At 43.5% G+C, this 72,089-nt stretch overlaps 1 protein-coding gene across 1 annotated transcript; it reads left to right on the plus strand.

Annotated features, from left to right (window-relative positions):
* Window positions 1–24,480: 24,480 nt before the first annotated feature.
* Window positions 24,481–37,204, plus strand: SRGN (serglycin). Its single transcript, XM_073596472.1, has 3 exons — window positions 24,481–24,636; window positions 34,201–34,330; window positions 36,902–37,204. The coding sequence occupies exons 1-3, from the start codon at window positions 24,558–24,560 to the stop codon at window positions 37,080–37,082; spliced, it is 390 nt and encodes a 129-aa protein (XP_073452573.1). The 5' UTR covers window positions 24,481–24,557; the 3' UTR covers window positions 37,083–37,204.
* Window positions 37,205–72,089: the final 34,885 nt, after the last annotated feature.

A 72,089-nucleotide genomic window follows, 5' to 3' on the forward strand; every position in this document is an offset into this window, starting at 1 on the left:
TTTAACTACCATCTCTTTAAAGATTTGTACTGATGGAGCAACAAAACCAGGGGGGTTGAATAACGAGGCATTTGACAACTTGGTATGTCGAATATAGGCCATATTATTAACACCAACCTGGGAGGGGGCATCAACTCCATGAATATTATTCTGGGAATTGGCTATAAGCACCACATTACCCTGAGGGGTACTATTAGCAATCACGTGACTCCGATACCCCAAGGAGTCAAGTAAGAAGTGTCTTTTAATATTGATTTTACGAATGAATTTGTGGACATCAATAAATGTCTCAAATTTATTGAGTCCTCGAGGAGGGGCGAATTTCAGTCCATGGCTAAGAACTCTTTGCTCACCTTCTGAAAGTTGAACAGAGCTCAGATTAAAAAGGCCACTGATGTTTACTTTTTTCTTTTCTTTGGACCTGACCCTCCTGCCACCTCTGACTCCTCTCTTTCTTCGTAACCCCTTTTGGGTCTGTTGTCGCTCATGGGAAAAAAACGGGAAGATTCCATTCTCCCAAAATCCGCAGGGGAGTCGAGTAAGTCTTGTCTTTGCCTTAGTGGGTAATCCACAAATTGATTAGGATGTCTGGTAATAACAGAATCTACCCCATAATTATCATCCCGATAATAGGAGAGTGGATCATATCTGTTTTGAAGGGGGATTAGATTATTTCTAGGGGTCTGTCTATTAAAATTCGCCCCATACTGATTAATATAGTCTCTAGGGTCCCCTCTATATTCACTTTGATTTTGATGACTATAATTATTTGCATAAGGTGTTCTTTGTTGTTGAAAAGCTCCCCTATTATTTTTTTGGTTTTCTGATCAAGATCTTCTTTTTCAAGAAAAAGTTTTAATTGGTCAGACTTTTGTTTATAAATTCCTTGATCTTTAAATGGGCCCAATTTATTTTTAACCAGGGTGATTTCATCATTAAGCAATTTTAGCTTGTTATGTTTTTTAGCCAATAAAAACAGTAAAAAACTAACCCCAGTATCATTAAAATACACAAACCTTCTAAATCATTCTCACCCTTTTGGGGATTCACTTCCCACCTCAGACTACGAGGTACCATTTTCTGTGCGACATATTGCTCAAGATATGTCACATCCCAATTAGTATGCAACTCAGAAACCAATAGATTCTTGAGCCTAAGGAACAGGCCGCTTATTTCGTCGGACTGTTCAACATTCCCATCAAATATACCATTAATGTTAATATTGTGCTGAGATCTAAAATCAAGAATGTCCATGTCCGAACTGTTAACGGTGCGCTCGAAGACAGTATGTGGATAAAAAATTGAAATAAATCAAATAAATAAAGCTGCCAGCACCAAACATCCTAAATACAAACTCAAATCAGTGGAAAACATGGAGTGGGTGCAGCGCTAAAATCAGTGTGTAAATCCAAATAGAAAAAAACTGAAAAAATGAAATTCCTTTCAAATATTCAGAAATGGTGAAAATCCTGAAATAATAAAATGGAAAACTAAAGCAGAGTCCCAATGTCTAAAATTGAGAGACTGAAAAACTATATTGCATCTATGATAAGGTGAACCTATTTAGGCAATGTAAAACTCTGTGAATGGCAAATATTATATTCAAGTGCCAAAAATACTGAGATTGGCAAATATTATGTTCAAGTGCCAAAAATGATAAAAATGAAATAATAGTGATAGCAACAGAAAATAGATTAAGTGAGATCCACAAAATTGTTCAGGTGGATATAATCAATAATCTATAATAAATCAAAAATAAATAATAAAAACCATAAAAATGTTTTATCATTTTTGGCACTTGAACATAATATTTGCCATTCACAGAGTTTTACATTGCCTAAATAGGTTCACCTTATCATAGATGCAATATAGTTTTTCAGTCTCTCAATTTTAGACATTGGGACTCTGCCTTAGTTTTCTATTTTATTATTTCAGGATTTTCACCATTTCTGAATATTTGAAAGGAATTTCATATTTTCTGTTTTTTTCTATTTGGATTTACACACTGATTTTAGCGCTGCACCCACTCCATGTTTTCCACTGATTTGAGTTTGTATTCAGGACTTTTGGTGCTGGCAGCTTTATTTATTTGATTTATTTCAATTTTTATCCACATACTGTCTTCGAGGGCAGCGTTAACCATTCGGTTCTTTTATTATACAGATAAGGTATATATACGCCTTTTTTTATACAACAGACACAGGGGGACATAGCCTTTTAAGAAAGAAAAGATTATAGAAAGTGACACATGTGGGTGAACAAACCCTTTAAACTGTTGCAAAAGTGGCTATGAATCTGATGGTGCATTTCTTGTTATAAATGTAGGTCAAAATTGCTGCTGTGATATCAAGTAGAAATTAACACTTGAACATTTCTCCTTCCTGTAAAATGTGCCAAGCAGTGAGTTGCCTAGCTACCAAATGTCTCTTTCAGCCAGTATAAGCATAAAAATAAATATTTCCACAGTATTAATAAATTAAGCAAATCCTCTAGCTGCTAGCTAGCCTTTCAAAAATTCTCCACATTTGTCTTTGATTTGTTCTTGAGGCAAATACCCTGAAATCTGTGATGTATGACATAGACGATTCAATCTATTCTTAGTTCTGTATAGAATAGAAAATATTAAACAAAATTTGGATCATGACAAGCTATCCTCAGACTTTATTGGTGAAGCAGCTGTACACATTATAAATATTAGGGAAGATCTAGGTTTAATTACTCCAAAAGGGCTCCAATAGTGGGTGGTGGTTTGGTTCCAAGTAGTTGGCTTTTCTTTCTGCATAAAATCATTATTTGGCCAAAAACTGGAATCCACAATTAAGAGTTGTTAGTCTGGTCTGATTCGTATGAATAGCAGGACCACACACCCATGCAGGATGCGAAGCACTTTGGTGACCAAGCCAAGAAGAGTTTATAGGCCAGGCAAAAAAATAAAAAATACCAGGGGTTGGAAAGGTACACAGAATTCCTGATGAACTCAGCAAAATGAAAGTACATTTTAAAAATGAAATGCTTCTACTAAATCTTTTAGACAGTTTAACAGTCCATTAAGTAGACATTAGATACACTGCCTGACAAAAGAGGAATGCCTATCTGAAACAATACTTTCCTGATTTCTATTCCCACTTGTCAATAAACTAGGGATCTTCCCCCTGAATTGCAGATAAAGAGCCTGTTTTCTAAAAGCCCACCCTTTAATCATTTTATAGTCACATTAGCTTCATGTGTATGATTTGTGAATGATTGTTGCTTGGAAATGCCTTAAAATAACTTTTGCAAAAGATGCTTCCTTATCTCACACTGAAGTGCTCTATGCTGGCATAGCCAAAGCCGGCCATAGATGGTTCGAATCTTGGCTGGTTCAGCAGGTACTGGCCAAGATTTTAACTAAGGACAGGCTGATTGTACCCAAGTTGATCCATCGATACGATCAGCATGTCGGATTTTTACATGCGATTATTGCTAGCAGTTATAGCCCCTAGCAATAATCACTGTGTTCTTCTGGCAGGAATAGCTCCCCCCACCCACACCCCTGCCAGTAGAACACAATAGCTCCGTGGGATGGATTGTGTTGATGTGGGGAATTGAGAGATTTTCTTTCCTGGTTGCAGGAAAGAAAATTGCATCATCTATGGCCTGCCTAGGTAACAGCCACACCCCCAGCACATGTGTCCTCACATAGACTTGCATGAAAGACAGGGTTGTATCAAACCCACCTGTGACAAATTTTTAATTCTTTCATCTCTCAAGGTCCAGATCTGAGCAATGCCCTCACTGGCAGATTTTGGTCCAAACAATAATTCTAGTTAATAGTTTATTAAAGAGGCCCTGTCTCCATACCACATATGATCATTACACAATTAATCGTAAAATATGTTTTATTTTGCTCACTATTGCTTCCTCTGGCCAATCAATCCATTTTGCAGAACTATAGGCATCATATAAAATTAGAATACTTCAGACTTTCTGGATGGGTGTTTTGGATCCTTCTCTTTCCTTGCTGTCTACTTCTCTTTATCCCTTCTCCCTTCCAGGCCACAATGTCAGCTGTTTCTAGTCTAGGGATATATTAACTGGCAGCATAGAAATTGTGTTTGGGAGCTTGATAGGCTGTGCCACAATAAGACCCCTTTCACACTGAGGCATTTTTCAGGCGCTTTAGCGTTAAAAAAAGCGCCTGAAAGAAGCCTCATCTGGAATCCCAAAGTGAAGGCCTGAGTGCTTTCACACTGGGGCGCTGCACTGGCAGGGCGTCAAAAAAAGTCCTGCAGGCATTTTCTTTGCAGCGCTTTCGTGTTTTTGCAGGGCTGGGTGCGCCGATGGCCCGAGCCCTTTCACACTGCCAGCGCCCGAAAAACGCCTGAAAAACGCCCCAGTGTGAAAGGGGTCTTAGTGCTGTGGATGCACCCTGTGCAATATTGTGCATGTGCAGGATTTCTGACCATCACAGGAATGACAACTCTAATTCCGCTGGGCCACATCCAAGATGGCACCTCCAGCAGCGAGAAATTACACTTGCAGTTCCTTTTCAGAGGACATTAACCTGCCAAAGTAAGCTATAAAGATATCTGGAAATTTTTCCCCCACATAAGCTATTACTTTCCCAAATTCAATCTTTACTCATTTTTTTTTACTACTTGATATGAAAACCATTCAAAACGAGAAATGTCCCCTACTAAATCACATATTTAATATTGGCCACCATAGCCCATGGCTATAAAGAGCTCAGAGGTTGAAAATGTAGCTTAAAAGAACCATCTTTAAAGTGGAAGTCCATGCAAAAACTAAAATCTCTGCATCTATAGCCACCAACATTCTAACACTAACCTCTCTAGCACTGTAAAGAAAAACTCTGTATACATACCCTTTCTGCAGGTGATCCGACCTGATCTCCAGCAGGGGAAGCTCTGCTGAGTACACGTCCGACAATGGCTGTGATATGAATTTGAAGTGACGTCACCCATAGAGTTACTATGGGGCTTCCATTGACGGACGTGTCCTCTGCACCAGCCTCCACAGCAAAGCCGCAGCTGACAGCTCAGCATGGAATCAGAGCTTCCGCCAGTAGAGAATGGGTCGGATCGCCTACAGAAAACGTATGTATACCGATTTTTTCTTTTCAGGGCTAGATAGGTTAGTGTTAGAATGTTGGTGGCTATAGATGTAGGAATTTTAGTTTTTGCATGGACTTCCACTTTAATTCTTCTCAGACAGATTCACTCTACTATCCAGTTTATTCTGGAAGTACTTCTTTTGTTCAACTAAGACTGGGCCTTTAACCCTTATTGACTATTCACATTCTGCAACTTATTATCTGCATTCTTTAAGTTTCCTGAAAGAGAGACTCCAGCACAAACTTTTTTTTTACTTTTTAAACTGGGAAAGGATTGGAACCACTCTTTTCATTGCTGTGTCTCAGGGAGATTCTCCTACCCTTCCTGTCCCTGAGAACCAAACAGATGTAGGAGTAAATCTCCTCAAAGCGAGGGGAAATCCCACCTGACATTCATCATTGGAACAGGTGATCCATTGAGGAGTTTTGCCTCAGGGGACACAGGCAGCAATGAAAAAATGATAAAGGTTCCACTTTATACACATCTATAAAAAGAGCTTGGGTTGCGGTTTCACTTGAAGAGCATATGTGTTGCAAACACTTCTCAAAAAAGTTTGTTTCCTTCAGTATTTCTAAAAAAGGGTGCTGACTTTTTTAAGATCTATCTATCAACTGATATAGAGGATTTACAAGAACAGGAAAGAAAAATTACAATGAACAGAAAGAATAATTTTCACTTTTACCAATGCCAAAAAATACAAAAGAGTCCAAACTACTACATAGTCGATGTACTGTGTAAAGCATTCCAGAGAAACTGCCATCTGCTCATTGAGAGAAAACTGACAGTGCCTCCTGATAACCCACCCCTAGCAAAGTATGCTCACCCATTCACACTCCCCCACCACCTTCCAACAGCAGATCTCTGCCATGAGTAAGCTCCAGTGCTGGATGGTGTCAGGACTTCCAAAGCTGAAGATATCATCACCCTTACACATGACAGGGTTCTGGCCTGTCAACTCGCTACACAGACCAGAGCACTATTACATGGGGAAGGTCACATGCTCCTCAGTACCTGGAAGTCTCTTCTGTTGGAACAATGGTGTGAGGGCTCCCATGTAGCAGGAAACTAGCATAGATGAGTGAGTACACCTTCCTAGGGGATGGGCTTTCGGGAGGCCAGGGACACATTTGATATTGTTATCTACAGTCTTGAATCCATCCATATCTGCATGAGATGCTCTAAAGCAGGGGTAGGCAACCTCGACACTCTATCTGTGGTGAAACTACAAATCCCATCATGCCTCTGCCTCTAGGAGTAATGCCTGTGATTGTCAGGGTCTTGCAACGTCTCATGGGACTAGTAGTTTCAAAACAGCTGGAGGGCCGAAGGTTGCCTACCCCTTCTCTAAAGCTACATAGTCACTTGCCGAACAGAATTTTAGACTTGCTGGGAAGGTAAGCTCATGATTAGTGAAATATTTCTGCTGTTAATCTTTGGAAGTGTTACAGGAGAAATACATTCTGCTTGAACTGCCTGCTCACAATTTTAAAGTGGTATAGGATACCTAAACCATAGGATCAAACCCGAGCAGCTTTAACCTATATCCAATCTTTGAGAGGTGGAGCTCTACCTGAACAACATGAAAAAGTGAAGATCACCGGGGTTCTGCACTTTTTTTATTTATTTTCTAAGAAATTAACTAGCAAGGCCTAACTAAATAGTAGGGAAAACTTACAAAGATATAATAAAACAAACATCACTGTAAAATTTTAAACTTAGCCTACCTACCTTGAAAAGAGGAGATTAAGGGGGGATATGATCAACATGTACAAATACATAAGTGGCCCATATCGTGAATTTGGTGCTGAGTTATTCACTTTAAGGTCATATCACAGAGGACTAGGGGGCACTCTTTACGTCTAGAGGAAAAAAGATTTCATCTCCAAATACGGGAACGTAAGAGTAAGAGCTGTGAAAATGTGGAATAGACTCCCTCCAGAGGTGGTTCTGGCAATCTCAGTAGATTGCTTTAAAAAGGCCTGGATTCTTTCCTAAATGTACATATAACTGGGTACTAACATTTATAGGTAAAGTTGTAGGTAAAGTTGATCCAAGGAAAATCCGATTGCCTCTCGGGGAGGGGGCAGGAAGGAATTTTTTCCCCTGCTGCAGCAAATTGGAGCATGCTTTGCTGGGATTTTTTGCCTCCCTCTGGATCAACTGTGGGTGTAGTTTTGTGTATATGGGATTGTATTTTTTTACTTATTTTTTTAGGTTGAACTTGATGGACTTGTGTCTTTTTTCAACCTGACTAACTATGTAACTATGTAACTATGCCTTAAAAGTGGACAGTGTCAGTTAGTAGAGAAGTGGACAGTGTCCGTAGGGCAGTGGACAGAGTCAGCAGGGCACTTGCAGAGTCAGTAGAGCCGTGGATGGTGTCAGTCAGTAGAGCAGTGGATGGAGTCAGTCAGGCAGTGGATGGTGTCAGTCAGGCAGTTGACGGAGTCAGTCAGGCAGTGGACGGTGTTAGTAGTTAGAGCAAACAGGGGGGCCAGGCAACAGAAAGTGGGACCTGGAGAGGTGGGGTGGCAGGGGAGGCATTTAGTGGAACTGTTCGGCTGCATTTTCCTCCCTGCAGCAGCTGAATGCCGGAGAAAGGTAGAGGATGAAAAATGGCCATTCAGCTGCTGCAGGGAGGAAAATACAGCCGATCGGTTCCATTAAATGTTTCCCCTGCCGCCCTTCCTCTCCAGGGTCTCTAGGATCATCAACCCAGGGAAACGATCTACCCATCTACCTAGATTGTATAAAACAAAAGAGGGTAAATTACAAAGGTAGTAGAGTTATAACGTTATAAAGTAATAAGATAAACTTCAATAAGTCAAGGTTGACATAAGTAGGTTCAACGTTTTTATATTTAGGTAATGCCAAGGAGCAGAATACTCTATATAAGCTTTTTTAAAAAACAGAAAATGAAAGAGGCCCATATAAACTTTATTAACTAATCAAGACGTGCCATGTAAGGCACACGTGAAGCTGAGAAGCCTCAACCTTCGAGATTTGGTACTTTACCCAGCTTTCTTCTTTGGATTTACATTTAATCTGACTGATACTTTTTTTTATTGTACTTTAATTAAGATAATATGGACACTTTCAAAGTTTTGGATCGCCTAGGTTTCTAAGCATGTTCATTCACTTTGAATTATGGAACTTTTTTTAACTATCAAGAAGGGTTAGATCAAAGTACAAGTAAAGCTAAAACCTCATTAAATCAGGAAACAAATGTGCCTCTGAATTCTGAAAATGTTAGGAACATTTTCTTGTTTACAAGCTGTACTTAAGGCAAGTCAAGTGCAAAAGTCCTATTCATAAGAGGTTAAATAGGAACTAAAAATGTCTTCTTTTTTTTCCAGAAATATCAATATTGTATAAGATAAAAATTACACATTGAACAGATCTGTACACATAACAGGAAGTGATGTCATTCAAGAGTGTGGGTATCAAGAGTGTTACATAAAGAAAATTGAGCAAGACATTGACTCAGAGGACATGTTGTGTTATAGTGAAATGCATGATGTGGCTGCTTACAGTGGGTATAGAAAAGAATAACCTCCCCCTTTAAAATAATCAGATTTTGTTGCTTTGAAGCCTGAAATGAAGAAAGACACAGTTTTTGTTTTATCCAGCTGTATTTACTCAATGCAACTTATAACATCCAAGTGAAAGCTATAACAGCAACATATCAGAAAAAAATGAAAAAAATTCAAGTTGGAAAAAGGATCACCCCCTTATGTCAGTTTTTGACCACCTTTTGCTTTAATTTCAGCCTTTAGTTTGTTGGGAAATGTCTCTACTAACTTTGCACATCTAGACTTTGTAATATATGCCCACTCTTCTTTGCAGAACTGCCCAAGTTCAGTTAAATTTGATGATGACCATTTGTGGATTGCACTCTTCAAGTCATTCCACAGATTTTCAATGGGGTTTAAGTCTGGGCTTTGACTAAGCCATGTAAGGACATTCACCCTTTTCTCCTTCAACCACAGTGTGGTAATTTTTGCTATGTGCTTTGGGTCATTGTCATTTTGGAAGGTAAACCTTCTTTCAATTTACAACTTTCTGGCAGAGGGAAGCAAAGTTTCCTCAAGAGTTTGACGGTATTTTGCTCCATCCATTTTTCCTTCTATCTTGACACGTGTGTAGCACCCTCTACCTTAGGTAGGTAGGTGCTAGAGTAGTGTTTGTGTTTTTACAGCCAGTGCAGGTAAATTTAGGCAGGCCTAGCTGTGAGCTAGGCCTGTTTGTTTTTGATCTGCGGGCTGGGGAGTGATTTAGTGTAGCAGCAGGTGACTGACATGTACTTTATCTCTCTGGCGCCTCCTTTGTTTCCAGAGGGTTCTGGAAAAGAGTCAGGGCAGAGAGTGAGAGTGACATGGAGTGTATCTGGGAGCCCTGACCAATCCCCAACTAGGATTGGCAGGGGGCAGGCCTCCTATATATACTCATGGTCAGCCTGTTGTGGGGGGAGTTGTCAGGTGGAAGAACTGAATGATGGAGTGTTAGACTGTCCTGGCCTTTGAGGGAACCCCCTTTCTGGGGGGGGGTGAACTCAGGCCTGGAGCTCGGGAGCTGGGAGGGAGCCTCTCTCTATACGGTCATTGCGAGGTGTCCTAGAACAGGAGGAGGACAGTGGGGAGCACTGCCAAGCAAGTCATTCAGGAGGGATCCATGCCGGGGTTGGTGAGTGAGAAGCACAGTGAGAAGCTCTGGGAGAGACATGCCAGGACTGGATGTGAAGACAGAGGGAGAGACTGTGGTGTTGTTGAAGTTGAGTTGCTGCAGCCAGGAGGGTTGGCAGGATTTGCACAGGACTTTCTAGGATCAGTAGTCCACCAAGTTTCAGTTAGCACAAATGTCCTTTTTCATTGCTATTGGTTGCTACACCAAAGGGGACTGCAGACCCCTGCCAGCGAATGGCTATTATTCAAATTTTGGGACTTATTCAGAGTAAGGCCTAACCATGGCTAGTGGTGACCGGAATCTTGGATTGCGTAGTAGAGAAAGCAAGTGATCTCAAGTAGTGTGCTGGAGGAGTGTGGAGCTTTAGAGACTATCAATATAGATTCTAAATGATTGCTCAATTCACCCAGATTCATTGTCTGGGCATCCCATGACCCCTTTTCCCCATCCAAATTTAATCTCCTAATAAAAACAACAAAAAACAAGTAAAAGACTGTTCATTGACTGGAGAAAGTGTGCCTGAAATGGATGTCTGACCAAGCAGGGTGATGTGTGGATCTAGAACACACAGCGACCCCGCGGGGACACCGCTACAAGTGCTTCAGTCCCTGCTGCAGAGAAGCACCCCCATAACAGGATAGTACCACCTCCATGTTAACTGTAGCAATGGGGCTATTTGGAAGGTGAGCTATATTGGATTTCCGTCAGACATTGTTTGGTGTTGAGGCCAAATAATGACATTTTAGTCTCATCTAACCTCCTTAACCACTTCAGCCCTGGAAGGATTTATCCCCTTAATGACCAGGCCATTTTTTGCGATACAGCACTGCGTCGCTTTAACTGGCAATTGGGCATTCGTGCGACGTTGTACTCAAACAAAATGTATGTCCTTTTTTTCCCATAAATAGAGCTATCTTTTGGTGGTATTTGATCACCTCTGTGGTTTTTCTTTTTTGCGCTATAAACAAAAAAAGACCGGACAATTTTAAAAGGGAAAAAATATTTTTTACTTTCTGCTATAATATATATCCAAAAAAAACAAACAAATTTATTCATCAGTTTAGTCCAATATGTATTCTTCTACATATTTTTGGTAAAAAAAATTGCAATAAGCGTATATTGATTGGTTTGCGCAAAAGTTATAGGGTCTACAAAATATGGGATACATTTATGGACTTTTATTTATTTTTTTATATTTTTACTGGTAATGGTGGTGATCTGTGATTTTTAGCGGGGCTGCGACATTGCGACGGAAAATCTGACCCCAAGTGAAATTTTTTGGGAACCAGTGACATTATTACAGTGATCAGTGCTAAAAAGAAATGCATTGATCAATGTATAAATTACACTGGCAGGGAAGGGGTTAACACTAGGGGGCGATCAAGGGGTTAACTGTGTTCCCTGGGTGTGTTCTAACTGTGTGGGGAGGGGCTCACTGGGACAACACAGAGATCGCTGTTCCTGATCACTAGGAACAGCAGATGTCCTCTGTCAGAACAGGGATCCGCCTTGTTTACATAGGCAGATCCCTGTTCTGCCTTTCTGTGGAGCGATTGCGGGCTGCCTGGCGGAGATCAAGTCCGCCGGACCCGCGCGCGCTTCCGCGGCGTGAACGCACCCACGGTATCTATTGCATGAAGCGATGACCAGGTACGTCGTTTTGCGCAATAGAGCCAACTAGCTGCAGTATATGTATTGTGGCTGGGTGACAAGCGGGTAAACACATCTTGAAGATTCTGACGCCACATGGAAAAAGGTGTTCTGGTCAAAGACAAAAATGTAATTATTTGGCCTCAACACCAAACCATCCAAATAACACCATTCCTACAGTAAAACATTGAGGTGGCAATATCCTGTTATGGGGTGTTGTTCTGCAGCAGGAACTGGAGCACTTGTCAGGATAGAAGGACAAATGGATATGGCAAAATACTATCAAATTGTTGAGGAAAATCTGCTGCCCTCTGCCAGAAAGTTGTCAATGGGAAGAAGGTTTACCTCCCAACATGACAATGACCCAAAGCACAAAATGACCACACAGTGGTTGAAGGAGAAAAAGATGAATGTTCTTGCATAGCCTAGTCAGAGCCCAGACTTAAACCCGATTGAAAATTTGTGTAATGACTGGGAGACTGCAGTCCACAAAGGATCATCAAAAAACTTTACTGAACTTGAGTAGTTTCGCAAAGAATAGTGGGAAAATATTGCAAAGTCTAGATGTGCAAAGTTAATATAGACATATCCCAACAGACTAAAGGCTGGCATTAAAAGAAAAGGTGAATATTGTGAAAATCCTGCGAGCTACTAAATTAAATGAATAACCAAAAGGTAGGCTGACTATGCTGCTGGTACTATTCGCACTCTCATAAATGTGCCAAGTATATTTCAAATTTAAATAGTACCATGCTACAGTAACTGAAGTAATGGAACAATTATATTAATAACAATAATTATTAAAAAATTTAGAATCACAGTGCTCGATACTCCAAAATATGCATACATTAATCCAATATCAGTGGATAAATTAAATCAGTGCAAACAATGAATAGTTCATGCAAAAAAATGTATAAATAATAAAAGTGAAATAGTGATGAAAAAACGAAGATGCAATATCCTGCTGCAATATCCCACAGAGTGAATCCCAACTAGTGCTTAGACAGCTCAGACGAGTGTTCCATTTCTCATTAGTGCTCAAAGATCACTCAACAGATCACTTCCTGGTGCTCCCCCCTCCAGGAATATTCTCCCCTGAGGAGCGTGATCTCTACAATTAAGTGAAATCAATACAAGCCTTTTAGCCTCCCTGGGCTTTGACATTCTTTGCTGTTGTCCTCTCAGATATCAAAGATCACTCAACAGATCGCTTCCTGGTGCTCCCCCCTCCAGGAATATTCTCCCCTGAGGAGCGTGATCTCTACAATTAAGTGAAATCAATACAAGCCTTTTAGCCTCCCTGGGCTATGCCATTCCTGGTGCTCCCCCCTCCAGGAATATTCTCCCCTGAGGAGCGTGATCTCTACACTTAAGTGAAATCAATACAAGCCTTTTAGCCTCCCTGGGCTTTGACATTCCTTGCTGTTTTCCTCTCAGATATCAAAGATCACTCAACAGATCACTTCCTGGTGCTCCCCCCTCCAGGAATATTCTCCCCTGAGGAGCGTGATCTCTACAATTAAGTGAAATCAATACAAGCCTTTTAGCTTCCCTGGGCTTTGACATTCCTTGCTGTTGTCCTCTCAGATATAGCTCGTGCTTATATCCTCCATAAAACTTCAGTTTGTTAAATAAGTACAGGTTACTCACAGTGCTCAGGTGCTTCCAGCACACCAGGCTCTGACAAGCATTAAAATCTGTGTTTTGAACACACCGCTCTCTCCACACAAGCCTCGCAGACAACGATCCGAATCCCAGCTCCACGCTAGATGCAGATGTCTTCACTGTCCTGGCCCCTCCCTATGCTTGTGTGGAGAGAGCGTTTTTGTATAGTAAAAGCACATTTATACACGGCAGAGGTCTGAGCTTCCTTGCTTATACTGTAACCTTAATAGATAGACACAAACATAACACCCTTGCCTGAGGAAAACCTTCCCCTATATTCATGGAGCCCAAAAAAAAAAAATACAAAATTATCTAATTCATCTACTGGTTTAGGTGAAGGGGTCTTCCATGTTTAGAGGACAGCAAGTGAAGTGCTAAGGTTGCTAGGTCCCCCAGATTTGTGGAAATTTATTTGGGCATCCCATATGTTCATACTGTATATCAATTTCATATATTGTAGATGCATATTGATCTAAGTCTTCAATAGGGATGAGCCGAATACCCCTCGGTTCGGTTCGCACCAGAACCTGTGAACGGACCGAAAGTTTGCGTGAACTTTAGAACCCCATTAAAGTCTATGGAACTCGAACGTTCGAAATCAAAAGTGCTAATTTTAAAGGTTAATATGCAAGTTATTGTCCTAAAAAGGGTTTGGGGACCCGGGTCCTGCCCCAGGGGGTATGTACCAATGCAATAAAAAGTTTTAAAAACGTCCGTTTTTTTCGGGAGCAGTGATTTTAATGATGCTTAAAGTGAAAAAAAAAAGTGAAATATTCCTTTAAATATCGTACCTGGGGGGTGTCTATAGTATGCCTGTAAAGTGGCGCGTGTTTCCCGTGCTTAGAACAGTCCCTGCACAAAATTAGATTTTTAAAGGAATAAAAGTCATTTAAAACTGCTTGCGGCTTTAATATAATGTCGGGTCCCGGCAATATGGATGAAAATCAGTGAGACAAACAGCATGGGTACCCCCCACCCCCCAGTCCATTACCAGGCCCTTCGGGTCTTGTATGGATATTAAGGGGAATCCCGCACCCAAATTAAAAAAAGGAAAGGCGTGGGGCCCCCAGGCCCTATATACTCTAAACAGCAGTATACAGGCGGTGCAAACAAGACAGGGACTGTAGGTTTGTTGTTAAGTTGAATCTGTTTGTAATTTTGAACTGGTACAATTTTAAAGTGTAGCTCCAGCCAAAAAATCTATTTTAAGCTTTTTAGAAAACATGGGGAAGTGTTATCATCCCTGTAATATTTGTTTTGCTGTCTGTGCATCTCCTCAGAAGATTTCACCTCACTTTCTGTCCCAATGACACGAGTTTTTTGAAAATTTGGGGTTTTTAGTGAAACAAGGATTGGTGATAAAGCATCAATAAGAGGAGACACGTTTTTCCCATATTAACTCTTACAGGAGAGAATTTCCCTTCCTAGGGGTAGATTTCATCTCTCTTCCTGTTGTCTCCTTCTGTTTGCAAGTAGGAGTCGTTTGTAAGTTGGATGTTTAAAAGTAGGGGCCTGCCCTATATACTCTGCAGAAATTGGGGCCTTAGGTGTTGGTGTTGCCACAACACTGTAAGCCCTCACAGTTACTTTTGGTGGGCGCAGGAACGGGCCCTGCTGTGAAATATTAGATCAAGAATTGTAATTAAATGCCATTGTTGAACAGTGGTAGAAAAAATGGGCCTTTGGTGGTGGTTGTGGTGGTGCTGGTGCCACAACACTGTAAATCATCACAGTTACTGTTGGTGGGCGCTGGAACGGGCCCTGCTGTGAAATATTAGGTCAAGAATTGTAATTACATGCCATTGTTGAACAGTGGTAGAAAAAATGGGCCTTTGGTGGTGGTTGTGGTGGTGGTGGTGCTGGTGCCACAACACTGTAAGTCATCACAGTTACTCTTGGTGGGCGCTGGAACGGGCCCTGCCATGAAATATTATATCAAGAATTGTAATTACATGCACCTGTTGAACAGGGGCAGAAAAATTGGGCCTTTGGTGGTGGTGGTGTTGCCACAACACTGTAAGCCCTCACAGTTACTCTTGGTGGGCACAGGAATGGGCCCTGCTGTGAAATATTAGATCAAGAATTGTAACTACATGTCCCTGTTGAACAGGGGCAGAAAAATTGGGCCTTAGGCACTGGTGCCACAACACTGCAACCCCTCACAGATGCTATAGTTGGAGCGCAGGAATGAGCCCTGCTGCAAAGTATTGCATCGAAAATTGTAATTATACGCCCCTGTTAAACAGGGGCTGAAAATTTGGGCCTTGGGCACTGGTGCTGGTGCCACAACATTGCAACCCCTCACAGATACTCTAGTTGGAACGCAGGAATGAGCCCTGCTGCAAAGTATTGCATCAAAAGTTGTAATTACACGCCCCTGTTAAACAGGGGCAGAAAAATTGCCACAACACTGCAACCCCTCACAGATGCTATAGTTAGAGCGCAGGAATGAGCCCTGCTGCAAAGTATTGCATCAAAAATTGTAATTATACGCCCCTGTTAAACAGGGGCTGTAAAATTGGGCCTTGGGAACTGGTGCCACAACACTGCAACCCCTCACAGATACTATAGTTGGAGCGCAGGAATGAGCCCTGCTGCAAAGTATTGCATCAAAAATTGTAATTATACGCCCCTGTTAAACAGGGGCTGTAAAATTGGGCCTTGGGAACTGGTGCCACAACACTGCAACCCCTCACAGATACTATAGTTGGAGTGCAGGAATGAGCCCTGCTGCAAAGTGTTGCATCAAAAACTGTGATTATACGCCTCTGTTAAACAGGGGCAGAAAAATTGGGCCTTGGCCACTGGTGGCGGTGCCCAGAACCAAAAATGTTCTTACAAGCTATCAGCATGAAAATTGAGGAGGAAGAGGATTGTGACTCAGCATAACAGGATAGTCACTCAACATCAGCATAAGCAGTCTTGAAGGGATCTCACATTAAAAAAAATCAATCGGTTACATCAGCATCAGGTGCTTGGTAGCTGGTGATCCAAGACCGATTCATTTTTATAAAGGTCAGCCGATCTAGCGATTCGGTGGACTGGCGCACCCTGTGATTGGTTACAAAGCCTCCAGCAGCACTGAATGTGCATTCCGAAAGAACGCTGGATGCAGGACAGGCCAGTAGCTCAATTGCATACTGTGCAAGCTCTGGCCAGTGATCCATCCTCAAGACCCAGTAACCCAGAGGATTTTCGGTGGGAAAGGTGTCCAAGTCTGATCTTGCCCCTAGGTAATCCTGCACCATGTGAATCAGACGCTGGCGATGGTTGCTGGAACCGATCAGACCTTGGGGCTGCGGACTAAAAAATTGTCTGAACGCATCGGTCAGATGGCCACCTTCTCCACCGCTCCTTCTGTGACTGAGAGAAGCCTCAGCAACATGTTGTCCAGGAGGACCAGGAAATTGTAACCTCCCAGGCTCTGGAAACGTGTTGCACAAACATTTCTGCAAGGCCTCCCGAAGATGTTTCATCCTCTGCTTCCTCTGCGACGGCAAGATAAGGTTCGCAACCTTACCCTTGAAACGTGGATCAAGGAGGGTTGCCAGCCAGTAATGATCCCTCCCCTTGATACCATGAATACGAGGATCTTTCCGCAGGCTTTGCAGGATCAGGGAGGCCATGCAGCGTAGGTTTGCTGAGGCATTCGGTCCAGAGTCCTCTGGGTCACTAAGGATGACATGATCCGCAGCCACCTCCTCCCAGCCACGTACAAGTCCATGGGTTTCTTCGGACTGTAAATGATCCCCTGAAGACTGCTGCTGATGCTGAGTGCCAGACTCCACTTCCATGCTGACACAATCCTCCTCCTCCTTCTCTTCCTGTGTGATCGGCGGGCACGCAGGAACACTGTCTAGATAAAGGGGGCCTTGAGAGGTAAGGAAGTCCTCCTCTTCCTCCCACCATACCTGCCTTAAGCTGGCGTGGCATCAACCACCTCTGAACCTGCCCCTGCAGAGCTGACAGAATCTCTGCCCCAGTGTGGCTCCTGTCCCCCAAGCACACCAGCCCAAGCACCGCATGGCATCTTTTTTCCTGCGTGCTTGCATAGCCCCTTGAATGCCTACGGAGCACCGCTGGTTCCAAATCAGCACAGGAAGAGGCCATGGAGGAAGAAGAAGAGGAGGGGGTGGAGGTAAGAGGTGTGGCAGAATCACCACTAGTAGAATTTTGCAGGCATGGTGGTGGAACAACCTCCAACACTACTGCACCCTGTCCTGCATCCTTCCCAGCTGCCAGAAGAGTCACCCAGTGCGCGGTGAAAGATAGGTAATGTCCCTGTCCATGCCTGCTGGACCATGAGTCAGCGGTAATATGTACCTTACCGCTGATCGCCCTGTCCAGCGAGGCCAAGACATTGCCTTCCACATGCCGGTAGAGAGCCGGAATCGCCTTCCATGAGAAAAAGTGGAGTTTGGGAACCTGCCACTGAGGAACCGCACATTCCACAAACTCACAGAAGGGGGCAGAGTCTACCAACTGAAAAGGCAGCAGTTGAAGGGCTAGCAATTTAGCCAAGCTAGCATTCAACCGCTGGGCATGTGGATGGCTGGGAGCGAATTTCTTTCAGCGGTGCAGCAGCTGGGGCAGGGAAATTTCCCTGGTACAATCTGACGTCGGTGTGTAGCGATAGCAGATTGCCCGCAAGTGCTTGGCTGTGACACACCTAATTCTACACCTTCATTCCTCTCAGTGCAGGTTTCAGAGAGGACTGAAGGTATAGTGACAGCAGTGCCCTGCACATGCGGAGCTCTGCGGTATGATGCAGTCAGTGTGCTGCCCTTAAGCTGGCCCCTGGAGGGCATCCTGCCTCATTGGAGATGTGCCTCCTCCTCCTTATCCTCTCTCCTATCAGGCACCCACGTGGAGTCAGTAACCTCATCATCCCCTCCCTCCTCATCACTGGAGCAAAGCTGGCAGTATGCTGAAGCTGGGGGAACATGACTGCCAGATTGCTGTCCTTCTTGGGCACCCCCTCTCTCTGGGCTCACATTACTGCCTTCCTCTAGCTGGGTACCATCATCGGAGCCTTCAAAATGCTGGGCATCCTCCTGGAGCATGTACCCAACACTGTGGTCAAACAGTTTGGGGGACTCCTCAGGAGGACATGGTGGGGCTAGGGAAGGAGTGACTGATGCCATTGAGCCGAGGGAAGAGGCCAGACAAAGTACCCTGAGCATGGGTGAGAGAGGATGAGGAGGATGAGGACAGCTTAGTCATCCACTCTACCAAGTCTTCCGCATGTTGAGGCTCAACATGGCCAGCTGCCGAAAAAAGGACAAGTGTGTCCCCGGCCACGTGCTAATGAGGATCCACTGTCTCCACGACCAGCACTGTTGCCTCTAGACACAGAGCCTGCTTGCCCTCTTTTATTGGCTTGTGACTGTCTGCAGTGAGATGTAGCTGCACAAAGGTGGGATGTATATATATATATATATATATATATACTGATACTGCAGCTAGCAGAATCAACTGCCTGCCTGTAGTATTATTAGTATGAGAACACCAGCAACTGTCTTCAGGTAGCTTTAAGTGCACACTGTGCAGAGGACACAGTACACTAACTGTAAATACTGCAGCTGCCTGCCTGTGGTATTAATAGGATCAGAAGAACACCACCAATTTTCTTCACGTAGCTTTGGGTGCACACTGTACAGAGGGTGCACTACACTAACTGTAAATACTGCAGCTGCCTGCGGTACTAATAGGATCAGAAGAACACCACCAATTTTCTTCAGGTAGCTTTAGGTGCACATTGTGCAGAGGACACACTACACTAACTGTAAATACTGCAGCTGCCTGCGGTACTAATAGGATCAGAAGAACACCACCATTCAGGTAGCTTTAGGTGCACACTGTGCAGAGGACACACTACATTAACTGTAAATACTGCAGCTGCCTGCGGTACTAATAGGATCAGAAGAACACCACCAAATTTCTTCAGGTAGCTTTAGGTGCACACTGTGCAGAGGATGCACTACACTAACTGTAAATACTGCAGCTGCCTGCGGTACTAATAGGATCAAAAGAACACCACTAATTTTCTTCAGGTAGCTTTAGGTGCACACTGTGCAGAGGACGCACTACACTAACTGTAAATACTGCAGCTGCCTGCGGTACTAATAGCATCAGAAGAACACCACTAATTTTCTTCAGGTAGCTTTAGGTGCACACTGTGCAGAGGACGCACTACACTAACTGTTAAATACTGCAGCTGCCTGTGGTACTAATAGGATCAGAAGAACACCACCAATTTTCTTCAGGTAGCTTTAGGTGCACACTGTTCAGAGGACGCACTACACTAACTGTAAATACTGTAGCTAATAGGACTAATAGGATCAGAAGAACACCAGCAATTTTCTTCAGGTAGCTGTAAATACTGTAAAAACACCTGCCTGCCTGCCTGTCAGTAGGAAGAGAATATCAGGAACGGATCTAGCTAAACTGAATACAGTGTATATATATATATATAAATATATATATATATATATATATATATATATATATATATAACACCTAGGATGCATATATACACAATACACTGTAAGTGCAGCTAACTGACTCGCCTGCCTAACTTAAATCAAATGACACTGTCTCTCTGTCTATCTCTCCGCCGCCGCCGCAGCACCCTACACAAGGCCGCCATGCAGGCGGCCTTATATAGTGTGGGGCGTGTACTAAACCCCCTGAGCCTTAATTGGCCAAAGCCACCCTGGCTTTGGCCAATTACGGCTCTGTACAGACAGCGCTGTGATTGGCCAAGCATGTGGGTCATAGTGCATGCTTGGCCAATCATCAGCCAGCAATGCACTGCGGCATTATGGGCCGTGATACGCCACTCGAATTTGGCGCGAACGGCCCATAACGTTCGAAACTCTACAAACAGTTGAACATGCGATGTTCGACTCTAACATGGGTTCGACTCGAACTTGAAGCTGATCCCTAGCCTTCAATTGAGTTAGTCTGGGCACTTGTGCTTCTATCCAAGTTTTAGCTATTCATTTTTTAACCATGAATATGTTTTGTAGAAGAAAGTGAATGTATATCAATTTGACATTAGGTGTTCTAATATGCCCAGTAGGCATATCCTGAGGCTCTTGGCCACTGCTGATCTCATTACATCATGTAGGAAAGTAATGACTTGTAGTTACAGTCATGCCCAAATCATGTAAACAAAAAAGTGCCCAGTTGTTGTTAGCATTTGGGGCATAGATGGCTGTATGATGGTTTCAATTTAGCAAGTCTAAGACGGTTAGATATTTACGATTAATGTTAAATAATTGGATTGATTTGTCGAATATCTTAAGGGAGCTCATTTGTTAGTTTTCTTTAATTGCAGGTTTTCTGGAACTATGCAGATAATTGGGCAATACAGGCAGTCCCCGAGTTACGAACACCCGAGTTACGAACGGCCTCAAACGACTCCTACTTATAAATGGCCTCAAATGCTGGCCACTTGTGCTCTGTGCTGGTCCTGGATACCTTTCGAGCACCTCCGGACACATCCCACACTGCCATACTACTCCCCAGATAACATAACAAGCGCCCGGAACATCTTACATCCATGCACAAGCGGCAGTTACACTTACGAACACTTATGAATGCAGTGTTCCGACCAGAACTTACGAACTTACGAACAACTTCGACTTATGAACAAACCTCCAGTCCTTATTGTACCCTGTACTCATTTATGAGTGCCTGCGTGGGTTTCCTCTGGGTACTCTATGAATGTTATTAATCTGTCTGATGTCCTGCTTACACCCCCTGAAGTGTCTCTTTTGTCCCAAGGTCTTTTCCACACTTTTAGATGTAAACAAATTTGTCCGTAACATCTTGCTAAAAAAACATTTCTCAACACTCACTAGTGCAGACATCAGGTATATAGATGACCTGATCGTGAACTTGAATCACACAAATGCTGCTCTATGTTCATTTGTGACGTATTTGAAAGACAATACTCTCAACCTTGAACTTTCCGCAAACCAAGTGCAGGAAATTTTCTGGCCACCAGCTGTCACCCCTCCCACACTATTCGCTCAATCCCAGTTGGGGAATTTATTAGGGCCAGGAGAAACTGTTCCACCTTGGATAGCTTCCATGATGAGTGTCAAAATATTTCTAAACATCTTAGAAATAGTGGCTACCAACAGTGGCACCTAGATAGAGCCATTGCCTCCAATAAGAATAGAGACAATTTGATCTCCAATAGAAGTAAATCCAAGACTAAATATATGAGAGGCAATGGAGATCGCCCTGTACCATTTGTAACTATCTTCTCCAAAGAATACAATCAAATTAAACAAATAATTTATAAATATCTCCCTGTTTTTAATGGAGATGGTGATCCCACACTCCAAAGACATGCTGGAAGGTTAATTGGATCCTGTCTAAATTGTCCCAAGTATGTATGAATGTGAGTTAGGGACCTTAGATTGTAAGCTCCTTGAGGGTAGGGACTGATGTGAATGTACAATCCATATGTAGAGCGCTGCATAAATTGATGGCGCTATATAAGTACCTGAAATAAATAAATAAATAAATCTGGCGAAGGTTTTGACGAATGGCGGCAGTTTTTCTTGCTGCTGGGCATGCACCCTGGGCCATTCACTGTCCCCCTGCTTATACAGGTCAGCCTTACCTGGCTTAGTACCATAGGCTCATACAGCTGTGGTCTGTACACCTGTAGATACGGCAGCAAACATAATAATAATCACAAGTCCATTCCTTCATATCACAATGGCAAAACATTTCCTATTAAGGATTTTATTAATTGCAGTACAAAATATGTGATATATATGTAATTGATTGCAGCCTCTGCAGGTTACAGTATGTAGGATGCACTACAAGGTCTCTGCGCATATCCTACTCTCTAGGATAAGTGAGCATTATAATGGTACTGCCTCAAGCAATATAAAAAAGATGTCTAACGTATCAAAACATTTTAAAACAATGCATGATGGCAATATGACCTCATTTTCCTTCTGTGCAGTGCAAAAAATTAAACAAGCGGCACGTGGAGGGGATACACATAGAAGACTTCTAGAACAGGAAGTGAGATAGATCCTTTCCCTGGGGACATGGAGCCCCACTGGAATGAATTACAGATGGAATGTGGACTTATTCCTTAAATAATGCAATCCACCCCCCACGTTCCTCTCTGACATTATGCTTCTCTGTCTCAGTTCCTACATTTCTAGTCTTTACTAACTACCTAGTATTTTTGACTTTTGTTGAAACATGTTGTATGAGGACCTTTGTCTCTCCTGTCTTATACACAGTGGTTCAACATGATGCCATATGGACCCTTACACATGGGCTACATGTACCAGCATACTGATTCTTTTTTCTTTTATGGTTTATCATTATTGATTTGTTTTTTTGTGACCCATGTGCATGTAGGATGATCATGCATGGTATTCCACTGTATTTGTATATCTTTTGAAACATGTCATGTGATGTATATCTTTTATCTCAATCCTTTTTCTGCATTTTGGCACTTTGATATTAACCTCTTAAATGCTCAGTTAATTGCTTCAATTTACCATGCAAATAGATTTTGGGGTGGAGCTTATATGAATATAAATGTATTGCAATTTTTTTATTTAACATGCTACGTCTAAGGTTGTTGCCGAAACGCGTCAGCTGTTTTTCTTGTCACTTTTTGTAACCAACCATTAAAATCGCTATATGGACTACAGAGTTTCCGGCTCAATCCTTTTACTTGTACTCTGGTTTCCTCCCACACTCCAAAGACATGCTGGTAGGTTATATGCCTCCTGTTTAAATTGTCCCTAGTATGTGTATGTATGTATGAATATGCATTAGGGACCTTAGATTGTAAGCTCCTTGAGGGCAGGGACTGATGTGAATGTATAATAAATATGTAAAGTTCTGCTTAAATTGACAGTAATATAAAAGTACCTATAATAAAAACATAAATAATGCTGCAACCTGTTTGCAACCTTTATTTATACAGATATAAGTATCAAAACTCCTGATACACAAAGGAGGACCCAGATGTTAAACTGAGAGCCCAGCTCTGAAGATTACCCCAGGGGAGCAGTTCTCCTGGTATAATCTATGAGGCGTTGCTATTAGTTTGATAGCTGGTCCCACTCTGTGTATCAGGAACACTGACAGATGCTGCTAAAGAATATAAAAGAATTCCTTTCTCAAATAAAAGCTAAGCCCTGAAGATTACATCAGGAGAATGGCTCTTCCTGTGTACTCTGTAAGACTCTGCTGCCAGGCCATGATCTCCCAATCAGTCTGCCTCTTCTGGGCTGAAATCTTCGTCAGTGCTGGCTGCGCCTTTAGTTTCATTCAAATATATGAGGGCTTAATGTACAGGTCCGGCCAGCACTAAAGTAAATTTATATGCAAACACCTTTCCACTGCTAGACCTGTCCCACTCCCTACTTGACTCCCCTACACTCGCTCATCTCTTGAGGGCCACTAACTTTGGCCTCTTCCTTCACATTTAAGTACTGTTGAAACCCTGAACTAACTGAGCTCACATGTTGCTCTATAGTTAAGGTTCATCTACACTGCTGTATTAACTGGGACTAGACCCATTTATTTAGGGTTTATGCATCGTCAATTGACGCTCTCCTGTAACTTTACTTTGTCTCACCAATTTTCATTGTACAATTAATATTCATGTCATTCTTTTACCTAAATAAAAAAACATTCTGAAAAAAATAAATAAAAAATGGATGCTTGGATGATGTCAACTTCGGAAGAGGGGCTGGGTAGGGCTAGGTTAGGAGCCCGAATGAGGGTGGAATAGTATACTTTTTACTAACAGTGTACTTGCCCTTTAAAGAAAACCTGCCATGAAAAAGCTTGAAGGTCATCACTGTTGACCTTTCCTTTTAGAAACGCTGATTGCCTGGAAGACGCCACATTTTGAGCTTCTGATATCAAACAAAAATACAAAGAAGGACTTCACACTTATGTCTGACTTTCATACTCAGATTTATTGCTCTGTTTCTGGGACTAAAAGTATTGAAGCCAAAGGGTTAGCAAAACATCCACACTATCATGTTCAGAAGTCTGTATATTTAACTCATGATAGGTTTCCTTTAAAAGAAATGTAAAAAGTGTTTAGTGCAAATATACTTTATTTTAGCTTTCTTATACCATGTGTAAAAATCAAGTTTCTTGTTGCAAATAAAGCCACATGTACTATCATAACAATTATCTTTTTGTTTTCGGAATTGTTCATGAGAACTTCATGTTTTCTTTTCCTTCTCAAAAATGCTTCAGTAGTCATTTTGTCACCTTTATTAATGCACAGAATAGTGTTTTTTACACTTGTGCAGGAAGTTGTGACAAGTTTGTGGGCTGGTCGTTGTGGTTTTAGTCGGAAATCTTTACTAGCTAAGAAACCCACAGCTCATGCTAACATTTCACATCTTGTGAAAAACTATTCCGCTACGTATGGAACTTCTCTCTCTATCCTACAAGAATATGCTGCCCCTATTTTGTGTTCTCCTGTTGGCTGGATCCCTCGTGGAAGGTAATGATACTGCTCTTCATGTTATATATTACATACTGTACTAGTAAAACTACTCAGTTCCTGATTAAAATTGAACGCACCCATGTGCTCTCTCGGTAATGTAGCGCAGAATAATAGATGATAGGTAAAGTACAGTAACCCACACCAGCTGATCTTAGATCAGTCTACTGACGTTGGGTCTATTCTGACTGGTTAATGTGCCTCCTATTGCTTTTGGTCCTTACTCTTACTTAAATTTACTTACAATTTTATTATGTTTGTAAGCTCTCAATACCAATACAAATAAGCGATAGGTTAGACGATGTACTGAATTTTAGGTCTCTCACTGTGAAATAGTCATCAGGGATGTAAAAAAATGCTGACAGAGTAAGCAGGTGCCATGTGTAGCAATGATTAGAGGGCAATATCTAAAAAGTAGATAACCCCAACACAAAAAATTGATATAATCTTTATCATGCTAATGTCATTTTATAAGTTACTTTTAATCTTTATAAATATGCAGCTTTGATCCAGAGAATAACAGTCAATCTTGTCATGAAGATCCTTGTTCAGACACTCCTGTTAAGAGGTGTACAAGGCTCTGCAATGATTGCTTTACCTTATTACCCTGTCACATGGTCCCCTACTGGCCGAGTAAACAAACACTGGCTTTGCACCAGTATATACAGTATAACAGCAGGGTACAAGGGAGGGGGTCTAATCAGTGAATAATCATGATATTTTATAAAATATATTTCTAGAAATAATAAGTCAATTAATTGATTTCGATATAGGTGATTAGTGCTATTTTTGTTGAATAAAAATTTTGAAGAGAAAAATAATTTACATTGATCTAATCCAACTGAAGTGCCAATATCTTAACACTAGAAGCAATAAATGAACTCTTTGCTTTATATACATACATTTATAAACTGCAGAGCTTTGTGATTTCCTGTTACTATTACAAAATAGGTTATGGTAAGAAATGACCCAAAAGATGATTCATATGATGAAAAACACATGAACAATTTCTCTAGAAAATGTTTTACCATATTCTTAGATAGCCTCAAGAATCCATTCTGACATTTAAACTGCACAGAAAAAAATTAATCTTCAACTTTAATTTTTCAGATAAGCCAAGAATAATATTTAAAAAAATGAATACATAGGGGAACGCTTGATTTTTAAAAAAAATTGTATTAAAGTGTATGTAAAGGAGAAACATTTTTTTTAAATTTAGTTTGGGACAGAGAGTGGAAGGATTATATCATATATCAGGTTTTTATTACTGTCTGTGTCCCCACTTCTCTATTAATAATGGTGACCACTGCTATCAAGGCAGAAAAGAAGAGGAACTCTCAAATTTATAGGTAAGTGGAAATCTCCATGACAGGAAATGAAGGAAAATCTTGCCAGCAGGACACACAGCAAAAAATAACCTGATAGGTGTTGTAATCCTTGATAAGACTGCCCCTGGTTGCACTGCATTGGAAGTTCGTACCAGCCATCAGCCATTTATAACCAGCTTGGGGGTACACACTTTACACTATAGACCTGAACACCACACAGTAATATCTGATACTTACCCCTTCTTGAATTCCACATGAGCTGTAATAAATTTGGTTTATTAACCTGTCCCAAAACTCCATATATTACTAGCAAGCTTTTTTACTGGCAGCATCAACAAACTGTCGGTATTGTGGTAATATTCCCCCAAATTTGATTATTAGCAATCACTAGACCCTTCTACTTCCACAAACCTAATTAATACCCCACTCTTCTATACTTCACCCTCCCTAAATGAAAAAAGAGTGGGAGCAGAGAGGACTAATTTTCTTGGCAAAAATTTTACGTTCACTCAAAGTTGCCTTGCTTTGCCAATTGACAACTCTCACTATGGCAAATGTCATTTGTCTCCGCCACAAGATCCTTCCCATCCTCTCCTTCTCAGCCAGCCTAGTTATGTGCCCTTTTATAGCTACATTAAACTTTATATACTGTGCATATTCTATAAAGTGCCATCTCACACAACACACAAGTCAACCAGGCTTTGGACAGGCATATGAGTCATTATTTCCATAGCAAGGAACCCAGTGAGCGTGCAATACCATGCTCTAATTACATAGTTTTAATTGCATCATCTTAGCAAAATAATAAAGGAGTAAAAGGCAATTATTTAAAGTGGAACTCCTGGCCGTACATTTGTTTTGAGTTTTGGATAAAGCAGACAAGGATTAGTTACCTCGTCAGGTGTTTAGTGTTTCCCCTCACTTCCTGACCTATTGACCATAAATACAGACAGTGATAAAAACTACACAGAGGTTTTAATTATTGCCAACTAAGAAAGTACTATTGTTTCCTTCTGCACCCCTGTTGGAGATATTTTATTAAATTTTCTATCCCAGTAACCAGGCAGGATGTTAGTGGAATCATCCCGATAGGGGGAACAGACATTAAAAAAAAATACTTGATGGAGGTTTTAGCTGAATGTTATGACCACAGAACATGGATGTGGAAAATTCAAATTTTCTCTCAGCAGTGGCACTCCCAAAGCTTAGCATGCTTACATCCTGTAATGCAATAGTCTTGTAAAATGTTACACCCTAGATAGGCCACCACAATTAGAATGCTGTCTTTACAGCATCTGAAATGTATAGTCCTAATTTATAGTTTGATAAGGAAACCTGGTAGGATATGTTTTTGTTAGAATCTACAGTTACACCTTAATGCTGTCACAGATGGTCAAATATTTGCAGGGCTTTACACCTTCAGTAGGACACGTCTACTTGACTGAGAACAATAATGAAGAATGATCTATGCTCTATGGGCACTGTACTATCTATTGAAACACAGTATTGTTTATTGAAGAAATAAAACATAACAGATCAATGTTTCAGTCTGTGCATTGGGGGTAAATTTCTGCAGTACTTTGAGCTACAATTGCTACCAACCACAGGCTACAGATTTAGTCATCATCTTGTACATTGGAAAACTCAGGGCTTCATCCTCCAGGAAATGAATCATTTCCGTCATGGGTTTATGTGCTACTTCCAGAGTAGCCCTGTTAAAAACGTGGTGAAAGAGGAGGGGAGTGTTTAAACTACAACTGTTATTTCTGCTGAGGCTGCATATTGATGTACTATCCAACTTACACTGTTAGAAAGTTGCCTAACAAAGAATTTCAACAGACCTAAGCCATCAAGATGAATTAAGTGGAAATTAAGCCATACCCTTTTTTTTAGCTTTGCATAGAATGGGAAAAAATAGCTTATGCCTCATAACTAGAACAGGAAATGGGATACAATTTCCCCAGTGAGGACAAAAATCTCAATACAAAATTAACAGAGGATCTAACGCTTCTCAGCTCTTAAATGCCAATTTAAGGACATTCATCTTCCAAAGATGCCTACCTTGGATTGCTTTTGAAAGTACTGAATGAAAATGGTAGCAGTTCGCAGACTGATCTTTATATAAATCATGCTTCTTATATCATACCTGTGTGATTTTATCACAGTATTTTCTAATACAGGCTTAGCTTTTTGTGCCATGGATGTTGGAACTGGCATGTGAAAAGTTGAAAAAAACAAAAAAACAAAATCACTCTCATACTACTTGCTCAAACAATTTGTTTATTAATGCTAAAATAGTACAAAAAAACTTCTCGTTCTTGATGTGTTTGTTTCTCTATGGCAGTGGTCTCAAAACTGTGGCCAGCGGGCCGGATGTGGCTCTTTTCTAGCCTTTATCTTGCTCTTACGGCGCTATTCATCCCAATGATACTAGTTACTATTCATCTAGCAGACACTAACAGTGGGGCATAATGCCTGCCACTGACATCAATGATGGGGCACGATTCTTCCCACTGATACCAATGATGGGGCACTATTCCTCCCATCAATGCCAATGGTGAGCCACTGTTCCTCCCTTTTATACCAATGATGGGAGACTATTCCCCCCACTGACACCAATGATGGGGAACTGTTCTTCCCACTGATACCGATGATGGGGCACTATCTCCCCCACTCCTAAAAACAAAAGTTGATCCTGAAAAGACAATACATCTGTGGAAGCTTTCATTTAAACAGGTCATTTTACAGCTAGTAGTAGATCTCACATTAAAATTAATGTGTTCTATAATGGTGAATACGATTCAATATCCACCCAAGTGGTTTTACACGTTCCCCAGTCTTGAACACAGGAAATCATATTGATGAGCGTTGAAACATTTTCAACATTACAGTAGAATGTGAAAAGGTTAATGATTCTGGATCGCTGCACACCTAAAAGCGCAAAACGCATCAATATTTTTTCCTCCCCCACTGTCGTATGATGTTTTAAGCCTGCATTTGGATACTACAAGGTTTATTGGAGTGCAGCCATCCAGAATATTTCTTCATTTCTAATGTGTGGCTGGCAAACCTAGCTACCACTCTTGCACAGCAGTTGGGCAGTGTTTACAAGTGGAGGAGCACAAGTATCTGGAGTAATGTGAATTTCCTTATGTTCAATACAGTTGAACTACTAGCTATGAAAAAATACTTTACTAAATATAGCATGAACTGTCAAAGAATATAAAATGGAAGGAGCTCTCCCTTTACTCTTATATATAATTCCTACAAACCAACTTTTAAAATCAGACTCTTAAATGTTCGTGTTTTAGATGTTAGATGTTCTTGACATTAAATATGTTGTTTATAATGGCAGTTATTGGAAATCTGTCCTATATACTGTAAGTCCAGTTTTTAGAAACCTGACAATCTGGGAAACTCAAAAATAGATTCTGAAGGTTTCTGTAACCTATGATTGGGCAGGATCCACAAATTGCAGAACAGTGACTACATTAAAGGAATAGTGAACTGACAGAAGTACAGAAAAAGAGAATTACAAATAACTAACAAAATTAGAGCACAACAGACAGGACTATACACAAAGAAAGAAAAGATCCTGGGAAATAAGAAAAACACCCAATACAACAAACATAACCATCAACCCAATAATACCAGTATCAAGAAAAACCAGAGGGACAGTCAGCAAACTCACAATATCAACAACACAACAAAAACACAGACTTTACAACAATCAGTGGTCATATAAATCAAAGTCAGATGAGAGAAATAAAAATAACAACTCTGTAAAGCTGGCCATACACCTATAGATTATCTGCAGATTTTCGATGGTTAGATGGAAAAAGTGCAACAGATTTCTCCATGTTCGCTAAACTGTGTGGATGGAGGAATCTCCCACTTTTTCCATCTAACCATAGAAAATCTGCAGATAATCTATAGGTGTACGGCCAGCTTAACTCTGTGTAAATACCTTTACAAACAGCACCAGATCTACCCCATCCTTAACCAAATGTTAGGCAGCCCTAGATGAGTCATTTGTTTTCCAGCAGCTTGAACGAAAAAAAAAAAAAATTTGATTCCTGCATTCACACACTCGATGTGAATAGGGGAATCCTCTATTGTATTCTGACAGTAGGGAGACTTCCCTGCCATCAGAATACACTGATCGGTATTGCCGGCTACTCCTGGCAGCGCTGATTAAGCAGGAAAAATCCGACATGCGGTTGTACAGATTGGTAGATCAACTGCTGTACAATCTCCGTGCCCATACATGGATTGAAAGTCTTGCTGAACCGGCTGAATTTCAATCCATGTATGGCCAGCTTTATGATTCACAGATCACCAAAGCACCCAAGAAAACAATAGCATAAAAAATCAACAATAAAGATAACATTGCAATCCCACCCTCTATAGTCCTACCACATGCCATCACTATTCCTGAAAACTCTTCCAGGGCCACAATGGCTACCAAATTTTTTATAAGTACTATCCCCATCTAAAAAACAGAATCCTTAAAAACATATCTCAGTCTACAAATTCTGTAGTTCATTTTTTTAGACCTGCATTCAAGTTCCACAACAGTCAGTCTACACTCTCCTCTCATAAATCCATATTCAAGAAATAGAAAGTTTAAAAATAAGTCCAATGTCCAAACCTAATCTTTCTGTGAACCTTAATTGATATTTGAGAAAACAAACCCTTCAACGTAACCTTACCAATAAGCAGCTTAAGACAACCCTGGAACCAGTCAACGCCGTTCTCATTTTTCCAGATGATTCTAACCTTGAAGAAAATGTCCCCAATAGTTCTATAACCAGATTTTATATCACATTCTATATCCTATCCAGTTCAACATAAGGGTAACTTTAATAGTAAGTTTTCTCAATTTTTTTGCTTTCTGTATGTAGACTTCAGCTCTGGATAAATACACTTCTACTCATGTATTTAATGATGATATTTTTCCTTTGGTCAGGTTGGATGAAAAGCATATTTTTTGTTGGTAGTTTGTTAAAGTCTGTCTGAACTAGTGACTAGAATGTGTTATTAAGATTCTTGCAAAATGTTTAAAAACAAATTTGTGTCTTTACATACAACCTTCCCCCTTCCCGGGAAGACTGATCATATTTTCAATCAATTCGCTAACTTTCAATCTATTACACTTGCACCTCCAAGCATTCATTAAACATCTCCCCTCGCTTTCTGGGTATCCTCATCAGGGGACCTGATCACACGACTTCTCTCCTCACCTCACTCCTCACTGTTGCAGAGTTTCTATGCCTTATAATCCCATCAACCACACTCACCCACTTATTACCATTTTAACTTGTCTACCACACTACATATTATCTATGTCTGATCACAGGGATCCACTCACCATCCCATTTACTATTTCCAATGTTTCCCAAACTCTTACCCCCAGAGTATCCACCTCTCAAATGTTCCTCAACTTTTCACTATTTCCATGGCTTTCCTTTACATAACACTCAACCCCCACTTAATCATGTTCTTTCCCCACAGTATATATCTTCCTTAATGTTCCTACCATTCCCTCATCACAAATAAATCGCATCACTAAACTATTTTCTAACCACACTATTTCTGCTTAGTTACCCCTGTAGTAAAACACAGCATTTACAAACCCCTATGCAGTAGCACAAATTTACTTACAGCAATTTCATCTACAGCATTTCCAGACTGTATTATGTTAATTCAGTACTCACTAGTAATGTCCAGACGCTATATCCCACTGTCAACCAGTAATCCTGCACCCCACCCATTAGTCCTACTCTATCTCTCCTGCTCACAACCATCACTGCTCACACACCATTCTACGCTAATGTTCTGCCCCTGATTTAGGACCCTTGCCCCCCCCCCCCACCTTAACATGCATTTAAAGTAGGGCTGTTACTGATTAAAATTTTCGTGTTCGATTAATCAATTTTTTTTAATCGATTAATCGACTAATTTCGAATCATTATAATGAACATATAGATCCAACTACTTTTAGCTGATTTAGCACCGTTGTTATGGCAACAGCCGAAGCCGGACATAGCCCCGTGCATGGCTAGGATGTCACACGTCATAAACTCAGCCTCACCGTGCTGATAATCTCAGCCTTACTGTGCCCATAATCACAGCCTCACCATGCCCATAATCGCAGCCTTACCGTGCCCATAATGCAGTCTCACCGTGCCCATAATCTCAGACTTACCGTGCCCATAATCGCAGCCTCACCGTTCCCATAATGCAGACTCACCGTGCCCATAATCGCAGCCTCACCATGCCCATAATTGCAGCCTCACCATGCTCATAATCGCAGCCTCGCCGTGCCTATAATCGCAGCCTCACCGTGCCAATAATGCTGTCTCACCGTGCCCATAATCGCAGCCTCGCCATGCCCATAGCCTCGCCATGCCTATAATGGCAGCCTCACTGTGCCCATAATGCAGTCTCACCGTGCCCATAATGCAGTCTCACCATGCCCATAATCGCAGCCTCAGTGTAGTCAGTGCCTGTGCCTGGATTACACAGTCTGCGGGCATCTCCCGCTGTGTGTCTCGGAGCTGAGTGTGAAAACTTTGGCCATGCTGTGAGAAAAGCCCCGCCCTCCTCCTAGATCAGCTCGTGTGACAGACAGAACACTGCGTCTATCACACAAGCTGATCTAGGAGGAGGGCGGGACTTTTCTCACACCGCAGCCAAAGTTTTCACACTCAGCTCGGAGACACACAGCGGGAGATGTCCGCAGACTGTGTATGACATATAGTGGAGGAGGAGGAGGAGGGAGCGGAGCGCTGCGCTGCAGCCACAGCTTGGCCCAAAGCAGCCCCAGGGCAGGCAGCCTACCAATCAAAAAAATTTTGATCGATCAAAAAAATTAACGATTAATTGAGGAATTAATCATTAATTTCCACAGCCCTAATTTAAAGGGTTGCAGCAATTGGAAAGGGGTTCAAATAAAATGCAGAACCTAAGCTTTGAGATTGTTAAGCCTTTGTTAGGGCAGACAGCGGTCAAATTAAGTTCACAATTGATAATGAGATTTGCCAGCACAGTAAAGACAGGGTTAATAATTGTAAATGGTTAATTTCCAAGTACCCTTATTAACTACATTGCAGGGGAACATTTTAGTTTTGGTGTTTTCACAAAAGGGCTATACTATGTGAATGGGAAAATATAACAAATGTCAAGTGGGTGTTAACCCAGTTTAGCTTCAAAAGTGGAAATACACTTTAAGTATGTTTATTTACATTCCCCCCATTCTCTTCTAGCTGATACTGCTATGCCATTACTTAACATCCACCATTCACATCAAATACCTTCCTCTCCTCCATATATTTACTATTTTTTTTTATTACCAGTCATCATACAACCTTTCCCTTCTTTTAAGGTAAATGTGTTTTATTTTTTTCACTTTCCATCCCCATCCTTTAGGTTCAACTTGCTCTATCTGCTGCTACATTGTTTTGTTCCTATGTAACTACAAAAGTTTGTTACTATTACACAGTTTTAATAGCTGGTTTAGCACCATCTTGGAAACATAAATATGTGATAGGGATTATTCCTATTTTGTTGAAATAGTTTTGCATTTAATCTAACATAAATTTTATTATAATACAGAAAATTTTACCAGTATGATATTTTTTATATTTTGTTATTGCTTTTTATATTGTCTCACTCGTACAGCGCGGCTATAGCTGCGGTATTACCGCAGTATAGCCGCGCTGTCCCATTGATTTCAATGGGCAGGAGCGGTTTAGGAGCGGTGAATACACCGCTCCTTCCCCGCTCCAAAGAAGCGGCTCGCAGGACTTTTTTTACCGTCCTGCGAGCGCACCGCTTCGGTGTGAAAGCCCTCGGGCTTTCACACTGAACAAACAGCGGAGGCTGTTTAGGGGCGGTTTTCAGGCGGTATTTTTAGCACAATACCGCCTGAAAACCGCTCCAGTGTGAAAGGGGCCTAAGTCCTGAAGCCAGAGAGAGACAGGCAACTAGAAATTTCAAAAAGTGGCCAGCAATGGCAGGCCTCATATTTTTGCAGTGTTTCTTTTAAAAGTACACTATGCTACATACAGTGCAAAACATCCATTTTAAATCTTCACCATCACTTTTGCCATGTCCACTATTGTTTATGCTATTTGTGATTATTAATGGTGCTCTAATTAAGCAAATGACTTGAAAGAAGGCAAAGGTCATTAAAAAAATGTAACTCTTTATTTTATTTTTTTAATATCCATAGGTTTGCCTATGAAGAGAGAACAATACAAAAGAATCAGATGTAGACCTGGCGACAATTCAGTTGCCTGTTTCCAAGAGCAGTCCTTTTTTGAGCAAGGCCAGATCAGCAATGAAATTGATACTAATCCAGTGTAAGTATATAAATAGTAACATTCATTACCAGGGATTTTTTTCTCAGAGAAAAAGTGCAGGAACTCCCCCTTTCCAAGTTTCCCATTTTCTCCGCCCCTACCCACCTCCGTGCACCATTCCTTGGTTCCACCCCCTACCCACCTCCCAGTACTGGCCTTTTAGAGAATACAGAACCATGTATAATTTTGTGGTGGTAAGCAATTTGTATGGAATTTGGTAATGATAACAAGAAAAGCAGTAAAATAGATCCTCTGCAGCCAGTAACAATAGCCCCCCCCCCCCCCCCTCCCCACCAGCAACAATATACCCCCTAACAACAGTGGACCACCGCAGCAATATTTCCCCCTTAGCAACAATAGACTCCCAGCAGCAACAACAGATCTCCCCTCACCAGCATCAATAGACCTCTCCCTCAACAGTAGATCTCTCCCAGCATCAATTTATTTTTATTATAAATTTTATTTTATTGTTTGTTTATTATTTATTTAGTGATTTATTATTTAATTTTTAGTTTTTATTTTCTCTTTAATTTGTTTTCTATTTTGTATTATTCTGCTTTATTATTATTTTTAAACAGCTAAACTGATTGCAGCAAGTAAGCGCTGAATTTGAATGGCACCATTGAAAAATCATTACCTGCATACATATGTGTTTCAAAATGCCCTCTAAATGCACATACAGTGCCTTGCAAAAGTATTCACCCCCTTGGCATTTTTCATGTTTTGTTGCCTCACAACCTGAAATTAACATGGATTGTTTGAGGATTTGCATCATTTAATTTACAGAACATGCCCCCAATTTTGAAGATTTTTTTTTTTTTTTTATTGTGAAGCAAACAACAAATAGGACAAAATAACAGAAAAAGTCAATGTGCATAACTATTCACCCCCCTAAAGTCAATACTTTGTAGAGCCACCTTTTGCGGCTATCACAGCTCCAGTGATAGTCTCTACGAGCTTGCCACATCTTACCACTGGCATTTTTGCCCATTCCTCCTTGCAAAACTGCTCCAGCTCCTTCAAGTTGGATGGTTTGCGCTTGTGAACAGGAATCTTTAATCTGACCACATATTTTCTATTGGATTGAGGTCTGGGCTTTGACTAGGCCATTCCAAGACATTTACATGTTTCCCCTTAAATCACTCAAGTGTTGCTTTAGCAGTGTGTTTGGGGTCATTGTCCTGCTGGAAGGTGCACCTCCGTCTTAGTCTCAAATCACACACAGAGTGGTACAGGTTTTGTTCATGAATATCCCTGTATTTAGCACCATCCATCTTTCCCTCAACTCTGACCAGTTTCCCAGTCCCGACTGCTGAAAAACATCCCCACAGTACGATGCTGCCACCACCATGTTTCACTGTGGAGATGGTGCTCTTTGGGTCATGTGATGTGTTGGGTTTGCGCCAGACATAGCGTTTTCTTTGATGGCATTGCAATCTTCAAAAGGCTTGTCAGCATTCAACACTTCTTGGAGTGAAAGATGCTTACTGTATGTCACCCACACATGCCAGGCGCTGCCATCCTTTTTAAGGGAAAGGGCCTGTTTCCCACTGCGCATGCACTAGTTGCACTGTGCTTTCTGAATGGTCCTGCTATCTTTTGTGTGTCTCCCAGAACGCAGCGGGGGGGGGGGGGGCGGATTGCAGCAATCTTACCTGGAAGTGGGAACGGGTACCTGGTTTTGATAGGTATCCACCCCCCCCCCCAAAAAAAGTGCCAAACGTGGCAGTGGAGGGGGGGGAAGTGTGAATAAGCAGAGCTTCCACTTTTGGATGGAGCTCTGCTTTAACACATGCATGTGAATAAGGGCCTATTCCCACCTATGCACTTTTCCACCTGATGCATTTTCCATTCAGATCAATGAAAATGCATCTGATCACATGTCAACGTGCGGTAACGTATGTTGTCATGTGTTATTAATGCACATTACACACACATCAATGCATGTTGACATGCATCTTAACGTTTTGATGGGTTTGCATTTATTTCAATAGATAGTCCATCAAAAAATACAAATAGTTGTGATTCCAACTAATGCCTACGTTTTTTTTCACTGAACCCAGTGGGCTGAACAAAACAAAAAACTGAGGTGGTCTCTGTACTTACTATGCGATGTTAGTACAGTGATCTCCCCGCTGAGCCATTGTGTTCCAACAGGGGGATGCGGGAGACACCCCCCCTACTAAAACACACCGGTCAGAGCTTGCAGCCATTGGCTGAGAGGGCTGATTGGCTGCTAGTTTTCCAGCATGCTCATTCAACAAAAGCCGGTCATGAGATCAGCTTCCTTTGGACAAGGGCCTGTACACATGGGACAAATGTTGGTCGGTTTCTTCTGTATTGGACTTAAGTCTCTTGCAGAGATCTTTGCTCTGGATTATATTTAAACCTGACATGGTCACTTTAACCATAGCACACGATAGGTGCCCTTCCCCTTTCATAGATGCAATGAATTTGTGGAAGAAACAAGGCAGATTGTTTGAAGGCTTTGTAACCTACCATAACATTTATATACTTATACACATTTACTTATACTGTCATTTACTTAACCAATTTTTCCTACCTTTTTAGAATGAAAAAAGTCCCATCCTTCATACTACCAAACTCCATCTCTGGAGAAGATAATGGATCAGGGAATGGTGTCTTTTCTGGAGAAGAACCTGGATCTGCCAAGGAATATGAACCTGAATCAAATGAAATAAGGGAACACAAATTCCAAAACAATTTTTCTGAGGAAAATCTGATTTTCTGAAGGCAGCAGGACACACTTATAATGAATGAAATCTATAACATTCTGCCATTATGGCGTATAGCTTCTGCATAATAGTTCTGTATTGTACTTAGCATTTAAAAATAAACCATATCTTTATGTTACTCTGTTTGACTGAATTCTAGTTTAGCAGTATTTTACTTCACCCTATTCTATTATTCATGTATATTTCAGCTTGGCTAAGATAAAATAGTCATTAAAATGCTGATCCAAGATCAAATAATATTGAATGAAATGGTAGCTGCAAACTATCGAAATCCCATCCAACGCCCCCTACTGGTAACATCATACATTGCTGGAAAGAAAACTATGCAGCCATAGCTGAACTACTTGAAATACACAATCACAATGGTGCCAAATCTAACAGTGTGATGTGATCATTTTATTTACAAAACTTTAGTAAAAATACCTGCACACAAAACATTGCTCTGTAATAAGACCTGTTGGATTACGAAATGTACATATGCACTCAGATGGCAATGAATGAATATGCAAAGCCCAGACATTTTTTGTTAGCTTGGTAAGGGCTTAGAGCCCCTATAAAGATTTTGTTCAATTCATTAATATACAGAAGGGGTGCCTGCCTTTTTGTAGAAGGTCAGCTTCCTTTTCTATGTGGTATACAATATAAGAGGCCCAAATTTGTCCTCCCATCAATAGGATTCTGTTGCTGTCTGTGTTTCCACTGGGGAAATTAACTCTCTCTATCTGTCGTGGTCACCAAGGTCACTTGGATAGAAAATGAAGGAAATTTTAAATAATTCTGTGGTTGTCACCAGAGCAAGAGACAAGGGTAAACCTTTCAATGACACCTGTTCAATTAAATGTAGCACTGACCCCGAAGGAGCTGCTGATTTATTTGGGCCTGTACTCTGCTTTGTTTTCCATTTGACTATCTCAGTCCCCCTGACACAGCTGTGGTGTAATAGTGTGCAGTCAAACGAAATCATAAAGGCAAGTTCACAATACTCAATATAATATACCTGTCTGAAGTTACCTTACACTCCTCTTGGCTGGTGATGAAGAGGAAAACAACACTCACCAACATAGTCTGACAGTCAACTGAACTTTATATTACAAAGATACAATAGAGGTATAAAATGTCTGAAATAATATATGAGTGGTGTAGCAAAGTAAATAGGATAACCGTCAGAGTGAATTTTTCCTGCTCGCTTTATTGCTAAATTGAATCAAAGATTAGCTTGATGAAGTGTAATACAACAATTAGAGAGCTCCCTTATTTAATATCACACTACCCCAATATAGTAAAGGGACACAAGGCCTAGTGTTTACTAAACGGTCCTTCTTTTCTTCTGCTAGCAAAAACAAAGTAGATTTGTAATCCAAAGGGTTAATGACTCCTGATCAAAGTAAACTGAAAATGTGAAAGTAAGGTTCTGGTGCAGCAGCACTATAACTAACTTTGATGCCAGGGACTCAGTACTAAATCCTCTTGACTTTGCTTGTGGGACCAAGGGTCCCAACAACTCTGTCTTGTGTAGACGGATGTATAAAAGTTCATCAAGAAATTTTGGGCAACAGCCCTCTCACCCAATCAGGACAGTTTTGTCAGAAGACTCCGTTCTGATGTACAGGGTTCTGTCTCCGGCCGGCCGGCACTGCTGCGCTGCTCCGCTCCACAATTCAAGATGCTCCGGAACTCCCAGATGACTCCGACAGGCTCCTCTGGCTTCTTCCCAGTCTTGCCCGCTGTCAGTCCAGCTCTCTGGTGTGTCACAGTACTGCTGCTCGGATCGCTTTTCCGTGGAGGCAGGCCACGCTGTGCTGCAGACCTCACACAGATCTTCCCAGGCTGGCCATGCATGTCTAAGAGCCCTAAGATGGCCTCTCCCAGCCTTTTTATTATCTTCCCACAATGCAGTTCTGTTCTTTGAGGCATGTGGGAGTTAATGAGCATTGTGGGTAGGTCAAGTTAATGTCCAAATGTAAACAAACAGAATACTTCCATGTCAACTTGATTAATAAAAGAAAATAAAGATGCAGTCCTTTTATATTTTGGCCGCTAAATGGCGCCAGGTGATAAGATATAACATAACATTAAGTTATACATATATTATGACTGCTACATAAAGTATAACTAAAGGCAAAACTTTGGATAGAATAGACAGAGTAGAGAGGGATTAGAAAACCTGTCCGGTTTTTATTGATGTCTGTACCCCTTTTACCCTCTCTATTAGCCCGGGTTCACACCTATGCGAATTAGATGCGGCTTACACCGCATCTAATTCGCAGGACATTTTAAAATACATTCATATGAATGTATCTGGTTCACATATGTGTGTTGCATTCGCACTGCGCATTGCACAAAAAACGTGTGCGTTTTTTGGGCATTGCGGTGCGAACTACAAGCCTATTATCTCCTATGGGAACGCATCTGATTCGCAGATGCATTGCGTTCTGAACAAGGATTTTCTCTTTCTCCTCACTACACCTCCCCCTCCCCCCCCCCCTCCCTGCTCTCTAATCCTGAGCAAAAACGCAATGAATCCGTTGAACAGGAGATTGTTATCTCCCCAGTGAAACCTGAGCTTCAATTCGCACCGCACATGTGTGAAACCAGGCTTAGTCTTGTTTACCAAGAATCGTAGGGATATTTTTCCACGGGGACACTAGTCCTGGTGACAACCAGGGATTTCTTCACTTTAAAGGTATTTTCTCTCACTTCCTGTTTTGACTATGGAACAGGAAGTGAAAGAAATCTCCCTAATGGGACACACATGGCAAAAATAAACCTTGCATGGGCTATTCTATCCAAAATGAAAAACTTTTGCCTTTAATTCTACTTTAAATTTAGTTTTTCCAAAACTATGTAATATAATGACCTACACTACATAGTTTTTGGTAGATCTAAAAAAAGAGATTGTACATCAGATTATGATGTGTGTGCTGAACTTTAGCATCTAATGCCCTGTACACACGATCGGACATTGATCGGACATTCCGACAACAAAATCCATGTATTTTTTCCGACAGATGTTGGCTCAAACTTGTCTTGCATACACATGGTCACACAAAGTTGTCGGAAAATCCGATCGTTCTGAACGCGGTGACGTAAAACACATACATCGGGACTATAAAGGGGGCAGTAGCCAATAGCTTTCGTCGCTTAATTTATTCTGAGCATGCGTGGCACTTTGTGCGTCGGATTTGTGTATACACGATTGGAATTTAACCAATCGGATTTTGTTGTCGGAAAATTTTATAGCCTGCTCTCAAACTTTGTGTGGCGGAAATTCAGACGGAATAAGTCCGATGGAGCCCACACACGATTGGAATTTCTGACAACACAATCCGATCGCACTTTTTCCGACCGTGTGTACAGGGTATAAGAAGGGAATTCCCATCACTTATTAGAGATTCTTATACTTCCTGTTGCATGCAAGGGCAGAAATCAAAGGGAAATTCCCTCAATAGGACACAGAAAAAATTTAACTGATTAGTGTTTTAACCCTTCCCTGTTTTATCAAAATTAGATATACTTAAACAATCTATTCAAATCAAATTCATTAAGGCAGACCTTCACTATACAGCTGTTAAAAAAATGTACTGACTTGACACATCAAATCGACTGTGGGTAAGCAGAGGTTGGCCTCATCACCCTTGCCGCTTAATGTACACATCCACTACATAGCACATATTGCCCAGCCTTTGAATGTTTCTTAAAGAGCAGTAGTCTCCAAATTGTGGCCCGGGGCCAATTGGGGTCCTTTGCTTGCTTTTATCCAGCCCTTGGGGCACTATTTTATTCACTGATACCAACAATGGGGCATCATTTCCCCCTCCACTAACACCAGTGAGGGGGCACAATTCCTCCCAAAGACACCAGCATTGGGACACCAACATTTGGGCCAAATGACACCAATAATGAGTCACAATTCCTCCTACTGACAACTATGGGGCATAATTCCTCCCACTGACACCAATGGTGGTACACAATACCTCCCAATGACCTAATGACCCAATACCACCAACAATTGGTCCCAATGACACCAATGATGGGGCACAATTCCTCCCAAAGACACCAACAATTGGGCCCATTGACATCAGCGATGGGCACAATTCCTCCCAATGACACCAACAATTGGGCCCAATGGCACCAATGATGGGTAGGGATGAGCTTAATGTTCGGGTCTAACATGAGTTCGACTCGAACATTGGCTGTTCGAGCGTTCGTTGAAATACGAACATTATGGGGCGTTCGTGCCAAATTCCAGTGGCGCGTCATGCCCTATAATGCACTGTGACATCGCATTGCATTGCTGTCTGGTGATTGGCCAAGCATGCACTATGACCCGCATGCTTTGGCCAATCACAGCGCCGTCAGCAAAGAGAGCCATGATTGGCCAAAGACAGGGTGCCTTTAGCCAGTTATGGCTCAGGTGGTTAAGTCCACGCCCCACATTATATAAGGCTGCTTGCACGTCGGCCCTGTGTAGTGTGTTGCTGGCATTGACCGAGAGAGAGTATCATTTCATTTAGATTGAGCAGGCAGGCGATTCAGTTAGCTGCAGTGTATTTAGTATATATATATATATATATATATATATATATATATATATATATATATATATATATATATATATATATACAGTCAGTCTCATATATATATATATATATATATATATATATATATATATATATATATATATATATATATATATATATATATATATATATATAGCCACTGTATCCAGTTTTGCTAGATCTGACTGCAGTCCAATCCTGATGTACTGTTTCTAATATACTTCAGGCAGGCAGGTGATTCAGCTAGCTGCAGTGCATTTAAAATATATATATATATATATATATATATATATATATACAGTCTCGTATATACATATATATATATATATATATATATATATATATATATATATATATACACATCCACAATAACCAGTGTAGCTAGATCTGACTGCAGGCTGTTCCTGGTGTACTTTTTCTAATATACTGTCAGGCAGGCAGGTGATTTAGTGAGCTGCAGTGCATAAAATATATATACAGTCTCCTACATGTATATATATCAACTTCATTCCAGTCTAGCCAAGCTTATATCTGACTGCAGTCCATTCCTGGTGTACGTTTTCAAATATACTTTCAGGCAGGCAGGTGATTCAGTGAGCTGCAGTGCATAAAATATATATACAGTCTCCTACATATATATCCACTGCATTCCAGTCTAGCCAAGCCTATATCTGACTGCAGGCCATTCCTGGTGTACGTTTTCAAATATACTTTCAGGCAGGCAGGCTGGCAGGTGATTCAGTGATCTGCAGTGCATTAAATATATATACAGTCTCCTACATATGTATATATCCACTGCATTCCAGTCAAGCCAAGCCTATATCTGACTGCAGGCCATTCCTGGTGTACGTTTTCAAATATACTTTCAGGCAGGTGATTCAGTGATCTGCAGTGCATAAAATATATATAGTCTCCTACATATATATCCACTGCATTCTAGTCTAGCCAAGCCTATATCTGACAGCAGGTCATTCCTGGTGTACGTTTTCAAATACACTTTCAGGCAGGCAGGCAGGTGATTCAGTGATCTGCAGTGCATTAAATATATATACAGTCTCCTACATATATATATCCACTGCATTCTAGTCTAGCCAAGCCTATATCTGACTGCAGGCCGTTCCTGGTATACTTTTTCTAGTAAACTTCAGGCGGTGTTTTGCTAATAAAATTTTACAGCATGTCTGGAAGGTCACCAAGGAGAGGCAGACACTCCCACACCCACTAGAAGAGGGCAAGCAGGCTCTGTGTCTACAGCCAACAGTGCTGGTCGTGGACATGGTGCATCCTCAGCACATGGCCGTGGGGCACTCTTGACCTTTTTTTCGGCAGCTGGCCATGTTGATCCACAACATGCAGCAGAGTTGGTAGAGTGGATAACTAAGCCGTCCTCATCCTCCTCATCCTCTGTCACCAGGCTCAGAGTAGTTTGCCTGCCAATGCAACTGCCAAAGCAGGCTATTCCATCTGCTCAATGTCATCAGTCACTCCTTCTCTAGCCCCACCATCATGCACGGAGGAGTCCCCCAAACTGTTTGACCACAGTGTCGGGTACATGCTGCAGGTGGATGCGCAGCGTTTCAAAGGCTCCGATGATGGTACCCAGGTTGAGGAAGGCAGTAACGTGAGCCCAGAGAGAGGGGGTGCCCAAGAAAGACAAGAAACTGGCAGTCATGTTCCCCCAGCTGCAGCATATTGCCAGGTTTTCTCCAGTGACGAGGAGGGAGGGGATGATGAGGTCACTGACTCTACGTGGGTGCCTGATAGAAGAGAGGAGGAGGCACATCTCCAACGAGGCAGGATGCCCACCAGGGGCCAGCGTAAAGGCTGCCACCCGACTGTATCACACCGCAGAGCTCCACATTTGCAGAGCACTGCTGACTCCCCGCGTATTTTGAAAAGTTCTTTGGTGTGGGCCTTTTTTGATACGTGTGCAGCAGATCGCAACGTTGCTGTTTGTAACATATGTCTGAAGCGCATCAAGCGTGGCCAAAACAGCAGCCGCTTGGGCACCACATGCTTGACCAGACATATGTCCACCTCCCATGTAGTCCGTTGGCAACAGTACTTAAAAGACCCACACCAAAGAACAAGGCCGACCTCTCCTTGCTCCTCATCAGCTGGGATCTCCAACCCCACTATACCTTCAGTCCTCTCAGAAACCTGCACTGAGAGGAATGAAGGTGTAGAATTAGGTGTGTCAAGTACATGCGGGCAATCTGCTATCGCTACACCAACATTCGATTGCAGCAGGCAAATTTCCCTACCCCAGTTGCTAAACCGTCTAAAGAAATTCGGTCCCAGCCATCCACATGCTCAGCAGCTGAATGCTAGCTTGGCTAAATTGCTAGCTCTCCAACTGCTGCCTTTTCAGCTGGTAGACTCTGCCTCCTTTTGTGAATTTGTGGAATGTGCGGTACCTCAGTGGCAGGTTCCTAAATGCCATTTCTTTTCACGAAAGGCCATTCCGGATCTCTCCCAGCATGTGGAAGGCAATGTCTTGGCCTCGTTGGACAGGGTGATCAGCGGTAAGGTGCATATTACCGGTAATCCTAGTCCAGCCGGCATAGACAGGGAGTTTACCTTTCTTTCACGGCGCACTGGGTAACTCTGCTGGCAGCTGGGAAGGATGCAGGACAGAGTGCAGTATTGTTGGAGCTTGTTCCACCACCACACCTCCAAAATGCTAGTAATGGTGATTCTGCCACACCTCTCTCCTCCACCCCCTCCTCTTCTTCTTTCTCTATGGCCTCTTCCTCTGCAGAATTGTCCTCGGAACCAGCGGTGCTCCGTAGGCGTTCAAGGGGCTACGCAAGCACTCAGGCAAAGATGCCATGTGGTGCTTGAGTTGGTCTGCTTAGGGGACAGGAGCCACACTGGGGCAGAGATTCTGTCAGCTCTGCAGGGGCAGACTCAGAGGTGGTTGACACCATGCCAGCTTCAGCCAGGAATGGTGGTTTGCGACAATGGCACCAACCTCCTCTCCGCCCTCCAACAGGGACACTTGACCCATCTTCCCTGTTTAGCTCACGCCCTTAATTTGGTGGTGCAGTGGTTCTTGTGCAGGTACCTGGGCTTACAGGATCTCCTGAGGCAGGCCAGGAAAGTCTGTGGTCATTTCCGCCGGTCATATAATGCCAGTGCTCAACTGGCTGACCTTCCAAAGGAATGCAACCTGTCCAAGAACCGCCTCATTTGTGACATGCCCACCAGGTGGAACTCAATGTTGGCAATGCTGCAGCGGCTGCACACGCAGCAGAGGTCCATCAATGAGTACCTTTGTGAGTATGGCACCAGGACAGGGTCAGGGGAGCTTGGCTTTTTTTCGCCACGCCAGTGGCTACTGATCAAGGATGCATGCACTGTCCTGTCACCATTTGAGGAGGCCACGAGGATGGTGAGCAGTGACAGTGCATGCATCAGTGATACTGTTCCTCTTGTCTTCCTGTTGGAGCACACGCTTCGTGGAATAATGGACAGGGCACTTGAGGCAGAACAGCGGGAGGAAGAGGAGAACTTCCTTACCTCTCAGGGTCCCCTTTATCCAGATACTAGTATTCCTGCAGGCCCGCCGATCACACAGCAAGAAGAAGAGGAGGAGGATTGTGTCAGCATGGAGGTGGAGCCTAGCACTCAGCATCAGCAGCAGTCTTCAAGGGATCGTTTTCAGTCCCCAGAAACCCATGGACTTGTACATGGCTGGGAGGAGGTGGCTGTGGATCATGTCATCCTTAGTGACCCAGAGGACTCTGGATCGAATGCCTCAGCAAACCTTCACTGCATGGCCTCCTTGATCCTGCAAAGCCTGCGAAAGGACCCTCGGATTCGTGGTATCAAGGAGAGGGATCATTACTGGCTGGCAACCCTTCTTGATCCACCTTACAAGGGTAAGGTTGCGGAACTTATCCAGCCTTCGCAGAGGGAGCAGAGGATGAAACATCTTCAGGAGGCCTTGCAGAAAGGTTTGTGCAATGCGTTTCCAGAGCCTGGGAGGTTACAATATCCTGGTCCTCCTGGACAACATGTTGCTGAGGCTTCGGTCAGTCACAGAAGGAGCGGTGGAAAAGGTGGTCGTCTGCCTGATGCTTTTAGACAATTCTTTAGTCCGCAGCCCCAAGGTCTGATTGGTTCCAGCAACCATCACCAGCGTCTGATTTACATGGTGCAGGAATACCTAGGGGCAAGATCAGACTTGGAGACAATATGTAATTGAGCTACTGGCCTGTCCTGCATCCAGCATTCTTTCTGAACGCACATTCAGTGCTGCTGGAGGCTTTGTAACCAATCACAGAGTGCGCCTGTCCACAGACTCAGTTGATCGGCTCACCTTCATAAAAATGAATCAGTCTTGGATCACTAGCTACCAAGCACCTGATGCTGATGTAACCGATTAATTTTTCTATGAATGTGAGGTCCCTTGAAGACCGCCTATGCTGAGTGACTATCCTGTTATGCTGAGTGACTATCCTATTCCTCCTCAATGTTCATGTTGATAGCTTCTAAGAACATTTTTGTTTCAGGGCACCACCACCAGTGCCTAAGGCCCAATTTTTCTGCCCCTGTTTAACAGGGGCGTATAATCATAATTTTTGCTGTAATATTTCGCAGCAGGGCTCATTCTTGCGCTCAACTAGAGTATCTGTGAGGGGTTGCAGTGTTGTGGCACCACCACCAGTGCCTAAGGCCCAATTTTTCTGCCCCTGTTTAACAGGGGCGTGTAATTATAATTTTTGCTGTAATATTTTGCAGCAGGGCTCGTTCTTGCACTCAGCTAGAGTATCTGTGAGGGGTTGCAGTATTGTGGCACCACCACCAGTGCCTAAGGCCCAATTTTTCTGCCCCTGTTTAACAGGGGCGTGTAATTCAAATTTTTGCTGTAGTATTTCGCAGCAGGGCTCATTCTTACACTCAACTAGAGTATCTGTGAGGAGTTGCAATGTTGTGGCACCACCACCAGTGCCTAAGGCCCAATTTTTCTGCCCCTGTTTGACAGGGGCATGCAATTACAATATTTGCTCAAATATTTCAGAGCAGGGCCTGATCCTGCTCTCAACAAGAGTATCTGTGAGGCTTTACAGTGTTGTGCCACCACCACCGCCTATGGCCCAATTTTTCTGCCCCTGTTCAACACAGCAGGGCTCGTTCCTGCACTCAACAACAGAATCTGTGAGGGGTTATAGTGTTGTGGCACCACCACCACTGCCTAAGGCCCAATTTTCTGCCCCTGTTTAACAGGGGCATGTAATTACAATTTTTGATCTAATATTTCACAGCAGGGCCCGTTCCTGCACCCACCAAGAGTAACTGTGAGGGCTTACAGTGTTCTGGTACCACCAACACTTAAGGCCCAATTTTCTGCAGAGTATATAGGGCAGGCCATATAGTATATACAGGCGGTCCCCTACTTTCAAACATCCGACTTACAAACGAATCCTACTTACAAACAGAGGGAGACAACAGGAAGTATGAGGAAATCTACCCCTAGGAAGGGAAATTCTCTCCTGTAAGAGTTAATATGGGAAAAAGGTGTCTCCATTGATGCTTTATCCACCAATCCTTGTTTCCCTAATAACCCCAAATTTTCAAAATCCAATTGTCATTGGGACAGAAAGTGAGGTGAAATCTTCTTAACAGGGGCACAGACAGCAAAACAAATGTTACAGGGGTGATAACCCTTCCCTATGTTATCCAAAAAGCTTAAAAATTGATTTTTTGGCTGGAGCTACACTTACAAAATGTACCTGTTCCAAATAACAAACAGATTCAACTTAAGAACAAACCTACAGTCCCTGTCTTGTTTGGACTGCCTGTATACTGCTGTTCAGAGTATATAGGGCCTGGGGGCCCCACGCCTTTTCTTTTTTTAATTTGGGTGTGGGGTTCCCCTTAATATCCATACAAGACCCAAAGGGCCTGGTAATGGACTGGGGGGTGGGGGGTACCCATGCCGTTTGTCTCACTGATTTTCATCCATATTGCAAATTCGCACTTTTGATTTTTCATGTTCGGGCCCCATAGACTTTAACGGTGTTCGAATGTTTGTGCAAACTTTCGGTCCATTCGCATGTTCTGCCGCTAGCCGAACCAGGGGGTGGCTCATCCCTAATAATGGGGCACAATTCCTCCCACTCCCACTGACACCAAAGGTGGGGCATTGTTTTTTCCCCGCTAACATCAGGACCTTTTTTACTCCCAATGGCCACACTTTGGCCCCCTAAAGTCTGATGGACAGTATTGCTCTATGACAAGGAGAACCCTGTCATAGAGCAATACTGTGCAACATAGTTTGGTTAGTGCTAATACTTGCTGTGCCAGAATGGATAAAAGTAATTTAGCATGCGTAAGGCTAGGTTCACACTTTTGCGGGTGTGGGACAGCATCTAAATGGCACACATTCCCACACTTGAGGCTAAAACATGCTGCTCTTTTGCAGATACGCGGGGTGCGATTAACTCCTAATGGCACACCTATGCAGTGGAAAACACAGTGCATTTTTGGGTGCATGAAGCTGCATAGTGCAAAAGCACATTGCGGTTTCTGTGCGGCTGTGTTTTAGAAAAGGAATAGAAAACAAGAAGAAGGCATTGTCAGGGTAAGTACTTTGACCTCTGAGAGGTATAAATACCTGTTAGAGTTACACATACACATTTCTTAGCATCACAAATGCATTTAGCATTTAACAAATGTTTCTGATTCTAGAGCCACCTTAAATCTTATATGAATTCAAGCAGTAAGATCCCCCCAATGGAAAAGGGAAAGGTCCTAGAAGTCGCACATCTCTGCAAAACCTCATAAGAAGGTGCATGAAAGCCTCAGCCCGGGCTCTAACCAGGCCATACCCCCATGCATTTCACTCCACCCATGAAGCCTAGTCATGACACCCATGTCTAAACTCTGGGGCGGAGTGAAACACATTGGGGGTGTGGCTTGGTTGGAGCCCGGGCTGAGGCTTTCATACACCTTCTTATGAGGTTTTGTAGATGTCCGACTACCTGGACTTTTCCCTTTTCCATTAGATGTCTAGAGTTGGGACGAGCTCTGTCCTTGTCTGCACCCCAAGCGGTTGCTGCATAAGAGGACCTGGTGGAGCCTTAAGCGGCACCTGTAAATTTAGTTTGGGTCTCAGTAAGATCCCCCTGCCATTGTTTTTGGCTTTCTTCCAGTCTGGCTTAAGGTTTTAGGTGTTCCCTCTCAGTCTTCCTGTTGCACTCATCATAGTTCAAGATAAATTAAAATTTCAACAGGTGCGGTTTACATTTTAATGCAGAGCAACAGGACAGGTGTGTTGTACTGTAGTGCATTTGGGTACATTGTGGCCATGACCATGAACAAAACTGCAAGTAAGATGCATTATTGGTCACTGCTATAACATGTGTTTAGCTTATGCCTAACTGCAATGCCCTGGTGTGAACGGGCTCCTTGTGTGCAGGGGCGTAATTAGAAATAGCAGGGCCTCATAGCAAAATGTTGTATGGGCCCCCCTACAAACAGCCCCCCCCCCCCACAGCTGCCCTAGTGTCAATGCAGCGTGACCTGTGCCACATACAGCGTGACCTGTGCCCAATGCAGCGTGACCTGTGCCCAATACAGCGTGACCTGTGCCCAATACAGCATGACCTGTGCCCAATACAGCGTGACCTGTGCCCAATACAGCGTGACCTGTGCCCCATACAGTGTGACCTGTGCCCAATACAGCCTGGTCTGCCTGTGCCCCATACAGCCCCACCTATGCAGAGGAAGAGGCAAGCCACCCGGATCAGCAGAGAGCGGGATTGCCCGCTGTAATAGCTTTCATTTGAATTTCCCATCTTCCCGGGGCTCATCGTCACATAGCCCCACCTCTTGGCCCGACGCCTTTGATGACGTCACATGTCCTGCATTGGATCAGCGTTCTGTCTATCAAAGGCACCGGGTCAAAAGGTGGAGCTATGTGATGTGAGCCCCGGGAACACTGGAAGTTCTAATGAAAGCTCTTACATCAGGCAATTCAGCTCTCTGCTGATACGGACAGCTCGCCTCTTCCTTTCCTCTCTCTTCCCCTGGCTGGGAGACTGTGCCGGCGGTGCTCTTATCCTCACTGTGCCCCATTCGGCTGCGGGCCCCACAGCGCCCGCATGGGACTCTATGGTGGTAGTTACGCCCCTGCTTGTGTGATTAGGAATATTTTGTTAATACAGTACTGTGACCTCTGTAATAAGAGCCAGTCATGGGCTTCAGAAATGGAACATATAATCTTACCAAAGGTAACTTTAGGGGTGCTATCCCCCCTTCTACCTTACAGAGAATAACGGTAAGGGCCCCTTGAGTCTGATTCACTTCAGCTTCACTGATTGGATCCTCAGGCAGAGGTAGCCAATTAGTGCTTTTGTTCATACATGACCCACTCCCTGCCATAGTGGAGAAGGAGAAGTGCCAGAGGTGTGACCAGTTGGACCCTGTCCCTGAGCAACCCTAATTTATGGATGAGAGCAGTAAGGACAGTGAAATCAAGCATTGTTATGGGTTAACATAGCTCATAGCACATTTGCGTAATGCACATCCGTACTGATAACAATCACCACAGAAGCACCTCACATGCAACTTTTCTTTTGCTTTCCACTTGCACATGTTGATTTTATATAGTAAAACATGAGAATCAAAACCTTAACCAATGTCATTTCCTACACAAGATGACAAAGATCTAAATGTGGCTAGACTGCTATGTTTTCTCTGAGGGAAGTTGAATGAAGTTCAACAAAAAATATACCTTGAAAAGCCCCTTCAACTATTTAGATATTCATAGATCCCAACTGTCCCTGATTTCAAGGGACTGTTCCTGATTTGGAACAATGTCCCTCTGTCCCTCTTTCCTCCTCATTTGTCCCTTTTTTTGGTCTGATCAGTTGTATATAAAATGCACTATTTATCTTTCAAAAAGTGTTTTATAGTGCTAAACCTTTCACCCAGTTTCTAAATTGGGGCATTGCTAAATTCCAAAAGCTAGTAAAAAGGACTAGTAGTGGGGAAAAAAAGCACTTGTGGGTTTAACCAATAGTTTTTTTGTACAATTCTCCTTTAAGGGGGCGTGACAGGGGGTGTGCCCTATGCCTACATATGTTTGCTAATAGATGTCCCTCATTCCCATCTCAGAAAGTTGTGAGGTATGTGTAATTGGTGTACCAGTTGGTACAACATTGTTAAAATAAATGCTGGATTAGGTGATCCTGACCTGGGAAAGACACTTCAACATTTTAGTATAATTAGTCTTTATGTTGGTACAATAAGGATATTTCAAATGCTGGGGAATAGACATGTGCACGGCCAAAAAAATTTGTTCATTTTCGTTTTCGTTTCATTAGTTTATTATTTTTTCGTTTTTCGGGTCATTCGTTATGATCGCGATTCGTAAATTCGTTCATTCTTAAATTCGTAAATGCGTTCATTCGTACGTTCGTACATTCGTAAATTCGAACATTCGTACATTCGTACATTCGTTCATTCGTACATTCGTACATTTTACATTTGTACATTCGTAAATTCGTACATTTGTAAATTCGTAAAATCGTACATTTGTAAATTAGAAAATTCGGAAATTTGTAAATTCTAAGTTTGAAAATCCAAAAACCCGAAAAATTAAAAAATCTGAAATAGTAACTAACTATTAAATTATAGGTATTGTAATTTCCTTTCAAATTTGACTGTCAGTGAATGTAACAAATACGAATTTATTCGAATTTACGAATTATCCAAAACAAATGCTGCATCTAAACAAATGGAATGGAACAAATTAATAATAAATAATAATAATAAAACGTTGTTATTATTATTGTTATTTATTATTATTAATTCATTACGTTCCATTCCGTTTTTTTGGATCATTCATAACTTTGGATAAATTTGTATGTGTTACGTTCACTAATAGCCAAATTTGAAAGGAAATTACAATACCTATAATTTAAAAGTTACTAGTAATTACTAATGGTTAAGTTATTATTAGTTAACTATTATTTCAGATTTCCAAATTTTCGAATTTACAAATTTACGAATTCACTAATTTACTAATGTACGAATGTACGAATGTACATTCATAAATTGCGAATGTACGAATGTACGAATTTACGAATGTCCAACTTTATCGAATGTACGAATATTCGGAAAAAATTCGTTAAATGGGTTTTCGTTAATTCGGATATTGCCGAATTAACGAATTTGTCGAAATTCGTTAAAAAACGAATTCGGAACGAAACGAATTGCACATGCCTACTGGGGAATGTTCCTGACTTGGACAAGCCCTTTCAACATTTTAGTATACTTTGTCTACAGTTAGTACAACGAGGGTAATAAAAATGCTAGGGTAGGTACCAGACTTGGGAAAGTTACTTCAGCATTTTTGTATACCTGGTCTTCATGTTGGTACAACAAAGATATTTTAAATGCTGGGGAATGTTCCTGACTAAGACAAGCCCCTTCAACATTTTAGTATACTTTGTCTTCAGTTTGTACAACGAGGGTAATAAAAATGCTAGGGTAGGTACCAGACTTGGGAAAGTTACTTCAGCATTTTTTTGTATACTTGGTCTTCATGTTGATACAACAAAGATATTTTAAATGCTGGAGAATGTTCCTGACTTGGACAAACCCATTTAAAATATTGATATACTTGGTCTACATGTTGGTACAACAAGGGTAATATAAATACTGCGGTAAGGGTAATATAAAACGGAAAATTGAATACTAACCTTTCCGTAATTTTCCTTTCCTGGTGCCTACTCATGGCAGCATACCAATGGTTGGTTGCTCCGCCCCCTACCAACCCACAGGACCACTTTAACTCTATAAAAAAGAGTTGCTCCCTTCAGCCGGTATTCTTGTAACTAGACCTCATAACACTAAGGATTATTGAAGGGAGGGTGTATGCTGCCATGGGTAGGCACCAGGAAAGGAAAATTACAGAAAGGTAAGTATTCAATTTTCCATTTTCCTGGTGCCTCCATGGCAGCATACCAATGGTAAATAACTTGCTTACAGGGAGGGTACTGCAATAAGAAATTTAATGAAACTACAGTACGGATAACTGCAAAGCCTTTTCCCCAAACTCTCGGGAAGTAAGGACTGCTGGGTCTACACTGTAGTGAGACATGAAAGTGCTGAAGGATGACCAACTGGCTGCTCGGCAAATTGTCTCAGGGGAGACCCGTACCAAGGCTGCCCAGGAGGAGGCTATTCCACGCGTTGAATGCGCATTGACCGCATCTGGAACTGGAAGACCACTAGCCCGATATGCTCTTTGGATTAACCTCACGATCCAGCTTGCCAAGGTCGTCTTGGATGCTGCCATACCCTTTTTGGCGCCTTTTGGATGATAAATAGCCGTTGATTTTTTCAGAACTGTTGCGTCAAATTTAAGTAGTGCCTTAGGGACCTGGCTATATCCAACTCGTGCAGCCTCGAGGAGGCTGGGTCCTCCCCGAATGCTGGAAGAACCCATTCCTGGTTCAGATGGAAAACTGAAGGCACTTTAGGAATGAATTGATGAATAGGCTGAAGCACCACTCTGTCTGGGAAGAAGGTGATGTAGGGATCCTGTGACCCTAGCGCTAGGATCTCTGACACTCTGCGACCTGACGTGATGGCGATTAGAAAGACCGTCTTCAAAGAAATATCCTCCAAGGTGCATTCTTCTGTGGGAGCAAAAGGAGGATTTGAAAGGACATTAAGCACGATAGTTGAGGGGCGTGACCGGATGTGGAGGTGAACGGAGGTGTGCGAGGTCTCCTCCTCGCTCCAGCTCTCTGCTGCTGCTTATGACGGACTGATATGAATCCAAATCTATTACTGCCCGCACTTCCTGGTCTCCTCCTTGCTACCTCCACTAGCCCTGTTGCCTGGTTAACCCTGCTAACCTAACCCTGCGGCGTATCCTTACCCGGTAGATTCCGGTGGAGAAGAGGGAGGAGGACGGCAGTAGCGGGGATCGGAAGCCCAGCGGTAAAGGAGAGACTGCCTGTTTACTTCAGGCTCGGCCGGTTGCTCGGCAACGTCCCAGGCTCCCGCTCCAGGCTCTCGCGGGAGCTTGTGAAATCCACGCGTCCTGTCAGTAAGCGGCGGGCAGCTCGACCGGCCTGGGAAGCCGAGGGAACGAAGGAGCGACAAGAGGGGAAAGGAAGCAAAGAGGAAAAGGGGACGCAACTACACAGCAGTCCTGGACAACAGGAGGTCCCGCTGGAAGGGCTTCATCAAGCTGAGAGCCGGCTGGCTTCGCTGTGAGGTAATAATCCAGAACTTTTTCCCTTTATCAGAGCAACAGCACACTGTGTTGAGGTATTGCTGATAGGCACTGTAGTACTCACCGTTGTAAGTTACTTTGCAGCCCAAGTTGCATTAGGCTCTGAACAGCCCCCTGGTTCATTAAGGAACAGGGGAAGTCGCACTTGCCACCTTTCCCGTCATAGACTCCCGGGATAACTGATACATATACTGGGTAAAATGACTAAGAAAAAGGGAGAGGAGCACCCCCAGCACCCACATGAGGGTTCCCTTGCACAGACTACCCGGGCAGCTAAGGAGAAGGGGAATCTAGCAGCGTCTGCGTCAGCAGCGGCATCTAAGTTGGAGAAATTTGCCCATACTCCCTCGCAATCCCCAGCTAAGGGTACTCAGCAGCCCCATGAGAAGACACTGATGGGAGCCACAGGGGATAGAAAAAGTCTAAGTAAGACTACATCAGCGTCATTAACTACTACGAAAGCTGCGAACAAAAAAAGCCCTGAAAGGGACCCCCCGGGAAAAATGATGGAAGTTAATCTTGATACTGAGGCACGCAGTGAACCCGAACCTACACTGAAAGAAGTATTGAGTGCGGTTAATGCTTGTAGGGGATCACTGAGTGATTTATTCGACCAGTTAAGAGGCCTTAAAAAAGAACTGAGCTCCATGAGTCGCGAATTGCAGAATGCTGTGGAAAGCACTTCCAACTTAGAGGAGAGGCTAAGTCAAGTAGAGGATAGTTTATATCCTATGAGGCAAGTGTTTAAAGCAATGCAGACCCAGCTGGATACTTATAAGATCAAAATGGATGAAATGGAGAATCGCCTCCGCAGACAAAATGTGAGGGTTCTAGGCCTCCCAGAAGGAAGCGAGGGGTCCTGCCCAGAAGTATTCCTGGAAAGGTGGCTAAGGGAGGTTTTCGGGGCAGAGACTTTTTCCCACTTTTTTGCCATTGAGAGGGCTCACAGGGTGCCTACCAGGTTAATCTCTTCAGGCTCCCGCCCTAGACCATTGATTATGAAGCTGTTCAGCTACAAGGATAAAACAGTACTAATGCAGAAAGCTAGGGAAAAGGGAGACATTTTCTATAAAGATACCAGAATTTCAATATACCCAGATTATTCCCCGGATCTGCAAAAGAAAAGGGCAGGATTTGTGGAAATTAAGCGTAGCTTGAGGAACTTGAAAATTCCATATGCATTGCTTTACCCAGCGCGGCTACGTATTAACACTCCAGGAGGGACACAATTCTTTGACTCAGTGGATAGGGCCAAAGAATGGCTGGAAGAAAATAAGAAGAACTTTTAGAGTCAGAGTAATATTAGCTGATTGACATTTTTTTTTTTTTTTTTGCAGCAGGGACTGGAGGGGGGGGGGGGGGGGGGGGTGTTCGATGTGTTGAAGAAAACCACTTATGGGAGTCTATGTAAGGTGGAGGATGATTGTGTTGTGGCTAATAGAGTTACAGGTGATTGAGGTTGGAGGGGGGGAGGGTACTGTGAGAGGGGAGGGCGATTGAGGTGTTGGAGGAAAATATTTACGAGAGTCTGGTGGTGGATGCTTGTATTGTGGTTAATAGTGCGATTGGTGATTGAGGTCGGGGGGAGGGAGGGTAGTGTGAGAGGGGTGGAAAAGTCAAATAGGGGAAAGTCTTTTTTTCCTCTGCCCCTGTTTGGCTGAGGAAAAGGGGAATAGAGTTGGGGAATGAGTTGGTTGGGAGGGGTAAATGGGTCACAAGGTATGCTCCTAGGGTAGGCCAAAAAAGGCAGGGGGGGGGATGGTGGGGCACAAGGGTAGAGAAATATGTAAGATTCAATTAAAAATAAAAGGTTGTTATGCACTAATACTGAATGCACATATGGTAAAGACAAATCATCACATAGATTGTAGATACACTTATTCACATCTTAAATCAGTAAAGGAAAATTTTGGTAGGATTAAAAAGGATGGGAAACTTGGTATATGAGACATATATACATATATATATATATATATATATATATATATATATATATATATATATATATATATATATATATATATATATATATATATATATATATATATATAATATTTGACATTGGTGGGGTTAACTAAGGAAGGATTTAGCATTCACTATCATAAGAGGTCTATATCCCTGATGTTTTTTTTTTTTTTTTGCTTTCTTTTATGTACAATTACTTACTTGTATGTATTTTGTATTTATTTATATGTATGCTTATAATTTAAAGGAGGGTTAGGATGGTAGTAATAACCTCATGGAACATCCGGGGCATGGGAGACCCCAATAAAAGAGCTACGGTATTCTCAGAGCTGGAATCACAGGGTACGGACCTGGTGTGCTTACAGGAGACACACCTCACCAATGAGTCTAAATCTTTAATTCGGAATAAAAAATTTCAAGTACAATTCCATTCAGTGCACACCTCCTACTCAAGAGGAGTGTGTATAATGGTTAAAAAGGGGGTGGTGTTCTCCTGTAAGGATGTTAGAATAGATCCGCTGGGCTGTTATGTTTTTTTATTCTGTACAATAGAAGGTAAATCTTTTGTTATAGCTAATGTGTATATTCCCCCTCCCTTCAAGATGGAGATTTTATATCACCTCCTAGAATATGCTGAGGACAAAGGGGATATCCCACTTATAGTGGTGGGCGACTTCAATATGGTTCTCAATGGTAAAATTGATAGGTTCCCTCCAAGAGCAAGGGAGGATAGGGCAACTGAGGGACGGCTCACTCAGCTGCTTGAAGAGATTGGGTGGTGCGACAGGAGCTTTGGGTAAAAAAGCAGCAGGAGTATAGGATGGATATACTTAAAAATGCTGAAAATAAGAGACTATTTCAGAGGCAGAGATACTTTGGGGAGGGGGAGAAAGTGGGTCGCATGTTGGCATTAATAGCTGATACTAATTCACCCTCCTCAACGATCGCAGCGATTCGGACCTCTAGTGGGGTAACTTCGTCAGACCCCGTCATGGTTAAAAAGGTATTCTTTGAATACTGCAGCAATTTATATAAATCGCAACAACAACTAGAAGTAGGAGAGATAGAGAACTTCTTAGAGGGCGTCAGCCTGCCACACCTCTCTGAAAATAATAGGAATAGCCTGGACTCCCCCATAACCCTTGAGGAAGTACAGCAAGCAGTATCAGATATGCCTAATCAGAAAGCCCCAGGTCCTGATGGCCTGCCCGTGGAAATTTATAAGCATTTTGGGGAGGCTCTACTCCCTGAACTTTTGAAGACATTGAACTGGGCGATTACTGATGGCAGCCTGCCCTCTTCAATGACTGAAACCAATATAGCCCTGATAAGGAAAGAAGGGAAAGACCACCTCGAAGGAGCATCATACAGACCCATCTTGCTACTATGTTCCGATATAAAAATATTGGCAAAAGTAATGGCTACTAGGCTAAAGAAATATATATTAGAGCTAGTGCACCCGGACCAGTCAGGGTTTATCCCAAATAGATCCACTAGTATTAACATCAGAAGGGCATACCTGAACCTCCAGTCACCAGTAGGGACTAGGAGCTCCAGAGCGGTCCTCGCTTTGGATATTGCCAAGGCGTTTGATAGCCTGGAGTGGAGGTATCTCTGGTGGGTACTGGAGAAGTTTGGGTTTGGCCCTAAATGTATCAAATGGGTCAAGACCCTGTATTTCCATCCAAAAGCCAGGTTAAAGATTAATAGCGAATATACGGAGTGGCTATCCCTTGAGAGAGGGACGAGGCAGGGGTGCCCAATCTCGCCCCTGTTATTCGCTCTAGCAATGGAGCCACTGGCAGAGGTAATAAGACACTCCTCTGGAATACAAGGATTTGGAGAAAGGATTAGGCTGGAAAAAGTGGCACTTTATGCTGATGATGTGCTGATTTTTCTCGGGGATATGGGACCATCCCTTGAAAAGGCAATACAATTAGTGGAAAGATTTGGGAGATCATCAGGCCTGGTGTTTAACTGGGAAAAATCAACATTGCTCCCACTAGACTCAACATGCAATAGTCAAAGGGGAGGTATGCCGAGACTGAGGGTAGTGGAGAAGATGCGCTATCTGGGTATAATTATTTCAACTGACCCAGCACAATATATAGGGGACAATATAGTCCCTTTATTGGAAAAATTTAGAAGGAAAAGCGCTATCTGGTGCCAACTCCCGTTATCCCTGGCAGGTAGAGTTAATTTGATCAAGATGGTCTGGATGCCACAATTATTATATGTACTCCATAACTCCCCAGTCTGGATTGGGAAGAGCTGGTTTTTAAAAATAAACACCCTATTCAGAGAACTAATATGGAAGAAAGGGCAGGCAAGGATCAAATTACAAACGCTACAGTGCCCTGTTGGGGAAAGGGGTCTGGCAGTACCACATCCCTATAGTTACTTCCTGGCGGCACAATTACAACACCTAGGAGGCTGTGAATATCAGGGCCTGCTGAATTCCAATGCGAAACTTATGATCTATGACTCCCCATATGGGTCCCTGGCAGAGGCACTAGAGGCTGGGATATTTCAAGAGGGACCCCCAACATATAAATTGATCATTAAAGTTTGGCAAGCTACTAAGAGGATTGTGGGCTATGGAGGCTACAATGAATTCTCGCCCATATGGAACAATAGAGGGTTGAGGGAGCTGCTAACATTGGATAAAAATTGGATATGGGTCCGCCACAGTATACGTAGTTTGGCACAGTTATATGAGGGCGAAAACTTGAAACCTTTCATTGAACTAAGGCGTGAATATGGGATCCCAAATAACACTTTTTACACTTACTTGCAGATTAGGCACGCACTTAATAGTCAATTCAGTAACTGCCCATTAGAATGGTGCAATATACCTCTCCTAAATAAAATTATTAGAGCAAATACCACTAAGGGTCTGATAGCAATAATAAGTGGACACATTTCTGGAAGACTGCTGGATCTGCAAACGACTTTGGATACTAGGGAGAGGTGGGCGTGGGGTTGTGGGGGAGATTACGGATAGCCAGCGGAAGGGAATTTTGAAGGCTAGCCCATTGGTGTCGGTCTCCCCATCGCAACAGACGTCGCACCTTTTTCTTATACACAGGGCCTATTATACCCCTAAGAGATTGTATAGGTTTGGTCGTAGACTGGATGATAAATACCCTAGATGCTTGGATACTGGCGACCTAATTCACATGGTATGGAGATGCCCAAGGCTGGCGAGATATTGGTCGGGGATAATTAGGACCATAGAAGTCAGGTTTAAAACCAAGTTGAAGCAGGAGGCCAGGGAATGTATCCTTGGCCTGCTAGGGGAAAATGGGGAGAGTAATAATAAGAAAATCGCTATAGGAAGGTGCCTTTATCAAGCTAGGAAACTAATAGCACAGTCCTGGCTATCCATTACGCCCCCAACTATAGAAGACTGGCTTAGGACAGTGGACAAGCTAGTTTGGACAGAAAAAACAGTCTACATTAGGAGAAATAGCTATGAAAAATTCACAAAAATTTGGAGCCCTTGGCTACAGTGGTCGGGTATAACCCCTTGACCTGGATTCAGCTTTGAAAAGAGCCTAAGGTTTTGGAACCATCCGTTAGTATAGAATATAGGTAAAGGAGAACAAGTGCAATAAAGCATAATAACTGATGCGTTGTTAGTATAAAATGATGTCTAGGCAACCTTTTAATATAGCTTAATAATAGGGGAGGATGGGAGGGAAGGGGATGGGGGTGGGGGAGGGGGGAGGAGGTACAGAAGGACGAGAATGCAATGTATTCTTGTATAACTTGTGTCGATTTTTTTTGATCCCCATAAGTTGATGTGAAAATTATAAGTTTTATACTTCTTTTTGTAATAAGAAAAATCTAATGAAGAATATTGAATAAAAAAAAAAAAGCACGATAGTTAAGTCCCACTTGGGGTATAGTGTTTTCGTGGGAGATCGCAATCTTAGGATTGCCTTCAAAAAGCGTTCTACAAGAGGATTTAGTGCCCACCGTGTATCTATTAAAGCTGAAAGGGCTGAAACCTGGACCTTAAGTGTGCTCAGGCCCAAACCTTAGTCCAATCCACTCTGTAAAAAGAGAAGTATATTCTGGACTCCGGGATTCAGGGGATCGAAATGGTTAGTCTCTGCTAATTCTGCACACTTCCTCCAAATTCTCTAATAGGTGGTATTAGTAGATGATTTTCTTGCCTGTAGTAGTGTTTGGATAACACTATGCGAACATCCTAACTCGCCCAACCTCTTCTGCTCAACTTCCAGGCCCTCAAGTCTAGAATCTCCGGGTGCGGGTGACAGAACTTGTCCTGAGACAGAAGGTTGTCTATGCGTGGAAGGGGAAGTGGTTTGCACAAGGCCATCCTGACTAGGAGCGTGAACCACGGTCTTTTGGGCCAATACGGAATCACTGACAAAGCTGTGACCTTCTCTGTTGTTAGGCACTGGAGAAACCTCAGTATCAGAGGGTTTGGAGGAAACGCATATCCCCTCCGAAAGTTCCATGGTTGGACTAGGGCATCCACCCCTGCTGACCTAGGAGATGGAAATCTCTAAAAATATAGAGGCGTCTTCGCATTGAGCGGGGAGGCAAAAAGATCTATTTGGGGAGTGCCCCATTGCTGGCATATCCAGAGGAAGACGCTCGGATTCAGAGACCATTCGTTGTTGTCGGTGAATGATCTTGAAAGATGATCGGCTAACTGATTCTCGGGCCCTGGGATATATGAGGCTCGCAGGTTGATTAAATTCCTCTCAGCCGATGTTAGAATGGGTGTTACCTCGTTCAAGAGGGACCTGCTGTGCGTTTCCCCCTGATTCTGGACATAGGCCACTGCTGCTCTGTTGTCCATCTGGAGAAGGATGGATTTGCCCCTGAGGAAAGTGGCTAGATGCAAAATCCTCAACCAAGCTGCCCTTAGCTCCAAGGTGTTTGACACTACTCCTGCTGAATCGAATTGCCATCTCCCCTATACCAACTAGTCTTGATAGTGTGCTCCCCACCCTAAATGACTCGCGTCTGTCGTCAGAACAGTCCATGAGATGGGACCAAGGGAACAGTGAAAGAGAAGATTGGATGGCCTTGTCCACCACCAGACATGGATTTCATTGCGGGCGTAACCAATATCCTCTGATCCAGGTGATTCTTCCTCCACTGTGACAGAAAGCCCAGCTGGAATGCCCGTAGATGCCACCTGGCCCATTTCACCATGGGTATGCATGAAGAGAGGGACCCTAGCAGGCTCAGACAGTCTGATGCTGACATGGAATGGCTCGCCAGTGCTCTTTTTACTTTCCCTATCAATGTAGGATTTTTTTTCTAATGGGAGTGAAACTGCTTTTTCTGGATTGTTGAAGAATTCTCCCAGGTATGTCATCTCCTGCGTGGGTGTGAGCTGTCTTTTGGAGCAGTTGATCAGCCACCCAAACTTGATCAGCATGTCTAGGACCAAATGCACATGTATTTCCAAGGTCTGTTTGTGCTGGGATAGAATTAGGATATCGTCCAAATAATGTAGTACTCAAATCCCCTTCTCTTGAAGAGGAGCCAAGACTGCCACTAGTACCTTGGTGAAGGTCCTGGATGCCGTTGAAATCCTGAAGGGAAGACATTGGAATTGAAGATGTAAGTCGCCTACTCTGAACCGAAGGGAAGGTTGAAACTGCCGATGGATAGGTACATAGGCGTGCACACAGGGTGTGCCAGGTGTGCCTGGGCACACCCTAATCACCCTGTGTTGCAGGTATGCCCTGTTTAAACCCCTGATATTTCAGCAAAGCCCTCTAATGGGGCTCTTAAAAAAATTGTAAAAAAAAAATGTTAAAAGAATTGTAATAAAGTATAAATAAAATAATAAAAATAAAAACTACTGACACCATTCACTGCCCTACTGACACCAGTCTTTGCCCTACTGACACTGTCCACTGGTCTACTGACACCTTCATTATATACACACACTTATGTGTTTGCGCTTTGAGGTGCACACTCTAATGCAATAGACTGTGCACACCTATGGATAGGTATATGAAGATATGCATCTTGAAAGTCTATAGAAGCCATCCAATCCCCGGGTTGTACGGATAGGATTACTGTGTTTAAGGACTCCATTTTGAAATGCTCCACATGGATATGTCTGTTCAAACTCTTCAGGTCCAGCACAGGCCTCCAACCCCCTGACTTCTTGGGGACCAAAAAGACTGGGGAATAAAATCCTAAGCGCTTTTCCGAGGCCAGAGCTGGCACTATTGCCTGCTGGAGAATAAGGATTTGAACATATTGAAGGAGGGCCTCCTTTTCTTTGGAGGTTGGAATTTTGGTGGGCTGGAAGGAAAAAAGGTGCCTTTTGAAATTCCAGAAATGCCCTTGAAGGATACTGCCCACTGATCTACGCAATTTTCTACCCAAACCTGGGAAAACGCCTTGAGACAAGCTCCCACTGGACCAGTTTGGGTTGGGAGGGCGTCAAAAGGACTTCTGGCTCTCAACCGTGGATGTAGAGGCTTTAGGTTTTCCTGACTTCCTGACTTCAAAAAAGTGGCTTGCGAGTCCTTCCAGTCTCTTCTATACTCCCTTCCTGGGCGGTACGATCTGGAATCCTTCGCTCTCTGCTGGACAGCTGGACGTGTAGCGAATCTCTTCCTCCTGCCTCTGTCCTGGGGAATCAAACCACTTTTCCCCCTGTGACTCTGGTAATAGCCGCATCCATTTTCTCACCGAACAGGGCTTTTACATCATATGGGATAAGACACCAGGATTGTTTTGATGTTGGGTCGGCCAACTTAATTTTAATTCATCCAGCATCTTAATGATTTCCTCTGAGCCTACATGTCAGAGAACTCACCTTGCTGGTCATGGTGTTGGCCGCCTTAGGGCGCGCCGGTGTGCGTTCCTGGGCGTGCTGCTGCGTGCGTTCCTGCAGGCGCTGGTGTGCATACTGGCGTGCGGGCGGGCGTGCGTGTGCGCGGGCGTGCGCGCGCGCCTGTGAGCGTCGGCGTGCACGTGGGCGTCGTTTGGCGCCAAGCCGGCCTATTTAGGTTGGTCAGGCACTCTGTTCAGTGCTGCCTGATCATCAGCTTCCTGTGCCCTAGTTCCTGTTTCCTGTCTTGACTTCCTGTTTACCTGATCTCTTGACGACCCGGATTGCCCTTGGATTCTCCTGTTTGCTGCCTGACCTTGGCCTGTTTGACTCCGCTTCTGCCTGCTCCTATTGTACCTTGTTGCCAGCCTGTTGCCGAACCCTGCTTGTGTCCCAATCTGCCTGTCTTGCTCCTGCTCAGCATCTGTTACCAGTGTTCCGGACTACTGACCTGTTGTCTGAAGATCATCTCTCATCCTGTACCTGGATCTCTTCAGCAGGCTCTCATACCATTCCGCACTCTCGTGCCTCCTGTCTGCTCTACCAGGGGCCGTGAGTCGGATAAGTAAGGGAGTCTACCCTCTGCCCAAGCGGACTCATCAGTCTGGTAAGTAAAAGTCTGACAGTATCAGGCAGCCATGACTGAGTCCAGGCAGGGGGCCTCCTCCATGGATGAACTATGTAGACACCTGGCAGGACTTACCCAGGCTGTGAAAAGCCTTCAGGAAGGTTACTCAAGATTGGAGGAACAAGTCCAGACCTTATCTTCCTCTTCCAACCCCCAGGGGGCATATTCTGCTGGATTCCAATCTGCACCCTCTGTAGTAATGCTTCCCCCAGAGCCCAGAGTACCCACTCCAGAGAAGTTTGCCGGTGAACGCAGCAAGTATCGTGCCTTCCGCAATTCCTGCGAACTCTACTTTACTCTGCAACCCGCACTTTTTCACTAGAAGCAACCAAAGTAGGCTTTGTTATTTCCCTGCTGACAGGTGAGCCACAAACCTGGGCCCACCGCCTTCTGGAGCAAAAGTCTATCTCCCTAAATAGCCTAGACGATTTCTTCAGGGCCATGTCCCAACTATATGAAGATCCCCACCTGACAGCGACTGCTGAAGCTGCACTGCACACTCTGCAACAGGGTTGCAGAGTGGCCGAAGATTATGCGGTCGACTTCAGACGTTGGAGCGCCGATATGGACTGGAACGACGCTGCCCTGCGTCATCAGTTCAGAATGGGGCTATCTGACCCACTCAAGGACGAGTTGGCTCGAGTGGGGGTACCTCAGTCTCTGAAAGACCTCATCGATCTCTCCATCCAGATTGACCGTCGCCTAAGGTCTACCAGCCACCTTCGTCCCACCTGGATGTTACCCAAGGTTCCCACTCCGGTCAGTCAGTTTCCTCCTGCTTCGTCTGTTTCGGCTCCAGAACCCCCTGAACCCATGCAACTCGGTCTGCTCCGGCCTACGCTTACTCCAGAGGAAAAAATGTGCAGATGAACCCACAACCTGTGCCTATACTGCGGTGAATCCGGGCACTACATGAGAGCCTGCCCCAACAAGATGCGTAAGTGTCATTCTGCCTCTTCAATGTGTGCATCTGTATTACCTAAACCTGGTTCTCATCTTGCTCTTTCCTTCACTCTGCAGCTTCCAGGAGGGAGTATTCCAGTGTCAGTAATTATTGACTCTGGCGCATGCAGCTGTTTCATCGATTTGACCTTTGCTGCCAACTATCGTATTCAGCTAAAACCTAAGACTCAGGGGCTTGCTGTCCATCTAGCGGATGGATCCATCCTTAGTTCCGGCCCGGTCACTAAAGAGACTGTCCCCTTGCTGGCCACCATGGGTACCCACCATCAGGAGGTTCTGCGTCTGGACGCCATCTCTTCTCCTCTCTTCCCTATTATCCTAGAGATGCCGTGGTTGCAGGCCCACAATCCCAGTATCAACTGGGCCACAGGAGAAGTCAAATTTCTCTCTGAGTATTGCCAACAGCATTGTTTACAGCAATCTTCTGACATGACCTCCCAACTCCTTTGCTTGGACTCAGATGCTGAGCTACGTCAGTCCATCCCTGAAGCTTATCTGGACTTCCTGGATGTATTTAGTAAAAAAGGAGCAGAAACCTTGCCCCCTCATAGGCCGTATGATTGTCCTATAGAACTGTTACCTGGTACTGAGGTTCCATTTTGGAGAATCTTCCTGTTAACTGAGCAGGAGTTAGACACATTAAAGACTTACATAGATGAAAACTTGGAAAAAGGGTTCATTCGCCCTTCTACCTCCCCAGCCGGTGCCGGCATCTTCTTTGTCGAGAAGAAGGATCACTCGTTATGTCCCTGCATCGACTACCGGGAGTTGAATAAGATCACCATTAAGAATCGTTATCCCTTGCCTTTAGTACCTGAACTTTTTCAAAGATTAGGAACCGCAGTCATATTCACGAAACTGGATCTCCGCGGAGCTTATAACCTGATCAGTATCAGAAAAGGGGACGAATGGAAGACGGCCTTCCGTACTCGATTTGGGCACTTCGAGTACCTTGTCATGCCATTTGGATTATGCAACGCTCCCGCAACCTTTCAACATTTCGTCAACTATATTTTCCGTGATTACCTGGATCTGTATGTAATAGTATACCTTGACGACATCTTGATATTCTCCTCTTCACTAACCGATCACCGTAGACATGTCTGCAATGTTCTAACCCGGCTTAGGCAACACGGCCTCTATGCAAAACTCGAGAAATGCGAGTTTGAACGTCAATGTATTCAGTTCTTGGGCCTAGTCATCTCAGTGGAGGGTATCAAGATGGATCCCCAAAAGGTGTCTGCTATTCTGGCTTGGCCCGCTCCGATGGATAAAAAAGGGGTACAACGCTTTATTGGCTTTGCCAATTTCTACCGGAAGTTTATTAAAGGTTTTTCTGCAATCATCACTCCAATCACTGAATTGACCAAGCAGGGAACCCGATTCTCTTGGACTGACAAAGCCCAGTCGGCTTTCGAAAGACTCAAAAAGCTATTTACTTCAGCCACCATTTTGAAACATCCTAACCCTGTCCTACCATTTGTCCTGGAGGTTGACGCTTCGGAGATCGCAGTGGGAGCGGTGCTCTCTCAACGACAGGGCGCCAAGGCCCTCCTCTATCTAGTAGCGTTCTTTTCACGCAAACTTTCAATTTCGGAAAGAAATTATGATGTGGGGGATCGAGAACTTCTGGACATCAAGGCGGCTCTGGAGGAATGGCGTTACCTATTGGAGGGTGCTGCACATCCTATTCTGGTCTACACCGACCACAAGAATCTGGAATACCTGAGAACAGCCAAGAGATTAAGACCTCGTCAGGCCAGATGGGCACTTTTTTTTTCACGATTCCACTTACAGGCCCGGTTCCAAGAATATAAAGTCAGATGCTCTTTCCCGCATGTTTTATGATTCAGAGAAGACTGTCTCCCGATACAATTCTTCCTTCTGGGAACTTCCTGCTCCTCCAAGGGGACCTTGTTTCCCGGATAAGACAGGCCTCTGTGGGAATGCTTCCGTACCCTGAAACCGATTGGAGAGAGGGCCTGTTTTGGCGAAGAGACAAGATCGTGGTTCCCGAGAAGTTAACGGTAACTGTGATGGAACTATGTCATGATCATAAGTTGGCCGGACATTTCGGTGTCCTGAAGACCACTGAGCTGGTACAGCGCACCTTCTGGTGGCCTCAATTAGCCTGTGACTGTAAAAATTTTGTGGATTCATGCAACACTTGTGCTCGGAGTAAGAACACCAGGACAAAGGCCTGGGGATTATTAAAACCCTTACCTGTTCCAGAGAGGCCATGGAAGATGATATCAATAGACTTCATCATGGAACTGCCCCCCTCCGAGGGTTTCTCTACTATTTTTGTTGTGGTAGACAGGCTGTCTAAGATGGCACACTTCCTCCCCATTAAGGGGACACCTTCGGCTTTGGATACGACAAAGATTTTTGTCAAAGAAGTGGTTAGGCTACATGGAGTCCCAGCAAGCAATGTGTCCGATCGGGGTGTTCAATTTACTTCAAGGTTATGGAAAGCCCTCTGTGGTTCGCTCGAAATCGAACTGGCTTTTTCATCCGCCTATCATCCCCAGACGAAAGGGCAAACTGAGAGAACCAACCAGACCTTGGAGCAATACCTCAGGTGCTTCTCTGCCTTCTCTCAGGATGACTGGGTTTCCTTATTACCCGTTGCAGAATTCTCCTATAACAACTCCTTGCACTCTGCCATCAATCAAACACCATTTTTCGCTAATTACGGGTTCCATCCATCTTTTCTACCAATCTCAGTACCTGAATGTTACGTTCCGGCTGTCTCAGAGACTATGAATTTCTTCGCCACCAACAACAAGATCCTACAAGAGACCATGGCGAAATCCCAGGATTACAATAAAAAAATGTTTGATAAGAAGAGGCGTGGAGAATTGATCTTGGAGCCCGGCAACCGAGTGTGGTTGTCCACAACTAACCTGAAAATGTCTTGTCCCTCTAGGAAATTAGGCCCTAAGTTTATGGGTCCGTTCCCAGTGAAGAGGAAAATAAATGATGTGACCTATGAACTTGATTTGCCAGACTCTCTAAAAGTACACCCGGTCTTCCATGTGACGCTGCTGAAACCTGTTACTTCTAACCCTTTTTCTGGTTGCACTGTCGGCCCACCAAAACCTGTCATAATTGACGACGAAGAGGAATTCGAGGCAGAGGCAATCCTTGACTGTAGGAAAAGGAGGAATGGAATTCAGTATCTTATTAAATGGAAGGGGTATGGTCCGGAAGACAATTCCTGGGAACCAGAAAACAATTTACATGCCCCGGAACTTTTACAGACTTTCAGAAATGTTCATGCCTCCATGACCCGGCTGGGCATCCGGAGGCTGCCCTTAGGGAGGGGGCACTGTCAGAGAACTCACCTTGCTGGTCATGGTGTTGGCCGCCTTGGGGTGCGCCGGTGTGCGCCGGTGCGCCCGTTCCTGTTCGTGCTGCTGCGTGCGTTCCTGCAGGCGCTGGTGTGCATACTGGCGTGCGGGCGCGTGCGCGTGCTCGCGCGGGCGCGTGTGTGTGCTCGCGCGGGCGGGCGCGCGCACCTGTGAGTGTCGGCGTGCACGTGGGCGTCATTTGGCGCCAAGCCAGCCTATTTAGGTTGGTCAGGCACTCTGTTCAGTGCTGCCTGATCATCAGCTTCCTGTGCCCTAGTTCCTGTTTCCTGTCTTGACTTCCTGTTTACCTGATCTCCTGACGACCCGGATTGCCCTTGGATTCTCCTGTTTGCTGCCTGAACCTGACCTTGGCCTGTTTGACTCCGCTTCTGCCTGCTCCTATTGTACCTTGTTGCCAGCCTGTTGCCGAACCCTGCTTGTGTCCCAATCTGCCTGTCTTGCTCCTGCTCAGTACCTGTTACCAGTGTTCCGGACTACTGACCTGTTGTCTGAAGATCATCTCTCATCCTGTACCTGGATCTCTTCAGCAGGCTCTCATACCATTCCGCACTCTCGTGCCTCCTGTCTTCTCTACCAGGGGCCGTGAGTCGGATAAGTAAGGGAGTCTACCCTCTGCCCAAGCGGACTCAACAGTCTGGTAAGTAAAAGTCTGACACTACAGCTTGTCTGAGGGCTCTTTTGATGTTGCCTGACCATACTCTGGTAGCCCTCGAGATCGAGGTCAGAAGTACCGCCGGTTTTTTTTTTTAACAAAAACAGTGGTGCTTTATTGTTGTAAAAGATAAATTAGAGTTACAGAATACCATTCAACAGAGTAGAATACATTACATACGTAGATTACATATTTGAGGATAGGGAAATTAATATGCAAAACCCACAAACAATACATAAGGTTAATAGTACCATTCTCAACAAGTACCGTCCACCCTCCACCCTCCAAAACCCTTCCCTATTGTGATAAATAAACGTAGTGAACTGAATGTTTCTCTACGAGGCCATCCACGGAGCCCAAACTTTTTCAAATTTCCACGGACAGCCACGGTTTATATATGTCATTTTATAAATGGGGATTACTGCCTCAATCTGTGCCTCCCAGGCTGAAAAGGATGGAGGGGAAGAATCTATCCATTTCATAAGTATTTCTTTTTTGGCATAGAAAAGAAGGAAGGAAATCAGTAATTTAAGATGATATGGCCTCTGCTCATCATCATGTATCCCCAACAACGCCATGGCCGGCAAAAGCGGAATAGAGGTCTGCAATCTGGAGTTGATTTCACCTACAATCTTAGTCCAAAATAGTGCAACAACTGGGCACTCCCAGAACATATGTATATATGTGCCTATATGGACTTTGCATTTAGGACACATGGGGTCTCTCTCGGGAAATATGCGATGGAGTCTCTGCGGGGTATAGTAGACCCTGTGTATAAATTTAACTTGAATCAATTTGTCCTTGGATGCTATCACTAATTTCGGGCCATACTCTAGACAGTCCTCCCATCCCTCCCTATCCAGTGACGGGATATCAGCCCGCCATCTTTCCCATAAATCATTAATCTTAGGGGAATCTCTTCCCAGCAACGCATTATATATTGAGGATAGGGGTTTAGACAAGTCTCCAGGGGATAGGAGATCTTCGATGGGGTCCGTCTGTAACAGGGGAGTTTGTGGGAATTGAGCCCTGGCCGCATGTCCCAGCTGTAGGTACCGGAACGCCATCCAGCGGGGCAGTCCAAATTTAGCCGAAAGCTCATGCAGGGAGAGCAGTTGACCCCCAGACATTACGTGTTCCAACAAGGTTACACCATATCTAGCCCACACCTGTGGGTCCGGTATCATACGGAAGTGTTTAAGTCGTGGGTTCCCCCACAGGGGATGAGCTGGAGACAATTGGCCAGGTCTCAAGTATCTGCGCCTAGCCGCTTCCCACACTCTCCAAGTTGTTCTAGTAGGCCCAGGGATCCCACAATATGCCTTGGGTCCTCTATAGGGAAAATTCCGAAGGTCCGTCAGGGAACCCAGAATATTCGCCTCGAGACAGGTTGCCACATTGGATCTAGAACCCTGGAACCACCAGTGTACCGTCACCAACATGGCTGCCCAAAAATATAACTGGAAATCTGGGAGGGCAAGTCCGCCCAAATCTGCAGGTAAACATAACGTAGTACGTGCCAACCTAGGGTTTCTCCCCGACCAAATAAAGGAACCCACTATACGGTCAATCTCCCTAAAAAACGAGGCGGGGACCCAGACCGGGCAGTTCCTAAACAGATAGTTAAATTTGGGCAGTATCATCATTTTAAGGAGACTAATGCGACCCAGAAGATTCAGAGGAAGACTCTCCCAGGCAGCACATTTCGAACGTAGGGTGTTCAGGACAGGGGTCAGGTTTTTTACAATAAAATCAGAGAGATTCCTAGTGATCACAACTCCAAGGTATTTAAATTCCCCAACCCTTTGTAGTGGGGAGGAGAGGGGTCCAGAGTTAACCTCATCATCTATAAAAAATAGGACTGATTTGGTCCAATTTATCTTAACTCCCGAGAGACCACCAAAACTGTCAAAAATACGCAGGGCAGCTTGAAGAGAGGGTCCAGCATCATTAAGGTACAATAATGCGTCGTCGGCATAGAGGGAGAGGCGCTCTTCCATCATACCCACCCGCAGGCCCAGAACGTCCGGAGCACTCCTAATGGCAATTGCCAGAGGCTCCAGCGCCAGGGCGAACAGGCTGGGGGAGAGCGGGCATCCCTGCCTCGTACCACGAAACAGATCAAAGGAGTCTGAGACCCAATTGTTGGTGCGAACCCGTGCCCGGGGGGATCGGTACAGCAATCGTACTCCGTGAATAAATTTAGGACCGAATCCGAATCTACGCAAGGTTTCCCATAAAAACTTCCACTCAACAGAGTCGAAAGCCTTCTCGGCATCTAAAGAGGCAATAACCCTGGACCCCGTGTTGTCATGCGATGTTGCTAAGTTAAGGAATAGGCGCCTAATATTAATATCTGTGCCCTTGCCTGGCATAAATCCCGTCTGGTCTATACCCACTAGGTCTTCTATTACATGGGATAGTCGGGTGGCCAAGACCTTAGCAAAGATCTTGGCATCAACATTTAGCAATGAGATGGGCCTGTACGATGCACAATCAAGAGGGTCTTTTCCTGGTTTAGGAACCAGTACAATAACCGCCTCATTCATTGAGTCAGGTAGGGCTGGCATATTTGCAAATTTAGAAAGCAGTGAAGTCAACTTAGGGGCCAGTAGTTCAGAAAAATTGGAGTAAAATTCAGATGGTAACCCATCTGCACCCGGGGCCTTCCCTCCCTTGAGATGTCCCATGGCAACCTGTATCTCCTCAAGTGTGATGTCAGCCTCCAGCCCCTCCCTTGCTTCCTCAGACAACACAGGGATAGACAGGGAGTCAAAAAAAGAGGACATGGATGAGTCCGATGCAACATCTCTAGAGGAGTAAACCTCCTGAAAGTATTCTCGGAAACGGTTATTAATATTAGCAGGGGCAGTAAGGATCTGGTCAGTATTGTCTCTAATGGAGCCTATGGGGGTTGAAGGTATGTTTCCCTTAGCCAGCCACGCAAGAAGCTTCCCATTTTTACCACCATGCTCGAACACGCGTTGAGCGGAGTATAACAAAGCCTTGTCGGTCTGGGCCATCCTATTGGTGGATAGGTCACGCAGGGCCTTTTTCCACGCCCTATACCGGCCCTCCCCAGGAGCAGAAACGTATTCAGCCTCCAACCTGCCTGCCAGTGCCTCCAGCTCATCTATGGAGCGAGTAGAGTCACGCTTGAGCCGAGTGATACTATGCCCATACTCCCCTCGTATCCAAGCTTTAAATGAGTCCCATACAACAGGAGGGGCAGCTGATTCAGCATTGTCTGTACAGAAGTTGCAGATAGAGGCCGTTAGGGGTTCCAACAGTCTCTCATCATTAGCCCAAAATCTGGACAAACGCCACAGGCGAGTCCCTGGTGGAACAGACAGCGTCAGTGTCAAGCACAATGGTGCGTGATCTGAAATTCCCCTGGGAAGCACAGACAGGTCATGTACATATTGTAATGCAGGGCCTGAGGCATAGACAAGATCAATTCTAGATAGCGTTTTGTGTGAGGCTGAATGGCAAGTGAAAACTTTCAGTGTCGGGTACAAGTGCCTCCAGACGTCAGTGAGGGCAAAAGTTTCCGCCCACTGCCTGAGGTCCGGGGTGTCCCGAGCCGAGGATTGCAGCCGATCAAGTTCCACCAGTGGAACCATGTTAAAGTCCCCCACGAGGTATACCAATGCGGTATCAAATTGCACCGCTATCTGCATGATCTCGTGAAGGACCCTGCCAGATGCTGGCGGAGGAACATAAAGCCCAACTAGTACCACATTCTTATCAAATATATTA

The sequence above is a fragment of the Aquarana catesbeiana genome, linkage group LG08, assembly GCF_042186555.1.
Source record: "Aquarana catesbeiana isolate 2022-GZ linkage group LG08, ASM4218655v1, whole genome shotgun sequence".
In the NCBI taxonomy this organism is placed as follows: domain Eukaryota; kingdom Metazoa; phylum Chordata; class Amphibia; order Anura; family Ranidae; genus Aquarana; species Aquarana catesbeiana.

What these genes read in the sequence shown, in the direction of transcription:
- SRGN (XM_073596472.1), top strand. Translation starts at nt 24,558, where the DNA reads ATGGAACTTCTCTCTCTATCCTACAAGAATATGCTGCCCCTATTTTGT. An exon ending in GGCTGGATCCCTCGTGGAAG is followed by an intron (nt 24,637 to 34,200) that starts GTAATGATACTG and finishes TAATATCCATAG; the next exon opens with GTTTGCCTATGAAGAGAGAA. An exon ending in GAAATTGATACTAATCCAGT is followed by an intron (nt 34,331 to 36,901) that starts GTAAGTATATAA and finishes CTACCTTTTTAG; the next exon opens with AATGAAAAAAGTCCCATCCT.